Source organism: Cyanistes caeruleus, chromosome 5 (genome assembly GCF_971803275.1).
Source record: "Cyanistes caeruleus chromosome 5, bCyaCae1.hap1.1, whole genome shotgun sequence".
NCBI classification, from domain to species: Eukaryota; Metazoa; Chordata; class Aves; order Passeriformes; family Paridae; genus Cyanistes; species Cyanistes caeruleus.
The window spans coordinates 10,668,305-10,740,393 of record NC_141705.1 but is presented as its reverse complement, the minus strand read 5'-3'; the positions used below and the strand labels follow the sequence as shown (position 1 = coordinate 10,740,393).

General features: G+C 40.4%; 2 long non-coding RNA genes across 2 annotated transcripts; both read left to right on the top strand.

Annotated features, from left to right (window-relative positions):
• The first annotated feature begins 22,439 nt into the window (after positions 1 to 22,439).
• Positions 22,440 to 25,531, top strand: LOC147652926 (uncharacterized). Its single transcript, XR_015287034.1, has 3 exons — positions 22,440 to 22,937; positions 24,264 to 24,963; positions 25,004 to 25,531. It is a non-coding gene; the product is annotated as an uncharacterized LOC147652926 (long non-coding RNA).
• Positions 25,532 to 39,483: 13,952 nt separating this feature from the next.
• Positions 39,484 to 59,606, top strand: LOC147652925 (uncharacterized). Its single transcript, XR_015287035.1, has 4 exons — positions 39,484 to 39,675; positions 56,205 to 56,370; positions 56,515 to 56,626; positions 58,272 to 59,606. It is a non-coding gene; the product is annotated as an uncharacterized LOC147652925 (long non-coding RNA).
• Positions 59,607 to 72,089: the final 12,483 nt, after the last annotated feature.

Genomic DNA, 72,089 nt, shown 5'->3' with positions numbered 1-72,089 from the left:
TGGGGTGAGAAGAGTGGAAGGGGTTGGGGCTGACAACTCCCTGCCTGGTGCTTTTGAATTTGGTGTAACTGATGGGTTTGACTGAATCAGGTTAGGGAGCCGTCCAGCAGCTTGCAGTGAGTGATTTGAAAGTGTGCCAGTGTTTCCCAGGGAGCTGCTGCTGAGAAGCTGCTGCTGAGCTGGGCCATGTAACCTCTTCCCCCAGCTGAGCTCCAGCCAGGGCAGGGGGTAACCAGATCTTCCAGCAGAAATAAAACTTCACAGATATCTGTCATAGATAGCTGGGAAGAAGAGAGGGTGAGAAAACACTGATTTAGTATGAAATGCTAAAATTTCAGCATAGAGAAATTTGAAAAGGAGTGGGAATTTAATAGCACAAGGATTTTTTTTTTTTTGTACCAATATGTCTCTGGGAATGATTGAAAAAAAAATATTGGGTTTTTTTTTTCAGCCTCTCTAAAGAAGCCCTGGGCAGGTTTCCAGCCAGAATCCTCTTCTCTCTGCATTTTACTTCAATAAAACAGTTCCTGGGTGCTCCTGCCTCACTCAGAGCTGCTTGTCAGCCACCAGCACTGGAGCCTCCTCGGCAAGACATCATTTCCCTTTGTCAGAAGGTGGTTTGCTCCTTCCTCGGGAAGAGAACTTAGCACAGCAAGGGTTAAATTGCATTCTCTGCCATCTACTCAGGTGGGCTGAGAGCAATGCTCCACATCAAAATTTAAATCAGAAAGGGATCTGAAGGGCAAGGAATGTGTCCATATAGTTTCTTCATTTAAGATATTCACCCATTTTTCTAGGGCTGATTGATTGCTTTTCAACCCATTGAACAGTGCTAAAACCTAAATTCAGCATGAATTTGTGAGGATGTGAACATAATTACCTCAGTTTTCAAGTTTTTAAACATCAGTACCTCAGTATTTTGTAATATAAATTCACTATATAATATTATTATATCTATGTATAATGTAACTATATAACATAAATGTAATTTACTTTTTAATTTAATGCTTTAAAATTACTTTTTAATTTTATGTAAGAAAATGCATTCCATAAATATGTGAACTAAGATAATTGCTTCAAATTATTCAATTAGCTTTCAAGAGGTGTGCTTTTATTTATGCTTTCATCATAATTACATTAAAGTGTCAGCATGAGGTACTATGAATTAAAAATTTTAGATCATTGTTTAAGTAATTTTTAACTCATTTTTTAGAGAAAGCTATGAGAGGCGATACATGTTACCTCAACATGCAACAAGAGATGAGAAGTAAATTTAAGATGTATTTATTAGATTAAAAAAAAAACAACAACAACAAAAAGTTGATTTCCTATTTTGATTGCAAACATTCTTCATATTACCTGGAAAAGCCACATGATAAAATTGTACTAAAAGGAAGATGCTATCCCATTAATGTTTGCAAAATATTTCATGGTACTCTTGAACAACTCTGACACTTATATTGACAATGTAAACCACACATTTAAAATGCATTTCCATTATATACAGGTAGAGTCGTAGTTTGAGTCATCTGTATTTACCACTTCTACTTTATAAAGCTGGGAAACTTTCTCTGCTTCTTGACCAGCCTTTGCAGTCGTGGGGGTCTCGTGTTTCTTTATGACAGAGGTAAGAGGTTGTGACTGCTGGGATACAGCTGAGCCTTATTTTGCAGCTCCTGACAGAGGGCAGGTTTGATGGCTCTGAGAGGAGCCAGGGGAAGCTGCTCTGGCCCTGCAAGCGGAGCGTGTTGGCTTCAGCAGCCTGGCCAGTCATCCCCACCTGGGACACCCCTGGGGTGTCACCAGCAGCAAATCTGGGCATCCCAGGCAGCCCCAGTGTTTGCACTGAATGTGTCAGCAGAGCTGAGCCAGGGATAAATGAGTGCTTCTGCTCTGTTCAAAGCATTTCCCTCGCACACATACAGTCACACCATTGCTTTAGAGGACTGTTCTGACAGTTTGGGGTTTAGCAGCTGATTAATTAAGGGACAAGAAATAAAAAGAGTCTCTATTCACAGCCCCTGGGATTCACTGCTAGCATGGTATTTTTTCCAATATTGCAGTCTGGTGTAATGACTACTCTTGTGGTAGTTATTTTTAATTGTAAGGTATCTAAAGCGTGAGGTATTTTAGGACCACAAAATAATATTATCTAAATCTTAGCAAGCTGAGCTTCTGACACATTATCTTGATTTTATTTTCCCCTGAACCCAATTCTGCAGTGTTATCTCAGCAGTCCAATACCTGAGTCAGGCTCCTCTTTTTTTCTTTTTTTTTATTTTAAGTGGTGCCTTTCTGATATTTTGACAAGCAATCTGTGGAAAATGTGGAACTGATAAAAGAAAAAGAAATTGTTTACAGGTAAGCCTGCTTCATCCTTGCTCTTTTACCAGAACAAACAAAATTGCTTTGTGAGCTTGAGCAAGAAAATATGTTTTTCAGTTCCTGAAAAGTAGATGTAAAACAAAGTAGGACTCACTGAAATAAGCTCACATTGCTGCAAGAGAAATGGGATATGTACTATATTATCATGCAGCTCTTTGTTAGCAGCAACTGTTAATTAATCCCTCAGAGCCAAGGAGTCTGATGAAGACCTTTGGATTTAGCATGTTGCTAATAAGAAAGGCACAACACATGTCTGTATTCCATGGTTTGGTTCCAAATTTCCTGTCCTAGTCTGTTTCCTGGATAACTTCCCAAATCTTCCTTTTCCAGCCAAATTTAGGAAAGAATAATTAACAAGCAACATTTCACATAATCTAAATTTTGAAATGTTCAGATGTTTCCAATCCATCTGCTAGTCCAGGTCCTTTTACAGAAGTACTGTGAAGTTTAAGGAAAATTGTCCTTAGCTTGGACCTTCTGGAGCTATCTGTCTCAAGGATGAGCCACACAGATAGGTCACATATTTTTTCCTCATCTACTTCTGTTCAAAGACAGGGCAGCTAAAAAAGCCCTGAAATGGTTTGGGCCAGCTCAGCTCCCTGTGCACAGGAGATGAATAGCAATTAAACAACCCCCAACAGATTTAGATTGCAATTAAAACCACACTTGACTATGACAATGTGACAGTTTTAAAAACTAACTAGCAAAGCTTAGCTTAAGTAGCTGAGCTCTAGGATGCTTTGGTGGTGCTGTGGTTTTCTGGATCTGGTAGATATTAGTGCTGCTTCTAGGCATTGGAAAAGCCAATTGGTTATTGCTTGTCAAGTGGTGTCCAGTCCACGTTCATCCACCGCTGCCTGCTGGCTCCTCGCCTTTCTAAGCACATCTTGGACAAAAATTCTAATTTACTGTCTTCTAGGGGCAGTGGAAGTTCAAATCTGTTGCTTAGGACGTGTATCTTTAGAACATGACAGGCTTGTACAGAGCTGAAAGAAGCTCTGCCCCTAATGACACGTGAATGCTTGCCTGTCGTTGGTGTTTTTTCCAGCCCCATACCTTCCCCCATGGCTTCCCACCACAAACATCCTTGGTTTACTGGGCAAACAGTTCCTAGGGCTCCAAAGCCTGTTGACTTCTTTTCATTTTACCTGCTGCTTTGTACTCCTGCAGCTCTCTGGGGACTGATGTGAGTTGTCACAGCAAAGGCTGCCTTATTTTTGGTTTTCTGTTGCATAAATGCCAGTGAGGAGAACCCTTACTGGAAATCCCTGTGCTTGCTGGGGAATTCAGCAGGGATCTGCATCAGGAGCCTGCTGCAAGCTGGAGTGGTTGGCCCAGGGCAGGACCTGGCAAAGGAACACTGCCAGCCTACTTTTAGGCTGACACATATTGTTTTACCCAAGACACCACAGGGCAATCATTTCTATGGCTTTATTTTTTTGTTTATTTGTTTCTGTTAGCTGATTTATTCTATAAATTTGATCCATTCAAAAGAAAAAAAAAAAAATTAGACAAAAAGAATTCCTTTGAAGCTAACCAATGGTATTCTAGTTCTAAAAAATGACTGCTTGGAGGACTGTAGGCAGCAAATAATTTATTCATTGAATTTAGTGCTTTCATGTTTCCTAGTTGCCAGTAAACAGATGATGACAATAAAATCCAGAAATGTGTATGTCACTCATATGCAAATCAGTGGAAGAGTATTTTGTGTGAATAAACAACAACTCAGAGATTAATCTGGCCATGAACTTGATGGTGCAGGTCTGTATGTATGTTTTATAGCCTCAGTTATTTTGATTTGTACTACACAGATAGGTACCTCACATTATTTTCATGAAGGGATAAGTGTTAGTTTTAGGAGCAGGACCAATCAAACTTAGCTGCTAGAACAATATCCTGAGAAACCAGCAATTGCTAAAAAGCATTCATGTGCCAAGATTGCTTTTTGAACTATGCCTAAAATAATGTGCCTCATTTAAGTGATTTGGAGTATTAAATTCATAACTTCTATCAAAATTACTTAAGCACCTGGCATAAATGCAGTGCTTAGCAATCTGTTAACAATCAGAGAAGTGTGTTAGTGGTGGCATGATAGATGGGGCTTCTATTACTGTGACTTTTTAAAGAACTGCTGGGATAAAAGCTGTGGGGAATGATTTAAATATAGATGATCTTGCCTTAGCACAGAGGGATGGACTTGGGAGGTCTCTGTTTTCCAGGAGTCCATCTGCAGACAGTAGATTTGTATACAGTGGGTCAAGTGATAGACAAGTGATGGTTTGAGCAAACCATGTTGAAATTATTAGTAGCAAAATCAGCCTGCAGGGTCCAGTTTGGCACAGTCTCTGCAGGATGACTGCAGATTACACAGCCAGAACAAAAGCTGGGCCCCACTCCAGGGAACTCAGCCTTATTCTCCTGTCCTTTGCAAAGCTCTTGATGAACAATTCAACCCTTAAAAATAAAAATAATGTGATCTTGTCCAATAAAATAGGAATAGAATGAGTTTTTCACATAAGGTAATAACTGATTGTACATTACTCTTCGAAGGCAAATTGCTATCAAATAAATAACTACTGCTCTTTTAAAACTATTTTTCTTATGCTGCTGTTATGTACATTTAATACCAATCTATTATGCTATGAAATATGCATATGGAACTAAATACATTGACCAGGATTTCTCAAAAGAGCAATTTTCTACAGAGTACTTCAAAAATCCATCCTGAAATCATTTTACTGCTCCTGGCTTGGAAGAAGGGACAGACATTTTATTTTATAGAAGATTAATGTGTAGTCGGAAGAGAGTGCTTATATTTGGATCATTCTTCACAAGCAAAAGGCTGAGTTTGTTTCACAGTGATTGCTTTTGTTTGATAAATAGTTTGTGGTTGAAATGGAATATGTAAACATTTAGGGACATAAATAACTCAGTCATGGTAATGACTTGTAGACAGTGATATATCAATGCCATTATGGAAATTTGTGTTCAGCATCTTAAACAAAAGCTAAACCATATAAAATGGGAGGATGTTTCTATATAAGGGTTCCAGGAATCAAAAGTTTTTTCTGTGAGTGTTGTGGATTAGCCCAGATTTTCTGAAGTGAGGTATAATGAACAAAACTGGTTCTGCAAATATGTGTAGTCAGTCTGTGCAGAACTGACCTAAGGCTGCTCTGAGTATTGCTGCAGGAGTACAGAATAGGCACGAGTTTTTAATATATGAATAATATCAGACTGGCAAAGAACTGCCCCTGGTAAAGATGGCAATAGATGGTATCAGCTTAGTGGAAAGAGGCCCCTTGAGCATCTTGTGTTTTGAGCTGACCTGGGCTGGCTTTGTTCAGGTGGAGCAAAACCATGGGCAAAACTATCACAGAGGTGGGCTTGGGTATCTGCCAAAGAATGGTGCTGCTCTCAGGCTGGGCAGCTGGAACTCCTTTGTGAAGAATGTGCTGCCAGCCAGAGATGACACTGTTTGGTGACCCTGCCTTTTCACATTTGTTTACTTCTGGTCCTTGATTTTGTTAGAAATTTTAGCATGAGTTGTGTTTATTTATTTATGTTGTGGGTGGAAATGTATAGAATGTCTTTAAACATGTGTTACCATCTGGGAGCAGGGATGAGAGCCAAAAAACACAGCCAGCTCTCTTAAAAACTCCACCCAGGGCTTTTCAAATCCCATCAAGACTTACTGCTCTATAGGATATGCAATTGCTGAATATTGTGAAGCCCATGGAGCCTGAGGAATGATGAACTTTAGAGGAGATTTTAAAGCTTCTCCAGAGACTCTGAAAATAAAATGGCTCCTCTACCCTGTTCAGCTATGGCATGCACTGGGTTCAGACAAGTATTGGAGTGTGACTTCCAAAGATTATTGTTATGCTTGGGATGTACTTTCACATTTCCAAGAGCCCCTCAGGGCTCTTTTTCTTGTCAGCAAAACTTCTCCACTTCTCAATCAAAAATTAACAGGGAACCTTACTGACATAAATGTCCTCCTGAAGAAAGAATTTCCCCCTTTCTGTCTGGGAATGCTCTTGTCAGAGTATATAAAGCACCTCAAGAAAAAAAATCACAACTGTCTTATTAAAAAGAAAAGCTAAAAGATAGTAGGAAGAAGGAAACATTTATTTCAGCTTCTCTTAAAATGAAGTCTGCATTGTTTGCCAGATAGTGTATACATTGTTTGGAGCATCCAAAATCCAAAGAAGTGATAAAGAATATATTTTAGAATAGTACATTGCTAGAATAACACTGCCTGAAATGAGTCACTTTGGTGGCTTTTGACATACCAGAGCTCAAGCTGTTTAAATAGAAGACTAGATCTCTTCAGGTTCATAGGTCTATTTTTGTGTGAAGCAAAGGAAAATTCCTTTTCTGTTAAAGTAATTTTTAACTTCAGGTGATTGCTAATTTATTAATTTGTCATCTTACCTTTTCTCTCCAGTGAAAGCAATGTGTGTTCACCTTCCAAATATAACCAGGGGCTGGAGGAGGCTCTGGAGGATGTATGTATACAACATTCTTCAGGAACTTCTGGTCTTTTTCCTCATCTGCCTTTTATTTTGCTCTCCTCTGAAGTAATGAGCAGCTTAGAGTTCAAGCAGCCAATTTCATTTGCTCTCCCTGCCTACACTGTTTGCACAAAACTTCTTTTCTTTTTTTCCCACACTTGTAATAACCTGTGTGAGCATCGGGAACTGTGAAAAAACTGTTTCAAAGAAAAAAATAATTAAAACTGTAGCTAAAAAATTCTGACTAATGTTTATTTATTGCACATTTCCTCCCTGCAAGGGAGCAGAATGATGGTGTCAGCCAGAGAAAGCACATCATGGGGATGGGGACTGGGATGTGACATGTCTTGGTGGGAATATATGTCACACAAAAACATTCTTCTCTTCCCTGACAAATGGCAGCCTCTATTTTCCTCTAGGATTCCTGCCAAAGCCTGGGCAGCAGCACAGCCTGAGTTTTGGGAACATGAATGTGGGCAGTCATGATAGAGATGGAGGGCGAAGTCACAGCACTCCTACCATGGCTGGGGTTCCACACCACAGGGTTCAGAGACAACTGATTCTCAGCCAGCTGAAAAACCAAATATTAACCCCTAAATGGCCCTGAGGTGATCTCAGTTGGTTTGAGCATGAAGGTCATGGGTCATGAAGTGTGAAGGTCCTGATGCCAAGGTCATGGATTTAATCCCTGTACAAGCCAATTATTTAAGAGTTGGACTTGATGATCCTTGTGGGTCCCATCCAACCCAGAATATTCTATGATTCTGTGAATTTTCAATGTATGCACTGGAATCAAGCTTGACAGCATTTAAATGCAATTTTACTTATATTAATAAATATGATTTTTTCATCAACCATATTTATATCTCCATATTAATTGAGTATATAAATATTTTCCATGAGGTAATCCTTACAAGATCTCATAGAAAATTTTTTCTTTTACAGATGGACAGTCAAAGCCAAGAGGCTGCTTATGCCAGGTGACAGAGGATACCTGTGTGGTCTTTCACGTCCATCAAGGAGTAAGCTTGTTGAACAATCTGAATGCAAGGCAGCTCAGATTAGAAATGCTGAATTATCCAGGAGGATTTAGCCTTTTCAGCAAGGAGGAGCCTTTTCAGCACAACACCAGGCTGGTATTTTCAGCTGAGTTCATGCATGAGCTGTGTTTGTGTGCAGGACTCCTCTGTTATCACAGAACTTTAAATTCTGTTAAACTTTTCTGTGCCCAAACAGAAAATCTGTGTAATCTCAGGCTCCTACAGAACCCAGCTATGGAATTAATCACCTAGGGAAGCTGTGCCTGCATTGTCATTACCCACTATGTGTGTCTCCTGTGGTCTAAAATGTAGGTAGTGCAGAGCTGGGACAGGCTTGCACTGCAGGCACAGGGAAACCCAGCCTCACCAGGGGACTCCCAGAGCTGCTGAGCTGGATGGGCAAGGCAGAGATGCTGGACCTCTTGGCACAGCACACAGCTCAGAGACGAAGACAAAAATCTACATTTTTCAGATTATTTTTCAGGAGTGAGAGGTGACCCATTCTGAGCAAGGAAAGCCACCATTTTCTAAACTGAAACCCTTTCAGTTTATTTATTTCAGTTCCATTTCAGTTTGATTTCAGTTTATTTCAGTTTATTTATTTATTTATTTCAGTTTCAAAGGAGAGTGAGGTTTAGCACTCAGTGATGGGAAGGCCATAGGAATGAAAGGAGGAGCTACAGCAGACGAAAAGTAGTGAGAAGAAAACAAAGTGAAGCCTACCAGACCTCAGCTAAAATATTTATGTATAAGCTCCAACACGCTACCAAAGAGATGAAATGCAACAGATCACTGCACAGAAGAACTCTACTAAATGAAATTATACAGTGCAGAAGTCAAAAACAGGTGAGGTGAGAGCTGAGCAAAAGTGAAAGTAATTTTCCCCTGTGCTTGCTGCCCATGATGGAGATTATTGCTGCTTGTAACCACACATGGGCCACAGAGCAGCAGGGGCCACATCTCCTGTGTGAGTAACTGCAGAGTGCAAGGGACACAGAGCAAGTTTGAAAACTTTCTTGTTCAGTAGCAGTCTCTGCCAAAGGGACATTATCCTCCAGGATGAAGAACAGACCTTCACTCGTTGTCCAGGGAAGTGGCAAAGAGCCCAGCAGGGAGTTAACATAACCGTGCCTGCTTTTGGAGCAGTCCCATCAGCTCCAAGCTTGTTAGTCAAAAACCTCCATGTCCATTCCCAGGAAGGTCCAGTACAAATGTTCTACATGGCTGTTCCCCTGCTTTTACTCTTTGTCCTCTTGAGTACAGGGGTTTATTCCTGAGATTAATGACAACTGATGGTGAGATTTCAACACATGCAAAGGCAGCTGGTGCTGGTTTAGGTGGTTTAGGTGGTGAGGGTACTGACAGCTGTGGGCAGCCACAGCACCATGGCTGTCAGGATGGGCTCATCTAAACCCAAGGAGAAGGTGATTTTGAAGAAACCTAATGTATTCAATTTGCCTTTTAGCTGGCATTTATCTACCTTTAGTAAATCTAGAAATGCTATGTCGGTGCACAGCCTTTCTGTGTTTCCCTTTTCTGCTTTGCATTTTTCAGACCTAAAAGGAGCAGCCATTTTCTAAAAGTGATCTGAGCACCAGAAGCAGAGGCATGAGTTATGCAGGGAAGGGAGGATGAAGAACAGTACTGAAAAGTGTCTGAAATTTTTCTCTATAGGATAATCACAGGTTTTAGAGATTCTCTGTTCCCAAAAAATGACAAGCTCTGTACAAAAATGTATTTTCATTCATACTCTTCTTTTTCTAAAATTGTCATGAAATTTAATTACATCCCATTTGCTCTAATCATTTTTATGCTGAAAACAACCATTGTGTGTCATTTATCAAGACAAGGTGCTTGATATTGCTTTCTTTAGCCAACAGGGAGTTTGGCTTTTTTCCCCCATTGCTCTTGCTGCAGAGATCTGATCATATTCCTGATGGATTTAAACCAGCAGGTGTGTGGTTTGGTTCACACTCTGGTATTTATAGTTTCTGTTAGATTAATAATGAATCTTTGAAGAAGCCCATCTGTTAAGCAGCACAGCCACAACTTTGAAGACTTTAATTTCTCTTGAATTGCAGTATTCTCAGCTGCACAATGAAAGTCATCTTTTGATCAGTCCACATCATTATAATTTCTCTGCCAAGCTTATTGATTGTACTTACAAATGTTCTAATTTGTATGCCTGTGGTGCTTAGGACCTGCACTACAGAGTAGCCAGTGTGGGAGCATCACAGATTCACAACCAAGTTACAAGGAGGTGAAAGAGAATGGGTGAAAGTCCCCTCTTGTTCTTAGCCCCTTGCCTCACCCAGCTGGCAGGAAGGCACCTGAAAGATTTTTGCTAAGTCTGAGGAAAATGTGACATGAAATATTTCATGAGGATGTGAAAACATATCAACATAAAAAATTACAGAATGGCTGAGGCTGGAAGGGTGAGGATGCATTGCTGGCTCATGGTCAACTTGGTGCCCACCAACCTCTGCTCAGACCCTTTTCTGCAGGGCTTTTCTACCTGGCTGGTCTCCAGCCTGCTTTGGTACATGGGGCTACTTCTCCCCAGGTAGAATATTTTTTATTTCTCTTTATTAAATGTTATTAGATTTCTTTTAGCACATTTCTTCAGCCCCTTGAGCTCCCTTTGAATGGCAACACAAATCAAATTACTGGGACCCAGCTCCTCTCCAGGCCTGTACCCCACAGGACTCTGGCAAACAGGTCCCTGAATGGGTCAAAATGAGAGCCTGCTACTAGTCTTCCTTCCAGATATACAAAGTCTTTGTTGCATGAGAAGTTTAGATTCTGCACTAGTTAGAAGTTCCCCAAATGCAACACAGCAGCTCCAGGCAATATCAATCACAACAGAGATCTCAAGAAAGGAATTTTGTTACTGCTGTCATTGGATCTTCTTCTGTACTCCTGACTGGTCTGTGCTGTCTCTTTTCAAGCAAATGCCAAACAATTCAATGTGTGAAGAACTTCTGACTCATGAGGTGAAGTCTGACTTGGGGCCAGGAGAAGAAACTGGGGAAAGTCTTATGTGGGAGTCTGTGCTTCCTTTCCTGGAGGAAAATTGGGTTATTTGCACTGTGCTGTAAAAGTGGAATCATAAAATAGGAAAATGGGCTTAGTTAGCATTCACATTGCTTTGACTATCCAGAGGTAATGAGCAGGAAAACATTTACTTGAGCACTTAGAGTAAGTCCATATATTTCCATATGACATTTATTTTTATATTTTCCTTAAGAAATTAAAAGAAAAATAAGCCCCAAGTGAAATAAATGGGAACATTTTGGTGTAGTCTCCATTAGTTGATGAGCCAGGTATTTATAGTTGTTTTGCTAAAAAAAACCCTCAAAACCCACTTATTTTAACATTTTTGTTTTGTTTGTTTTTATTTACATAAAAATCCCAGAAATCAATTATTTCTTAGCTTCTCATTTTTCCTCAAAAGCTGGGGATGGCTGAAAAAGACATCTAGATATTTATGAAAATATCACAGTGATTTATTTTGTTTCACTTGGAAATATTAAAAAGCTCATGTGATATAGATCTAACTCACTTTAGCAGGGCATAAATTTTACTGTGATGAGCACTATGAAAATACAGGACTTGGAAGGACAAAAGAAAACATGGATTTTCACAGATAAAAATTGTCATGTTTCTAGTAGAACTGAAGAGGACATGCAAGATGTGTGTTAGCTGCTGGGTGTGATGGGTTTGCTGAAGAAAACTGGCAAGAGAAGCACAGGAACAACATCTCCAGAGCTGGAATAGAGATTGCTTCTCTGCTGTGCTCCTTGCCAATGCACAAGTGCTGGATTTCACTTCCAGACCATTTATTGTATTTTACAGTCTAATTTTTACTGAATACTTTTATGCTTCTATTGAGAGACTGACAGACTGACTAATGCCCATGTCGACATGACTTTTTTTTCTGAAAAGTAATCTCTGTGTTTCTTTTCTTCTGTTACTTATGGTTTTATCATCGATGATTCATCTCCTTTGTTTAAACAGTTTAAGTCAACCCAGCTTTGCAAAGCCATTTATTTAAGGAGTTCTGCTTTATCAAATGAGTTAAGCATGGGTCAGCAGGTGATCCTTTTCACTGGTGTGAATTAGGGAAATCCCTCAAATCCCTGAGATTTCATCTCTGCTGGGTTAAATGCTAGCATTTTTCTTTCTTATTATTTCAAAATTCCTTTTCAAACAGCTCATTTGAAAAAGAATTTGAAATGTAGGATTTCTCTATGTGCACATGAAAGATGTAATCTGTCCTGACAATACCCACATAAAGAGTTACACAAGGTTACACAAATTTCTGTAATTGTATATTTTATAAAAGTTTTTCCAAGACACTCCAGAAACAAAGTACCTTCACATACTTTTTGTTGTATTTTTTGTTCCTTATAAACCCTTTCCAAATGATACTTCTGCAAATCTTTTCCCAATATGTATCATGTACATTGATACATATATTTTTATCTTTCTAACCCTTTCAAATACTATATTTTGTCTCCCTTATGTTCTCATTCACCTTTTTATAAAAGACTTCCACAGACATTTGGATGCACATACACTGCTGACAAACTACCAGCTCAGAACTTTTTCTTCTTGTGACACTAGAAATCTTATTGTTATGTTGTGATATTCTCTTTTCCTTATTTTCTATCCTATCTGTTGCAGTCATTTTCCCTTATCTACCAAGTATGAGATATTTCAATTTGCCTTATCTTTTATTAACTTGAATTACCTGTTGTACTCGATATCCGGGTGGGAGGGCAGGGATTGGATATTTGATCACTGTGATTCTGTGACTTTTGCTCTAAGAGAAAAGAAACAGAGACACCAATACAGAACCCAGTAACCAGAGCCTTCAACCAACTCTTTGGACAGATGGGTTAAATTCTTATTAAAGAATATCTGCCCAGGAACTCATCCTGCTGGGGACTTGGTTACCTCACAGGCTGAGGAGTGAAGGTTTTGGGAGTCTCTGTGCCTGACATTGCAGAGCACTTGGCCCAGGGGTAGTGGGTGGCTGTGAGGAGTGCTTGAAAGCCTGGTGCTCTCAGAACACTGCCCACTGCACTTGTGGGGTGTAGGAACTCTGGGGCTCAAGGGCCAGATGCTGCAGGAAGCAGAGACCAGCAGGGGCTGAGACACCCTCCAGTCTCTGGTCTGGACAAGTCCTGCAAGGTAAACAAAGAGTCTTTGTCCTGCTATTTATTGCCCTCAGAGATGAAATTGTTCTTCTAGAAGTATTTTAAATATCTTCATGGCATAATTTGTGTGGTTCCATTGATCAGACAACAAAAAAAGAAATCTGTGAAATCTTCCTTAAGAACAAGCTGTCTCTAAGTGTCACAACAGAAACCAAACAATGTGCTTTAGCAGAACCTGTACTACAATCTCACCTCAAAGAGAGACTTGAGGGCCAACCTTACAGCTTTCTCAAGATTGTGGGAAATACAAGTTAAAAAGAGGTGGGGTCATTTTCAGAGAGGATCTTTTTCTCTGGGCTATTTTAGTCATAGTTCTCATTTCCAGGGAACTGTGTTCTTTAAGGGATGGGCTGCCCTCAGCAGTATGTGGTGTATATGTGTTGAGGCTGGTGTTCTGATCTCACAGCCACTGAGAAGTGTCCTGGCTCTTTGGTCTGGGTTATCAGCTGGTGAGAAACCAGTTTGGATCTCTGCTCTGAATTTCCACAGGTGTTTAAGAGAACAGGGACATCAATGCTCAAAACCGACATAAAGTTCTCATAAAACAAAAAACTAAATGTCAAATACAAAAATTGTGCATTTTTCCATCCCTTCTTTTCTACCATAATTTAAGGGTTTCTTTTGGAGTGCAATTCTTCTATGGCTATTGAATACCTCTATGTATAGTGTTGCTGTACATAGAAGCCATTCAGCCATTTTTTTTCCCAAAAATATCATCTCAGGTCTGAGGGCTGAATGGATGGATAGGCTTAAACAATTTAATTAAACCTCTTTGGTGTTTGAAACTCTGCAGCATTCTTCAGCTAAACCATTAATACTGTATTGTTTATAATTGACTGAGCATCAAAAGTGTCTTTGGGAACATAAAAGGAACAAGAGCCATGTGGTTTACATGCCTGAAAGTTTGTAATTGGATCCAGACAGCCCCAGATTTCATTTGTGACTACCTAAAAAACAAAACAAAGATCAACAGCCAGGTCTTAGGATGGCAGAAGCCAATGCAATTTCATAAAACCATCAATTACATTCTTTCCCTGAGAGCCTAACTCATTTTTACCTTCGGTCAATGTAAAGGGACAAGGCTGAGAGCAAAGCAAAGGAACTTTCTGCCTTGACAGCTTTTCTTTCCAATTGACTGATGTTATCATATTGTCAGGCAATTATTCTTGGTAAAATAGTCCAAAGTTCAGCAAATGTAAAACTCATTTAAGCTCCACCATCTTCATTAGGAAAAGGCAAAGATCAAATTGATAGTGATGAAGAATTGAATCTAGGCAACCAGTATGAAATTGTAATTTGGAAAGTGGGCAATCTTGGGCAATGCATTGTGCTTTATTTCTCTTGTGTACACTTAATCAATAAGATGAAATCGATGTATAGTTTTTGCCAGCTTCCTTTAATTCCCTTTTAGTAGCATTTAAGGAACTACACTTTCAGGAACAGTTTTCCTCCAACTTTATAAAATTTGTTTAAAACCTCAGTTTGTGCTGGGACATACTTTTTTTGCAGTGGAACTCAAAGGCACCAGCCTGTGAAAAGGGCTGTACCCACTGAATCCCTGTGCTCAGGAGGGTTGGCTGAAAACCTTCAATTAACATAACGACATACAGATGGCCTTCAATAAAGAGCAATGAAAGGGTTTGCGGTTCAAAAGTAATTTATGTCTGAAACTGTTGTCCTTGGCAACACACCTACACACTTTGTATGAGGAATGTGCTACTGTTTTGTCTGCTGGAAGGAAAAAAAGAATATTTAATGAAAACAGGAGGAAAAATATACTATTATAAAGGGGAAGGGGAAGACTCTAGATTAACACAGCGTTTCACTATTTTTATTAATCCTGACCAGGAGTTATTACAGAGGGATCTGCTATGTTTTAAATCTGCATAGATGCTCTATCTTGAGGATAGAGAATTAAAAAAATGTGTCTTTAAACAACATCCCCACAGGAACATGCCTTGAGGTGTTTCTAGATATCCTTTACCTCTTTTAAGATGTAAATTTAGAGCCAATTTCCTCAGTTAATAATTGTATAGCTGTCAATTTTCCTTTATAAAGCAGAGGACAAAACACTGAAAGTCATATAAAAATTCATGAAAGAAAAAAAAAAAAAGTGAGCACAATAGTGGCTAGGAAAGGTTATTACTGGAGCTGTTTGATAAGGATATGCTCATTGCATTTTTTTACCTGGAAATGCCACTGCTTCTAGACTGGCACGTCCATAAATATTTACCATGTGCTCCAGGCAGCCGTGCAGTGCTTCTGTCTTGAAGCCTGACTCCATTACCCACACTCAGCACATAAACTACAGCTGCTTCTAGGATTTTAAAATGCTTCAAAAACTTTCCAGCAGACCCAAAACAGAAAGATAAATAGAAGCTGTTTTTGTATTCTGTTTTTTTCCCTATCCTTTCCTCACCACTTGTTCTCTCTGCTTTCACCTCAGCAATTTCAGAGGTTTCAGGCTCACATTTCTGACTGGCTTTGTACAAGCATTTCTTTCTGGGCATGTAAAATGCAGTGAACACAGGAATTCCATGACCTAGGCCATTCCATGGAGGATCTCCAGCATGCACTATCCTGCAGCAGCTGATTTCTCTCACTGGACCTCCAGGTGCTTGGCAGGAGATTTTTCCCTTTCTGACCAGACAAAGCTTGGGAGCAGAGAGGAGGACATACATGGGAAACCCATGGATTCATTGCTTTGTAGAGAGCACTTCTGAAAATAAAGTTCAGCACCTAGGGGAGTACCCTAGGAGAAATACTTGTTTGTGATGTGGGAGGCATCATAGAGTCCCAGCGTTTTTTAAAGAAAGATTCTTCTTCTGGTCCTGGACAATACTTCTAAGCAGACCCTAAGTAAGATACATGGTTTAAGGTGCTTCTGAAATTACCTTTTTTTTTTTTTTTTTGGGACTGAAATTGCAACAGAACCAGGAAAAGGAAATCACATCACCAACTCCATTTCCACAGTCATGCCATATGGTTTCTGTTAGGCATTTGTGTGTTTATGTTTATTGTGTTACAAGTACAAATGTCTAATATACCAGAGATTATTCTGAACCTTTTCTATCCTCAGATTCATTCAGCTCTTGTTCCTTTTGACTGATCAGACCAGACTGTCCATGCTCTAGCACTCAGGAAATTTCATCTTATTTCCAGCATAAATGTGTTCACAATCTATTTATAGTATCTTTTTATCTGCTTATTCCTCTGTCAGTGTTATCCTTTAATAGAAACAGTTTTTCTCCTCCTATATTTTTGGAGGATGATCACATCCAGTTTTCACCTTTAATGTTTTGAGAGTGAACAAATGCATCTGTGTGGTCTCCTTTCATGACTCTCTTTATTCCTGAACTTTTTAGTAGCTTGTTTTCACACTAGTCCAGGTTGACAGAGAAACAACAATCCCACTTGTAAATACTGTGTGATTGAAGGGTAGCCTTGAACATTTGACCACTTAAATTCTGCTACAAAAAATAACACGAAAAAGTACCTGAAAAATGCTTAATTACCCAAGAAATTGAACACAGAGGGACCAGAAGGACCCCCTTTAATTTCTACTGGGAAATATAGAGGTACAGCAGATCAGAAAGTTTGGAAACCTTGCTAATAAAGACAGGTTTTGGGAAATGCATGCCTTGATTATGGTCTGAGCAATTTTACAGTCTAGTTGAAGAATTTTTAAAGGAAATATTGTAGAATTCACTTTTAATCAACCAATCATTCAGAAAGTAATCAACATTCTGAAGTCTTAGGAAACTGTCATCATCAAGTAAGTGTTGAAAATTTAGAAAGGGACAAATAGCAGCTAAAGACTGAGGAAATATCAAATCCAAACTACAGTATTAATCAGAGGAAAATGGAATAAATTTTTACTCAAAACTTCTAAAATGCTTTGGAAATGATGCAACTCTTTTCACTTAAAGTGAATTTGCACTAAAATTAAAATTAAGACCAAACTACAGAAGAATTAAGTTTGCAGATTTCATTTTAGATTTTGGTATTCCCTCTCCCCTGTCTCAATTTCCTTATTACAATGAAGACAATTAAAAGATAAACTGAAGATTGGAAGTAAAAATCTTTCATCCCTTCAACCTTCAGATTTGGGACTGAAAGGCTGTTGATCAGAAATTATGAAAAATCTGGTGCTCATTTTATTAATTCATTAACTTCATTTGAACTTGTGAATTATCTACATTTATTATTGTAAGGACTTGTAGCAAGAAGGGATAAACAACTCCTTTTTTTTTTCCCAGCATACTGGAGAAAAACAGTCATGCATATAATAGGTCAGCTTCACAAGTCACACATTAATGACCATCCCTAATTTAATTTTATTTTCTTTTTACTTTTTATTAGTTTTCATTGAATCTTCCAGAAGTTCAGTCTTTCATTTTTTCATGAAAGCCAAGGCAGTATGAATTTTGTCTGTCTTCTGGGTGCTCCAGGAAAATAATTTTTATCATTATGAAATTTTAACCAAATCTAGCAGCGAAAGATTAATCTTGAAGATTAATCTTAAAGATTAATCTTTCTCATTTTCCTAAACAGCATTCCTATAGGATAATAGACTCTAGGAAAAGGTTGCCTCCTAGGAAAAGATGCTCCATCATATTTCTTCCAGATGCGGAATGAAATACAAATGCAGGGGGGGCAGTCTGGCCTGGGTGCCTCACTCTGAGTGCGGGGTGCAAGGCAAAGGGGTGGCCACAGGAACAGAGGAGGACTCGATGTGTTTGGACAGCAGTGGGTGTCTCTGTGGTCCTGGGAGGAGAAAACCATTCCCTGGGCACTGGGAGCCATTTGGAGAACTTTCAGTCAGATCCTTGGGAAAAGAAACTCAGGCTCTTCAGCATCTGCCTCAGGAGCCTGAACAGCCTTTCCTGGCAAAGCTGAGCTTTTGAGAGTGTCTTCAGAGACTCAGATCCATCCTCTGGAGACAAGGTCACTCTAAATCTGAGGCTGGGCAGGACATCTGCCAGAGACCTGGGGATGATGAATGCAGGTGGGGTCTCCTGGAGCATCCCTAAACCAGCCTTGATCACAACAGCATCTTCCCCTCTCCTTGAGGAAAGGCTGCAGCTGTCTGTGCTTTTAGCCTGGGATGGCTAAAACACGAATGTTCATTGAAATCTTTCTTCTGCTGACTTTTTGTTGCCACAGCTGCTTTGTTGCCCACCTAGCACCTACTTGTTATTCAGGAGAGAAGAGAGACTATTTTTGATCTCAGTCTCTCCCAGTGCACCTGCCCCTGAGGCTGACAACGCTGCAATAATGTCGGAACTATCTTCCATGCTTTTGTTTCAAAAACACTTACATTTTTCACTTGCTCTGTGTCATTCTGCATCTCCTTCCTTTCCTCTTGAACATTTCCTCTGATAATTCCTGCTTACAGCTGTAGGTATAGCCTTTATCATTCATTATAGCAGAAATCACAGGATCTCAGAATAAATACTCATTGCTGTATGATTTGGCATTGGTAGCAGCACAGTAACATTTCCAGAGCATTTTTTGGTGGTCAAATATTTTAGAGATTCAGCTCTGGATAAAAACCCAGCTGTCTGAAGACTCATGTGTTCCTGAATATTAGCTGTAATCTTTCTAATCCTTTATCCCTCAAAACCTTCTGGGTCTGTGAGCTCCTTCAAGAAAAGTGGAAGTAGCCTTGATTATTTTGTACTGAGGAAATAAACTATTTTGTAGGAGGACTATTTTAATTCAGGTGGTAGTAAGGTCTTGTGCAGATTCCCTTTTTCCCTGCTTTGCTAGCATTTTTTGACACTATAAAATGATCTTCAGCATGGCTTTCTTTCAGGAATGTGCTTGTTATCTCCTCTATTTTATTGTTTAGAGATTTAAAAATCATTTTAACTCTCATTTTTTTTTTCCTTCCATGTTAGAATAAGTCACCTGTTCTTCTAACAAGCAGTGAGACAAATGATCTAAGTACCATGCCCACATCTATCAGTGGGAGGTGCAAAATGTCAAAAGCTTTCAAAAGCTTTTGAAACTTATAATTCAAAGACTACACTCTACCTATGTACCAAGAGCCTGCAACATCTAGAAGCTCACCCTCATTGCCACCACCCTCAGTCAGTGACACAGTGGTACAAACTGACCTAATCCCCATTTGCATCCAGAGTCAAGTCAGACTTCTTGGAGGTGAGTTATTTTCATGTAATTCTACTCTGCTGGACAAAGGGAAAGCTGCCTGCTTCAGAAGCACTGAAATCCACATAAGAAGAAAGTTTTAGTGTGAGAACATTCCTTTGGGGCTTTTGAAACGTTTAAAGTTTTCCTCTATTGGAGTGAGTAGTCTCCTGAAAATCTACCTTTATAAAAGCAAGCAAATGTCAGTTTGGAGCTGTAAAGTATCATCTACTGATAGGTAATGAAAAACAAATCAGTATAGCAAATGAAAATCTGTTTTTTACCTGAAGTGACTTGATATAAGGTATTGTTTATGATTTTTACGTCCAAGTCTCAAGGCACTTTCAGAATGTTTTAAATTCTCTTATTTTTCCTGGGTAGTAGTTTCTGATCATGCTTTCCAAATGCAAAGGAAAGCATGAGCTGTATCAGTTTCAGTTTAAGTAACATGCTTATCAAATGCCACTCATATCTTTGTATTAATTTTAGCTATTATGCTGCATCTGATATTAGAAATGCACTGATGTAAAATCTCCCCCTCCTATTTCCTGCAAGTCATAGGATTTTTTTAAATTATCTGCATAAATGCATTCATTATCACTCTTAACCTTTAAATAGAACTCACATTACTGCCATCAGTCATCTGTTGGGCTTTCCTATCCTACTTAAGCTTGTTACCTGTTCCTCCATCTTTCACATCCTCCTCCTTCCATGCGGGGAACTGAAAACCCAGCACTGCACCCAGAGCTCAGCCAGCAGAGGTTGCCTGGGCAACCAAGATAGGACATGTGCATAGTGAGAGGAGGAAAAGAAAACCTCTAAAAGGAAGAAAAAAAAAAATATTCCAGAATACTCTTTATGAATATTTTTTCATTTGTAAAAATGTTGTAAATATTCCAGGGCAGCTTTGTAGCAGTGCTTGAGGAGTAAGTCTCATCTCTCTTCAGTGAGAGTTTACAACAGCTCAGGCAGCAGTTTAGCAAAGGGGAGGTTAGTATGATCAAAGCCTAGAATTATCCAGAGAGAAAGAAATATTCCTGATACAATAAGTCTTTCTATTTTAGAAGAAAAGTTATAACAGTATCTGACAGCCAGATCTAGCTGAAGTTAAACACATTCAGACAAGAAATAATGTATGCGTCTTTAATCAGGATAACAGTTAAACTTAGAAGAAACTCACCTCAGGATTTGTCTCTTTCTCTAACTTAATAATTGTCTCTCTCTGAAAGATATCCTCCAGCTTCTAGATAAGCTTTAGTTTTCACAAATATATCCTTCAGTATAAGTCATCAGACTGCTCTTTTCTCCAGCTCATTTTTTTTGTAATGGATTAAAGTCTATAGGAAGGAAACAGAGAAAAATAAAGAATAATTTAAAAAGGTACAACTTATTTATTATGAGGAATAAATATTAATGTGTTGGATCAGACCAGTACTCAAGCCAGTCTCATGGTTTTTATTTTCTACATCCTGAAGGAAATTTTTGAGAGTGATATTTCAGCTTTTTCTGGAGACAGCCCAAGCTGCAGTGGGGCTGGTGACATGGTTAGCATGGGGTGGGTGTCTCCTGCGATCATGGACAGCCTTAGGGTGAGCCTGGGCACTCACTTCCCATGCAGGGAGGCATGAAGATCATAGGGAAAGCCACTCTTTGTTAATTCTGTTATGTGACAGAGATGTTGCCAAACCATGGCACACACCTGTCCCCTCCCTCCTTGGCCACTCAAATGGACAACTGCCAGTGCACTATCAGGCAGATGAGACAAATCCAGCCTGTACTGTCTCGGTCTGACTGGGAGATGGATGCTCCCCTGAGCACACTGGAGCTCCACACCCACTTTCCCTGGGTGCCACACAAGCTCCTGGCAACAACCCTGGCGATGAAGAAGCCACATCACAGCAGGCAGAGCTGTGGTGGTGTCCCCAACCACCGTGGGGCTGGTGACATGGCTGACCCAGGCTGGCTGTCAGGAAGATTATGGATGGACATTCTTAGTGTGATTCTGGGGGAGCCCAGGGAGGCAGAGGCTTCATGGGGTTCGTTCCATTTATTTTCACCTCAGCTCTTGACCAGAATAAAAAGAGTTCCCAGTACAGACTGCACAAGGCTGGGCAGTGTCAGGACTCCCTCCATGGACGTTTCCCTGAGGGCTACAGAAAGGCACAGCCTTGGCTGAAGGGAGCTCTGCAGCACCCACCTTCTCTGTTCTTTGTTCTCTTCATGATCTCTGTCATGATCCAACAGGCAGCAGGGCTGTCCCTGCAGCCTCATCCAAAGTTCACTTCACACAGCTCCCCTTCTCTGGAAAGTTTATCTCAAAATAAGTATTCTGATTTGTGATCCCACCGGCTGTTTTGTGCTTTTTTGGAAAATCTTTTGGGACTTGTACATCAGGATTGCATAAGCCTCGATTTCTTAGAAATTCATGAAAAAAAATTCACTGCATCATATCTAAGATTAAAGACTGCAGGCATGCATATGTAAACAACTCTCTCCTTTATTTGTGCAATGTAACAAATTTACATGATAAAGGAAAGAGCAAGTATTTCATCTGAACCCAAATGGCTTGTGCAAGCTTACGAGAATCCTTTTCTTATATAAACTCCAAAAGTTTGATGATGGGCTGTGGAGAATTCAGGAATGAACAAATCTTAGGTTTAGCATCTGAAGACAGTCTATGAGCACAGTAGAAAAGCTGGAGGACTTGCTTTGATTTATGGACATGAAATGTCAGACTTGATAATGAATTTCACTGATAGGGCTGAGATCGGTGTCTCCTTAACAACAGTGTCAGGAAAACCCTCGGGTGAGGCAGCTGAAAACGCCCTCATTATGAGTGTGCAATATTTAGACTGGAGAATTTTTTGTTGCTCTTCTGGGGGGATTGCTAATGCCACAAGAAGCTGAACCACTTGCTACTTAGCAAAATAAGCTTTTTTTAAAGGATGGGCAAATGCGATGCGCAGTGAACTTGTGTGTGAGGAGCCATGCTCTAAAGGATAACAAGCACACTGCAATGGCAGCCAGCTGAGCTGCATTTACAGCTGAAGATGTAAAGCTGGCCCAGGTGGAGTGCTAGTCAAACACACCATGCATTTAAGATTATAAATGATTGCAGCAGCACAGGGATTGGTTTCTTGCTGCCCTGTGTAAGAACCAAACCAGGTCAATAGAGCATGATGAGCCTCTGCTGGTGGGGAAACATGACTCAGAGTGACTCCTGTCTCCCCAGGACACTGCTGCAGGGAGGGGAAGCAGCCTCTGGGTGTGCAGAGACAAATCCAGCCTGGATGCCAGCAGTACCTGGGGTGGCAGTGTGGGCTGAGCTGGACAGGCCAGGGGAGCTCAGGGGCTCTGGTGCAAGCAGCAAGGCTGGAGCAGTGCCAGTGCCAGAGTGCACTTGCTGCCACCAAGGCTGCGGCATCACAGCTCCCACAGTGAGTGACACCCAGCCATAAACACAGCTCGTCCCCAGCACAGACAGCCTTCCACAAGAGCAGAGGCACTGCATTGTGGGGTCACTGGGCTGGAAAGAGAGGAGAGGAGGAGACAAAGACAACCTTTCTCAGGCACAGTGGTGATAATTGCATCAGCACCAGGAGAGAATCACACATGCACAGGTCTGGATTTTCAGCCCCCACCAAACCATTTATCTGTGTTGAGATCAGCACACTGCTGCTCCACACTGTAGGAGGATCTGCCTGTTGGCATCAATCAGCCTTAAAAAATCAGGCTTCTGGGTATTTTGCTGGGTCTCCCAAATACATTGTCTGTTTCTGAGCCTTCCCCATCCCTCTGTGAAGCTGTGTGTTTGTATGACAGGTAGTAAGCATATGAGCAATTACTGCTACAGCAGCAAGGAAAAAGGAAAATTGAAGGTTGCTACAAAAAAAAAGTGTTTATCCTAAACCCACCCTATCTTTATTAAAGATAAAACATAAACATAATTAAGCCACCTTGCTTTTAGATAAATTGTTTCACACCAGTGTTTTCTGGTTTTCTAGGACAAAACCAGAGCAAGGGAAATAGCTCTGCTGTGCTCAGTAAATGTATGCAAACAATAACAGCATGAAAGTATTATTAATAAAGACAAGTTAGAGATGTATCTCTCTTTTTTCCCCTTTTAGAGTACAGAAATCTTTTTTCAAAACTTCACACATACAAGACTTTTCCTGGGATCAGCTGATGTGTTTCCACAGGTTCAGGGAAAGCCTGAAACATTTCTGTATACATGCAGGGTCTTAATGGAATTTCTGTGACCCTGATAATAAGTGTGATACCTCTATGTTCAAGCTGACATACAACAGAAACTTGGAAACAAAAGTTATGCTTTCATGTATGGTATTGTTGTCCTTCCACCCACATACAGCCTTGTATCACAAAAGGACTATAAGAATCTGACTAAATACTTAATTCCTTAAATTAATCTTTGATGGCCAACATATTAAATAATGGCAAGAAGGACGAGGTTTGGTTTGCAGCCCAGGCAAGAACATTTAATATAAACTCCTAATCTGATGTGATGGAACTGCTTGAGGAAATTCCTGTTACTGGCACAGATTCTGGAAGAATGAAAATAATTCGTGTGTTCACTACTTCTTTCCTGAGACCAGAGCATTTTCCTTCCATGCTTAGTTTAAAACTTAATCACTAATAAAGGTCACAGTGTTTACCCTTTACCATCCCTTCTCAGTCCAGCAAGCCACTTCCAAGCCTTACCCCTCATAGGCAACATTTCAGCAAAGCTTAGTGGCCAATAGTATATGCTTTTTTACTTCTGACAAATAAATAAATACTTTTCTATTAATTCAAGGAAATTAGACTAGAGAAACTTTTGACTGGTGATTACCAAACTTAAAATCTTAAACTTCTAAACCACTTCTTAAAAGTGACTTGTAAGATGTTCTGGACAAATTTTAATATTTTACCCTGATTTTTACCTGCAGCGATTTATAAGAATCTGAGAAGATGACAGTTCAACTCCCACAGACCTAAACAGCCTGTCAGACATCGTTTTTCTTAGCAGCATCTTGGAAGTCTACCATCTCTTCTAAGAATATATTCCTCGTGCCAAATTACATCTTCCCTAGGACCTGTACTGATCATCTGGATTTATGAAACATTGCAGAAGCCTCTGAGGGGAAACTAAAGAAACAAGTGGATAATCCCTCTGTAGCCTAGCCTGAAAATGTGACATCAGATAGAATATTTGTTAAAAAATATTTCCTAGAAAGTCAGGAGATTTGGGTGTGTTGGAAGTATTTTACATATTAGCAGTAGATTGTTAGCTGCAATTTCACAAAATTTTTTTACACAGAGTTTTAAGTGCCTTGTATTAAAGATCCACGAAGTAGCAACTTAAGTGATTACATGATCTTTCCAAGGTATTTTCTGCTTTAGTTGCAGGCGTGGAGGACAATTTCTTTAAATTTGTGCCTTGCCCTAATGTTCCATGAGAGCTTATTCTAGCCTAGAGTGTCATTAATTGCTACATTTAAATGGTGCCTTTATCAAAGAGCAATGTCCAGCTGAACACTCTGAGATGATGATGCTTGGCAGAGGCACCACTCACCTTTTTACATGAGCCTGCTGTTCCTGCTATTTGCTAGAGGTGAAGGGGGCACAAATCAGAGCTTATGTGTAGCTGTGAGTTATTCATTTGTAGCAGTGAGTTATTTATGTGTAGCTGTGAGTTATTCTGTGCACTCTGGCCATTTGCTGCTGTCAGAGCAGGAGTCCAAACTGCCCTGGGGTCTGTTAAATTTGCAGTTATGATGAGCCGTAGGTTGCTGCTCTTACTGAAGATTCTTGCCCACAGAATAACCAAAAGACTTTCTCTCCTCTCCCTCTCCTCTTCTCCTTTCCTGTATGTCCTTATCTCATAATAATCAGAAAAAAAAAAACCTGTGTGGGAGGCAAAGTTGGGTTCTTCTCTTGTATGAAGGGAACCAGAAGTATACACACAAGCATGCTGTGTCACCTAAGATTATATCAGAGATATGAGCCATGTGCTGTCAGTATCATTTTATGACAGGAACACCTTCAGAAGGTCCCAAACACTGGCTGCCCCCTCAGATCAGGGTGGCTACAACAGCTATGATGAAAGGGAGGACATGATCTGCCCTGGGAAGATCCTGTCACCCATCCATCTGTTGTGATAGTGGCTGTGGAAACCAGGGAGACCAAGCGCAGTGCAACTCATTTTGTGTAGAAATGGGATATACAAAAGGTTTTTATAAAAATGGGTCTCATGAAGTAGCATTAGTAGAGCCTAAATTTGTTAGCATCAAAAAAAAAAAAAAAAATATTAAAAATTTCTGGGTTTATTTAAGTAATGAAATATAGCTTGGAAAGATTTTGGGATTGTTTGGTTTGAAGAGCATATCCCATATCTTCTAATAACCAGCGCCATGAGAAGCTGTTCTCCACACACACACACACACAGTGGTACCATTGTTTACTGCTGTAGTGAGCTTAGAGCTGAAGCTCTTTGGAGTGTATATTTCAACTTCAGATACACAGAAAATACTGTGTACACTCTGTAAACTCAGCCTCCCCCTGAAATGGATTCTCCTTTATTCCAGAAATTAAGTGAAAAAACACAGTGAAAAATGCATCTTTTCAGAAGTATCACTTGGACAGCTTGGTTGCTGTTCTGCTAGGAGAGATAGCCCTTACTTTCCCAGTTTGGACAGGAGGAACAATCTTATTATGAAAATAATAAAAATCTTGAATTTTTAAGAGCAGCCTGTCCTTAGAAACTGCACTTTCCTTCCCACCTCCCGTCCTCTTTTGTTATCTCAGGCATTTTTAATCCAGCAAGGCAGGAGTCGTGCTCCTCCCCTTCCACATACACTAACTGTGGAGATGCCTTTATTATTTGGTTTCATCAAGCTCAGTTTTGCCCTGTGAAAGTTTTGGGGGAATTACTGAAAAGAAGAAGTGAGAATACCCATGGGGTTTCTTTTTTCTTTCCCTTCTGATGACAGCTCTCAGTATTAAAGAATTCACTTTTAATTAAGCCGAATGAATCAGCATTCAGGTGGTTGTAAAATGCTGCCACTTTCTTCTCCCCTTTCTAAGTCTTTGGGAATTCACAACAACTCTTTCTACAGACAAACTGCTTTTGATGCAAGGTTTATCATGTTCCCTTTCCATTCCAGCGTACCCTGGGCTGTGACAATGTCATCTCCACAGTTATTGCTCAATGAGAAATATCTTTTCCTCTTCAGAAAATGTTCAGCCAAGAGGGATGTTGGCCAAAGAATGGGAAATTTGTACTAAAATTGAGTTATTCTTTTTTTATGGACAGATCTAGATAGACACAGGAAAAAGGAAAAGAAAAAGAAAAAAAAAAGTAAATGTAGAGAATTCAAACATGATGAAAAAATTTTGCAGCTTTACTACGACTTAAAAACCAGACCAAAATTATACATCGGTCAGATCTTTCAAAAAATAGGTAAACCACCAGTATTTTATAAAAGTAAAGTGGTTATTTAATCAGAAGCTAAATCTGAAGAAAATACATAAGGGAGGAGGAAACTGCAAAAGAGGGAGGAAAAAACTGAAAGGAGGGAGGGAAAAAGCTGCAAAGGAGGGGGTAAAAAAACAAAGTAAAGGTGAAGCTGAAATGTATAACAAAGAAAAGATAAAAAAGTATTGTGAAGGAAAAGGAAAAGGGGGGAAAGAGAAAAGAGAATGACAAAAGCTGAATCTCCAGCACATATATTTTCCAGACAGAAATGGCAACTGCTGAGGAGAGCAGAGGAAAATAGATGAAGAGAGGAAAGTAAAATTAAACCAAGTAGAGATAAGGCTAAGTAATATAAAAATTGCATTTCATTCTTACTCCCTAAATTAATGGCTTTAGAAACAGCCTTGCTGTACAAATGGTCTGTTCCTTGCCATAATCAGTTATTGATGTTGACCTACTGCACGGCAATTGGTGAGACACAGCCCTGCTCCCTGTCCACCCCCTCTCCTTGTTAAGGTACTTTTAATATTGATGGACTATGTAGTCTGTGTAGATTAATGAAGTCCACGTAGGAAGTGTATATTAATTTGACAGGCTACTCAAACCCATCACAAGTCAATGGGAAGGTAGTCTTTGCAAGACAAAAATGTAGTCCTCAATCCTGCAGCCTTCTATTTTTTACTGAACCTTTCAAAATGAGAAGGCTTGTTGAATTCAAATTCCATTTACAAACTTTAAAAACTTCTTAATGTTCTTAGAAGCAGCAAGATACTCTGAAAATGTTCCACAGTTAGATACATTTCTAAAAGTATTTTGAAGAAGATAACTGTTTTATAATGTGAGGTCTGAATAGCATTCCTGTGTTCATGAATGTTTTATTCAAATAAGCCATCTTGTTAACCTTTATAAGTATATTTGAAGGGCTCACCAGCTTCAGTTGGAGGTACATTAATCCTGTTATAAGTGTCTAGAAGAGTACATCACGTACATCATATACTCAAAGAAATGGTCAGAGTAACATTATGTAGATAGCAGAGTCAAACACTCAGCAGAACAAAATTGCCTGTGCATTCTCAGTTCACTTCTTGGTGAATAGCTTTTCTGTAATGGGTGTTAGTCAGATAAAACACATAAAGATGCTTTTCCCCCAGATTCCTTCTTGAATTTGGACAGAAGACAGTTAGTACTCATCATCAAGCTTCAGTTAAGCTTCAGTTCTTCTAGTGGGTCCCTTCCAACTCAGCATCATCTGTGATTCTCTGACTGAATCTGCATGGAGAAGTAAAAGAATTTTGGAAAAAAACACCAAACCCCAGCAAAAACCCCAAACCATATTTACCTATACATCTCCTGAAGTAACACCATCCTTATTTCCCAGTTTACTGATAGAGACCATAGGCCCCAAATGTAAAGGCAAGCTTGATGCTAAAGACAGGACTGACTTGCTCAGCACACCTAAGAGCAACTGCAGTGGGCAAGTTTACTTTCCTGGCTTCTCCTTAGCTGCATTTTGGTCAAAAGAATAAAATTCCTCTCATGCCTTTTGCCATCTAAGAAACGTGCAGAGCAGTAGAGTCAGCAGAAATGACCCAGGTATGTGCTTGATGGAGCATGATGTGGGTAAAAGGATGATTTCTTTCATCATGTAATTATCCATGTATCATAAACCATGGACTCATGGAATGAAGAAAACCAGAATAAGTGCCACAGCAAATTCAGTGTTGGATTTTCATAACCATTGAATACTTTGCATCATTCTGTTTTAATAGAGGCTGATTTCCATTCTTAAAAAAGAAAAAAAATTTAAAAAAATTGAAAATTTAAAAAATATGAAATTGACCTCATCAGTCATCACAAATTGCAGTCTATACAATTACTGCACTGCTCTTTGGCACATGAAAGTGGTGATTTGGTAGCTTATCTGGGGACCATCTCTGGAGAGACAATATGACACACAACTAGACTCCTGTCAACAAAGGGAGAAGAGACAGGAAGCCTGCAGACTTTGAGAGAGGGAGAGAGCATGGTTTCACAGCCCAATTTTACTCATGTCTGAGCTTCTCTTGTGTGTTTCAGCCTTACCTCTGCATTGCACCATTAGTCTTACTCCCCTCCCTGAGAGCAGTTTGCATATCAAACTCCATTTTTTAGTCTTTAGTTGTAGTGTTGGGGGTTTTAAACCTTTTTTTTTTTTTTTTTTTTTAACTTGATGACATTACATGTCACCTTTCCTTTGTGGATTTTGACATCCCCTCTGAGTTCAAGTCCTATTTACTCATTGGGATTTCCACAGGGTATGACTTACCTTTTTGCCTAGGTTTACTATCCAGACACAAAGTTCTTCAAAAACCCCTGAGCTCCACAGTCACTCTGCAACCTCATCCTTTGGTTTCTTGCTGCTAAAGCCCCAAGAATACAAATGGCCCTTAATGGCCCTGACCAGCCTCACCTAGAACCTCTCCCCAGCCCCTGACCAGGAATCTCATTTAGGCTTAGACCTGGTCCTGACCTGAGTGGTGCTGTAGGTGTATCTGTCTTTAGTGCTAGGTTTGGCCCTGTCTCCAGGATGGCACATCAATCTGTGCTGAAGATTTGGGTCCAGTTCCAACCCTGCTGCTCCCAATATCCCACAAAAGCTCTAATACTCTGGACAAATTCTTGTCCTTGTTGCATTTATGCCTCAGCAGTGATGACTTAGAAACTGTGGGAAGTCAAATAAATGAGGGAGTATAGTGAATGTGTTACAACCAAATGGCAGAAATGAGCTTTTGCAGCTGCTAAAAGCTGAATCCACACACAAGTCAAGTATTAAATCACATTTCAGTTCCTTATAGTGAAATCCATTATAAAATTCCATGACTTTTTCATATTGTTAGAACAAAATATTTTTTTTAATGTATTGAGCTCAGACTAACAGGGATTTATTTGATATTAATCTAGCAGTATCAAAGTGCTTAGACTTACAAGAGTTGTAGTGTTTCATTATAAGATAGGCCTGAAAGAATAGTTTAAAAACCCCAGATTTAATGGGTTGATGAATGGGTGATTGACTTCTTAACCACTTTACAATCAATTAATATTTAGCCCTAGAGAAAATTCATTTCTATAATTGCCACAAAACTACCTGGGCTGGTCTGCATGGTTGTCAGTTTTCAGATCAGGTTGGCTTGTCAGCTTCAAGATTTTTCTGCTTTGGGTCAGTAATTGGGTCATGTGAGTTTTTAGGTTGTATTTCTTGGTTTTAACTAGCCTGTGTCGAAATAATGCCAACTTTGTGAAAAATTAGAAGCATATGTAGCCATTTTTAGGGACCTGTTGTTATGAGTGAGCAGACAGGAATTAAAATATAATCTGGCACAATAAACTGTGCAGCTCTGGAATGTGAACAGGTTATAATGACTGTCAGATTAACAGGAATGTTCCTCAAGTGATGATGTCCTGACAGCTACCATTTTAGAAGAAAGTCAAGGAGTCAGGAAAGAGGCTTAAAGCAGAAGGGTGATGTGACACATAATTTTTTTCTTAGATATAGGATTCAATTCTTTCTTTCAATTTAAACTACACAATTGCTACACTTTTGTTCCTTAATCGATTTTGCTGAAAAATACTGAACATAAATTTTATTACTTCATTAAATCAGTATTTCTTGTATGCTCAGTTCCATTAATAGGAACTTTAACAGCTTCAGCTAATTTCCAAAAGCACTGCATATAGACAGAGAAGCAAACAAACCGTGCAAAATTCACTCCTGAAATCAATGATAAAGCCAGAGAAAGACATGTATGTGTTTTGTTGCTATGACTTCCATCTGAATAATAACTTCCATCTCTAATTCAGCAACACTTTTAATGACATGATATTGGCTTTTGTTGACAAAGGCTTTAATCCCTAAGTCCCTATTTAGAGTATGACTGTTTTTTGCTCTTGGCTGGCAGGTTTTGGCAGTTATGCTCTTCAAGTCATAATTAAGGAGCTTAAGATGATCATTGTGAATCTAATGTAGCAGACTTTTTAATAGCTACAAAAATTTGAATTGTGAACCATATCTTTATATAATTTTGAACAATAAATAGTATAACATGGTTCTTCAATTTGACTATAGGCGCAGCTAATGTTCCATCTCTACTTGGAGCTAATGCTGAATGCACAGCATCTGCACAGATCCTGGTGTAATGAGTGAAGAAAAAATACTGACACTATTCATCTAAACAATTTACAAAGCTGCTCTATTTCTGAGTAGAGAAAGTAAAATCAAGGAGTGAAAGCTCTAAGTCATCTGGGGAAACAAACTCTGAGTCCTACAGTCAAGTTCAAACAGTGCTTTGGGAAGTGATTGATGTTCTCTATTGTTTGGAAAAATAATTATTTGCACTTTAACTCTTACATGTCTATAAAGCACTATTCTTTCAGGCTACTATGAGTAACAACACAAAAGAAAAATTGTCTTCTAATTAGCTGTTCTTGTTGTCTCTTTAGGGAATACTTTATTTTAAAACATTTTGGGTTACTCATAAGGTGTGGAATAATATTTTGTACACACTGGTACATGTACTAGTATTCAGAAGGCACCAAAAATATATGTTTATGTGACTGCCTTCTGAAGGCAGTTGGAGTGGTGGACTTGGCATCTGGAATACTACTTTGGTTTCTCTGGTGATAAATTCACTACACCCCCAAACACACATCAGGGTTTTCTGGAGGCTAGAATTACTCCATTAGGCTGTGAGTCACGCTTGAGCCCCATTTGCCTTGCCAGACAACATAGTGTGAGTGGTGGTTGAGGGATGCGTGGGAACAGGCAAGGGCCTGGATGTGCCTGGAGTGGGCATGAGAGCAGCTGGAGGCAATTGAAATCACCTCTTACAAAGACCATAATTTCCACCTGAAGAGGGACAGGTCATTAAAGCACAGGACTGGTGAGCACAACATGCTCCTCAAATTCTCTGTGTGGAGATCAAGCAGCCACAGTGCGAATTCAAGAGCAAAAGAACAAAAGCCCAACCATTTGTTGTTTTTCTGCACATCTACTGACACAGAGAGGTGTGAAACAGAAAACTGCAAAGCTCTTTGGCAAAAAGGCCACAATGATGAGTGGGTGTCCCTAGCTTTGTCTAAGCTCAGCTGCTTGGGTGTCTCTCTTTTCTAAACTAGTGGTTAAGGTTTATCTGTGAGTGTACTGTAAATCTGCCTTTTGACCGGTTAGTGAAGTGTTTAGACTGCATGAAGTGATTAGCTAGATAAGGGGAAATGAGATTTTTTTAATATAAACTGGATGCAAAGTGGATAAATTAACTAAGCAGGGTCAAGAATGCCTTGTTCTGGGAAAGATTCAGGGATGTTCATCAGGATGAGAGAGCACAGAAAAGCACAGAAAAAGATCTCCCTGACGCATTCTGAAACCCAGCTGTGCTAGCGTGAGACCAGCCTCTCTGCAAAGAGGTGGCGTGGTTTCTGTGCTTGTGACTGTGTCCTTTTGAAATGCTTCCCCCTGCAAACACCCTGTAGACTTTTCCCACAGGGTAAAAGATAGAGATGAAATTTAAGTGGCCTGGTGATGGATTATTTGTCTCGCCTGAGCGCCTGGCTGTGCCAGTGAGTTCAGTGTTTCTGCCACTTGCCATGGGAACAGCACGAAACATAAGGATCAGCATGGGATGTTTCATATAGATACACTGGAATGATTATTTTAATCACTGCACACCTTGTTGAAGTGCATTCTCTCGTGGTGGCTAATAAATACTTCCTGCAGCACTATTTTGGGGGAGAAATTTGCTTCTGCTTTGCTGGACTTGTGTTATGTTGGGCACTCGTCTCTGCACTGGAGCAGCTTCCACTGTTGAGTCCTACCACCCTCAGCTTTTTTGTGACTTTTTTGGGACATAGAGGTCTTGAATACAGTGCCCTGCAGGAACTGCACTCTCTCCCATTAGGAAGGTGCCGTTATTAATTCATGATTTGAGAGGAAAAGAAATTAGGAGGTTGAAGTCTACCAGTTGGCAAGAGGTTTGCATATAAATCTTCTTCTTCCCTCAGGAACAATTAAATTAAATCAGTTATATTTGCATATAAAATAGCTTATTTTTTCCCTCATCTGAAAATAAGTATTAAGAGACTCTCTTTCCTCACAAGAATTCACATGAGAATTATTTAATTGGAAATATTAAATCTATTTTTTTCTAAAACCAAATAGAAAATGAGATTTTTAAATAATATTCATAAATGGGAACTTGAATAGCTTGGTAATCTGTAAAGAAGTTGTGTTTAATACTTTAGTGAATTTATAATGTTTTGGGAAGTATGTGCTCATTAATTTAAAAATGAGTTTCAGTATTTTAGAGGAATTTTTTAAGCTAGTCTAGAGAAATGATAAAGAAATCCTACTGCAGAAACATGGCCAGTTTTCCAGACTCTTATGTTCCTGAGCATTTGTCATGACTTCAATATACTTTTTGTTGAATGTGTATTTCCAGACTACTATTATAAGTTAAGATTCTTTGTTGACATGATGCATAAAATAACAATAAATAAATCTCCTTAATTTATTTGTTAGTTATATGCAAGTAATTTCATACCTGTTTCTCTATACTCTGGTAATGCTTAGCAGCAGCTCTGCTTCACCTCACCTGCACTGCACTTCTACCTGGAGCAGGATTTGAAACCTCTTTTTCGTGGTGAAACACAGGACTGACTCCAGAGCTCCTGAGATTAACGTGCAATGTAGTTAATTCACACTTTGATTAGTGGATCTGTGACTGATGACCCATCGACCAAAGGAATACTTACTAGATCAAGAATTTTCAGGACCAAAAATATGACCTGCTACTGGGAGTTGAACTCCACAGCAGGAAATCCATGTGATTTTTATCCATGTGGCATGAGGCTGCTTTAAAGCATGTTCATTACAACATGGGGTTTGCCCATGGCTAGGAGGAGTGCTGGGTAACTTGGCAGGAAAGCCTTGATACCCAGTTTTATCAGCCAGATACTGTCTCTGGCCTCAGGGTCCTGTTGGCCTCATCCCTATTTCCCTGCAGGATCCTCTCCTGGCACTATGAACTGCACGGGAAATTTTGGCAGCTCCCCACTTACAAACGAAGGTCCTGGAATTCTCAAAGCTCCCCTCTTACACTGCATCTCCAGTGTACCAAAACTGGAACAAAATAGATGCCCTAAGCTGTCATTTCTCACAGTGCTGCTCTGGAACAGTTCTTTTATACCTTTACTAATGGTAGTTGCTCTGCCTAAAGTACAGTTTTTATCATCACTATTTGAATTTTAAAGTTAGAGACCATATGTCAGAATTTTTGAATGCTGCCAACTGCTTTTCTTTCCACATGTGAAGTTATGGTGCTGCTCTGCTTTCAGGCTTGCTAGGGTTTGCTTTTTTCTTATGTTATTTTCTTTTATTTCCTTGTAAAAACAGAGGAGAACTTGGAATTAAAAGAGCAGCTGGAGATATATTTGGTCCATGCATTTTCTTGCATCAAACCTGACTTGTCATGAAATAAAGCAGTGGCTGCCTCTGCTCAAGAATACTTCAGTACATGATTAATTCACTGCCAGCATAGATTTTTGATGTGTCTTTGCCATATGTGAATGACCAGTTGAAATACATGTTCTTCAAATCTAAGCAGGAGTCCACCATTTGAAGTTCAAAACTCTGCAGCATTAAGATCTGTAAGCCCTTTACTTGAAATGACTATTGCAGAGGGAGAATAAGGTTGACGAACAGAGCAGCAGCACTAGCAGGTTGATGCCTAAACTCCTGCTCAGAAATGTTATACAGACAGACATCCCACCTCTAGCTTCCAAAAGCCTGGCATTTATTAAGATTGTGCATAATGTGCCAGTTTCTCCCCCCACTTCTCTTGATTTTTATAAAGAGAAGATACCCACATACTATCTCAGAAAATTCTCTCTCTTTTAGCAATAACACTCCCAGCTCATTGATTAGCTCCACTCAAATCTGATAGGAGGGCAGGATAGTCAAATATTTCTTTTCAGGTCTGCCTGATGTCCCCTGCCTGTGCAGACCTGAGGCTGTTGGCTCCATGCTCGCCAGGGATGCCGGCAGCAGCCAGCTGGCCCAGAGCACACCTCTGGCTCCAGTGGCACAAGCGTGTGCCCGAGCCTTCCTGCAGAGGCAGCTGAGGACATGGAGGGGAGCTGAGGTTACTGCAGGGGAGGAGGGAGGGGTGGGTATGGAGCTGGGGAATTGTGCTGCAGCTTCAAGAAATCAGTCTTCATTAGTCCTGCTGCAAAGACTTGGAGTGATTCTTCTCTATCTCGCAGGAGACAATCTTAATCATCTGGGACAGAGGTGCTTGGTGTCTTTCTCCTGATTGCCCCTCCAGAGGCTCTTCCTTTTCACTGGGTTATCCACTAATCAGTACAGAAACACCAGGGACTTGCTGGAGAATATTAGGAGGATGCACCATCCATAGCTGCCGTGATCTTTGACCCACTGAATACTGAGTTATTTTATATCTACTTTCAAAAAGAATGAGGCACTTCTTAAAGGATAACAGCTCAGCACTGGTGGTGAACAACTCATAATAGAATCACTGAAGGGTTTGGGTTTAAATGGACCTTAATGATCATCTTGTTCCAACCCCTCTGCCATGGACAGGGGCACCTTCCACTAGAACAGGTTGCTCCAGACACATCCAGCCTGGCTTTGAACACTTCCAGGGATGGAGCATCCACATCAACTTCTCCAGCGCCTCATCAGCCTCACAGTAAAGAATATCTTCCTACTATCTAATCTCAATCTACCTCCTTTCAGGGTATTACTCCTTGTCCTATCACTACATGCCCTTGTAAAAAGTCCTTCTTGAAAAATCGCTCTCCATGAAGACGTTGCTGTCTCTGCTTTTATGTTACAAGTTGCACACTTTTAAAATAAAGTTGGCAGGAAGGTAAGTGAATTCAGGAAAGAAAAAAAGTTAGAAAAATAATCTTTTTTCTCTTCCACCCAGGGAAAAAGTCATACCCAGGGGATATTTTGGATCAGTGTTGAAGGACAGCTGAACTAGGCCCATTGCTTGGGCAAACATTTGGGTATTCTGAGAAACACCCCAGGCATTGCTTATTTCTCTAGCACTGCAAATCTTGGAAGAATGGCTCAGCAAGGCATTCCTGATAAAAACTGCTCAAATTTCTGTTCATTTTTCTTTTTTAGTTTTGTCAAAACCAGGCTTTCTTGCAGGGATAATTTGATCCTTCAAAAATCAAGGGATCTCACTGAAACAGTATGTTGTTAACATATTATCGATCAAATCCAGATTTCATCAGATTTCTGCAAAATGCTGTTGTCAGGCCCAACAGACTTTTCATTCTTACTTGAAATTAATTAGATCCTCTGCCTTACTTTGATTTTCTAAAAGGCTGCAGCGGGGAATTCAGTCACTCTCACAGCTCTTGCCCTATGAAAACATCTCTGTTATGATAGTAGGCATCTTGATATAAAATATGTATTTTGTGTAATGTTTACATACAGTATAGTGAGACATTTTTCTAGTTTAAGATACAGCCAAATAAACATTTGCAGTATTTCTTTGTGTGTAGATAAATTCATATTAATTCCAAGACAGTAAAACAGAATTAATATTCTGGTAATTATCTATTTCCAATTAAAAAATCATTGTGCAATGAATAATAATAGAAAAGAGCCAAGGCTTTCAAATGTTTGAGGTTGAGTGCCCTGAATTAATATTTATGAACAAAAAAAACGTTCTGACTTTGTAAGAGTGCTGCGCACTCAGCAGCATCTTCTACAATTGACAAAAAACATGGATGCAGCACAGAGTAAATTGTCTCTTCTGCATTTTGATTACGGACAGATCTTGCTGTCTTGTTAAGTGCAGAAAGTTGCAGCTTTTGGGTCAGCTGTGAGTCAAAATTTCCTTGGTAAATGATGACAGTTTACAGTAATAAACAGTTTTAAGAAGCACAAGTACTTAGCACTTTGAAAAGCACTCAACAGCTTCTCCTGAAATCCTGGTGTCTGAAATATAGAACACTTATTTAGTTTAGGTATGGTGTTTTTATTGTTGGTGGTGTTGGTATTTGTCTTCCCTTCCCTTCCCTTCCCTTCCCTTCCCTTCCCTTCCCTTCCCTTCCCTTCCCTTCCCTTCCCTTCCCTTCCCTTCCCTTCCCTTCCCTTCCCTTCCCTTCCCTTCCCTTCCCTTCCCTTCCCTTCCCTTCCCTTCCCTTCCCTTCCCTTCCCTTCCCTTCCCTTCCCTTCCCTTCCCTTCCCTTCCCTTCCCTTCCCTTCCCTTCCCTTCCCTTCCCTTCCCTTCCCTTCTTGTCTGGGTGTTGAGGCTTTGTTTTGAGCTCTGTGTCTGAAGATTGTAGGAGTACAAAAAAAAAGGTTTTTAAATTGCTGTCATCCCTTTCCCTTAAAAGGATCTTACTTTATCTTTCCCAAGGTCTATGAACTACCTTTTAGCACTTAAAAGCAGTTGTTCTTTAACGAGATACAAGATCTTCCATCTGCATTTGCTGTCCAAACACCTTCCTGGGAACTTGATTAACCACTACATCTTTGGGAGTACAAGAGAAGACAGTGGTGCTGTTGGTGCTGCATCCAGATTTGTAGCACTGCCCTCACAAATGCTATCTAGGTGGTGTGGGATGCAGCAGAGAAAACGGTGAGGAGCTTGACTCTGCTCACTGAGGTTCCTGACTGTCTTCAGAACAGTGCTGTGATGCCTGAGAAGATGCAGGCACCACCTGGTATTGAGGGCTGGCACATCAGTTTGTCTGTTTGGAGCTGTTATCTGTAGCCCTTTTCTGCTTGCAGATGTGCTCCTCAATGACATTCTCAGCTTTGAAAAACTGCCCCCTTTTGGCCATTTTCCTGTTCAGCTGTAATTGCTCCTCTTATAAACAATGTGGTAAAAAAGAAATTCTGTATCTTGTCTATTAATGACTAAGAAAAGTTTATTTCAACAGTGGCTAATGAAACCCTCTACTTTCCATCCTTCAGAGCAGGCAGTTAGAGAAAGTGCCAGACCAGAATCAGGGCCCTGCCCTCCCCCTGTACTGCCTATCTCCTCCCTGGGACTCTGGACCTCAGCCCACAGTAATCCCATAGTGGTGAGATAAAGATATTTTATAGTATTCAGAAAGGTGGGGTTTGCATTTTTTTATCCACTCTTAACTGTGAATGTCAACCAAGTAATAGACAATAAAATAAAATCTTTATATGGAAAGATGAGTCATGGTATCAGCTGGAACTAAATTTGGAGGGAAGATTTACTAGTACAGGTGGTCAATACATATCAGCATTTTCTGACTTTTAATCATTATTCCCTGACTAATTCTAGCTTGGATTTTTTAACTAACATTCATTGCACAGGAATTGCAGAACTGATTGTACCCAAGGGACTGGTAATCTAGCAGTCAGATGGAGGCAGTATCAGCTATTTCAGCAGAAGGTGCAATACTCAGCCATTTGTAGACAACAGGTAAAAATATGTCATTTTAGATCCTTGTATCTAACAGAGATTGGTCTACAGGTTTACATATGACATTTGAGTTACTCAATTCACTTGGGATAATTCTGAGAAGTGTTATTATAAATACACACATCCAGTTCTTTCCCGTAAAAATAAATTTTTGCCTGCTTATGGTTTGGCTCTCCCCTGCAAGGACTGTTTTGTCCCAGATGAGTGGTTATGTTTCCTTAAAGGAAATTATCTGTTTTCTCTTGGATCAAAATTTTACTTCCTCCCTCTTTACATTAATTTCTCAGATATATCTGAAATAGTAATTTGAAAAAAATGGGAGCAACCTCTTCCACCTACCCAGTTGTCAGGAGTCAGCAAAAATCAGCCCCTGGCATCCATGGTGGGCCAGGGAGAGTTTTGGGAAACCTGGAAAAGTTCAGCAATCCACACTGGTGAAAATTACTCTGTATTTCAACATCTCTGTTCTTCTCAGTTTGTGCCAATTTGCAGGAATATAGATTTCTCTGCAGATTGCAAGAACAGGTTTTTGTTTGACCAGAGGGGAAAATTCTTTAAAAGTCTCTCAAAATATTGCCAGGTTGAAAGTCTGATGAAAAACTTGATCTGCTCCATTAATTGATTTCCAGAAGTCCATTTTCTCTCAGAAATGCTCTCCCTCCTCAGCTCTCTGTGCTACCCTTGCCGAGCCCATCGTGTGTGCCGATGACACCGAGCTGGGTGGTGCAGGAGGGAAGGGATGCTGCCCTGGGCACCTGGGCAGGCTGGGAGGTGGGACTAGAACCTCGTGGAGTTCAACAAGGCCCAGGGCAAGGCTCTGCATTGGGGTCAGGACAACCCCAAGCACAAACACGGGCTGGGCAGAGAAAGTAGAAGCCCTGAGGAGAAGGACCTGGGGGTGCTGGTGGACAAGAAGTTCCGCATGAGCTGACAATGTGTGCTTGCAGCCCAAAAAAGCAAACGTCTCCTGGGCTGTATCCAATGTGGCCAGCAGGACAAGGGTATTTCTGACCCTCCACTCCACTGTTGTGGCACCCCACCCAGCTGTGGGGCACAGGAAGGACATGGGCCTGCTGGAGAGAGTCCAGAGGGGGGCTGCAGAGATGCTCCAAGTGCATTGAAATTGGACAATGACAATCTTTAACTCACACCTAATACAAAGTAATTGCCTTACCCCTGACGAGGACTGCAAATTGGTCACAGGTTTCCTGTATCATACTTAGTGCCACCTCAGCATTTGATCAGAGGAGTGAATTTCCTGGTCTTCTGAACTGCATAGTCTGTTGGGATGTGAATCTCTGGATGGACAAACCATGTGCATATTTCTCATTGTTTTGAAATGTCATGTGTGTGGAAAGTATTTGATTACTGATGGGTTTTAAAACTTTGATGGCTTCTGCTCCATGATCTAAGGTATGCTTTTTTCTCTTTCCAAATTGTCATATTGAGATAATCCTAAAAAGATCAAAGGCAAACCTTAAGTTTATACCCTTATTTCCTATTCCATTTTGAATATAAAGCTTTCATGATTGTCTTCATTTAACAGTCCCCTGTTCCAGGTAGAGTTTAGAATCAGAACTATTTAGGTTAGAAAGGATCTTTAAGGTCATTGAGCCCAGTCATTAACCCAGCACTGCCAAATCCAAGACTAAACCTTGAACACAGGTGCCACATCTACATATGTAAATCCCTCCAGGAATGGTGACTCAACCACTTTCCTGGGCAGCTTTTTCCAATTCTTGGCAACCCTTTTCATGAAGAAATTTTTCCTAATATACAACCTAAACCTCTCCTGGCACAGCTTGGGGCCATTTCCTTTTATCCTATTGCTAGTTACCTGGGAGAAGGGCCCAAAGCTGAACACAGTATTTGAGGTGTGGACTCAGCAGTGCCTGGGCATCACTGCCCTGCTCCTGCTGGCCACACTGCTTCTTCACACATGCCAGGATTCCATTGGCCTTCCTGACACACCTGGCTCATGTTCAGCCACTCTCAACCAGCACCCCCCGGTCCTTTCTGCTGGGCAGCTTTCAGCCACTCTGCCCCAGCCTGCAGCAGTGCCTGGGCTTGTTGTGACCCAAGGGTAGGACCCAGTACTTCACATTGTTGATGTTATACCTCATAACCTTATGGCATCTTTGCTGTCCTCCTAGGTTTCCCCTACTTTCAAAAGTGGTAAAACTTTTTCCCTGAGTTCCAGCCAGAAACTCCTGGAGTTTCCAGAGCAGGGGAAGCTCTCTGTTCAGCCAGGCTGGTCATCCTCTCTGCTGGTTCATTGTTTAGGACATGGGAACAGCCTGTTCCTGCACCTTTAGGATCTCCTTCTCACAGAATGTTCAGCCTTCCCACTAGCCTGCTCATCTCAGCCACAGTGTGCCTTCTACAGGCATTGATTTGATGGGAAAACCTTGCCTCAAGAACTGCAGTTTAGCAGCTCGATTTTGATGCCATGTGATTTCCATTCATGTCTGTCTTAAACAGCTCCAAGTCCTGCTCTCCTGTTTCTGTGACATCAGCTTTTACAGCACTTCACAGTGAAACACAGGGGTAGAGGGACCTGCAGCCTGAGTCAGATGAGTGCTGTGACCTGCAGAATGAGCAGTGTTACCTGAAAGTCTGCAGTTTAACATTTAGTGCTACACTTGAATTTGGGGGCATGAAACAAAAACATGGAGGAAAGTGCTAAAGTGATAAGAACAATCTGCAAATTTCACTTCTCAGGCCTCACAGCCTGCTAGCTTGTGCCACACATAAATGTAACAACATTTACAAATGTACAACAAATAATTATATTGTAGTCTATTAGTGTGTTCACCTGTTTCAGCTCCATGAAATGATTTGGCTTTTTTTCTATGCCTGCACATTATTATTCAAATGAGCAGCTTGGCTGGATTTCATCCCCAGCATCCTGGTGGAAGTACTATAATTGAATCTCCACTTATAGCTTAGTTATACAGTGAACCAAATTTTGATACAGAGCTAAAAGGTGTCACTTGTGTCGAGCTAGTACTGATTAATTTATTGATCTGTTTCTCTTCAGATCTTTTTAAGTAAATATATGATTGTCTGAGTAGCTGAGACTTTACCCTGGGACCCCACTGAGCAGCTGATATTCCTGGGGAGGTGCATCACTATAGCTGGCTTGTTGGTGTTCTGCAAGGTTTCCCTGTTCACTAAATTGTGACAGAACAAGACCTGGTGTTTCTATAACTGGTGGGCTTTATGCTGCCTGTATACCTAGGACAAACATAGGTCAGGAGCTAGAGACTGCTTAAAATTGTCCAACTTTCTTGTCAGTGAAGAAGTTTATTTTTAAAAAATACCCCAAACGTGTTAATAATGAGGAAGAAATTGAAGAAATCTTGTATTCATTGCATAAAAGCTTAATGGGAACACCTAGGCATTGATAGGAAAGTTCATGTTTATATTCACAGAGAGCTGTGATGACCTGGGGCCCTTTTAAGCACTGGAAATGCTGCTTTGGTACTGAGTACTTAAACTATCTGAAAACATAGTTTTGCTTGGGGTATTTCCTTATATTAAAAATCTTCACAAAACAAATCTCTGTCTCTTAAAAAAAAGCCTAAAGCCATAAGCCCTGTTTTCTCTTATATAAATGAAATGAAAGATTAGGGAAGACTGAATATTTTCTATTGAAACTAGTTTATCTATCTTAGATTTGCTCCAGGATATAAAAACAGCATTTTGCTCTGCATGGTCTCTCCTTTCACCACATCACTAGGCTTCAGTCTTTCTTAGAGAAATAGCATCCTGCCCATGCAATAATTTCTAGGCTACTACACTGGTTAGTGCAAATCATATCTGAAGGCTAAGGTCACTTCCAGATTGGGCATTTCCTGCTAAAACACATTATTCTATTTAATGTGTTTGGGTGCATGTCAGTATATTTTCAAGTACTGGCTATTGTGAATCATCTGGTTGAAGTTATATGGAGAAACTGTTGGATTTCCAGTGTTGGCTCGGTCAGGATAAGTGGTTAAAATGGTCTGGCTTATGGTGCAAATTTTCTGTGTGTCAATCCCAAATGAGATACTGCAGTTTGAAGGTAGAGTCCTGAGGGAAAACCCCAGTGGGAGCTATTCACATCAACTTTGTGTCTGAAACCAATGTCCTGTGAAGCTGCCTTTGGATAGACACAACACATTGTCACTGGCAAGACAACAACACATCTTCAGGTGTAGATTGCAGCACACGTAGGATGGAAGTACAAAATCCTGCTGAATCTGAAGGATGGTGGTTTATGCCTGTGTTCTCTGTGGATGTTGGTGACCAAAAGCAGTGGTAGAGGACCGTGCTGGGGCTGTATCCCACACTGACTGAAACTTCTTAGTGTTATCCTATTTCCAGCAGTTCATCTGGGATCTGCTGTCATTAGGCACTTATGGCAAAATCTGTCTTGTCCTTAGAATCATTAGGGTTGCAAAACGACCTCCAAGACCATTGAGACCATAAAAAGACAGGAAAGAAGCCATGCCAAGACTGCAGCATATTCACTGCTTGTCTCACTCCTCCTACATGCAGCTGTTCAAGTGAAAAAGTCCCACTGCTTTTTGTAGCTGAAGTTTTCAACTTTCAACTCTTGCCATGCAGGGCTGGATGTCGCACTTGCCTCAGGTTAGACAGGAGGGTGCTCAGACTGTTGGTAGTAAGGGCTTCAGGCAGCTTAAGGCTCATGCTTTGTGAGTCACTACTAAAGGTTATAAATAGGAAATAATATAAAGTATATGTATGACTCTTACAAACCACAAAGTGTGGGAATGGTATGACTCAGTCCAGTCTCCCCTTCCCCAGTTTTATAATTTCTTTTATCACTGTATTATGTTTGATCTCTGAAACACTGGGGACAAGGCAGGGTTTGATGCTTTGTTGAGGTGTTCCTGTTTCTCAAGACATATTATTTATAACACAAAGTGGGAAAAGATCTGACTGAACTGGCTGGTAGAAAAACATGATAAACACATGTAAAAGTAAGATGGCAAGAGAGAACAAGGGGTGAGGGGAGGACTGGGGAATGTTTGTATTACAAATACCTCAAGATTTTAAGTGAAACCAGAATTCTCGAGTAGGGAAGAAAAGGAGAGTGAAATGCATCTCATTCTCATGTTTGCAGCTGTGGATCTTTAATCAGTGATATCTAGAAGGAAGAGACAAAGGAACAGCAGAATTCAGGATGTTTGCTTCTCGAGCAAGCTGGGATACAGCCAGTGAGTGGTGATGGATATGAAGAGAGAGTCTTGTACAGGAAAGCCCAGGGAGTGCAGAGTGTGCTGGGACTCGTCCTGCAGCAGAGCTGCATGGTGTCAGTCATTGAGCAGGACTAAGCTGGAGATGAACATTCAGTACTTTGATCTTGTGGGTTGTTTTTTTTTGTGGTTTGTTTGTTTTTCTTGGTTTGTTTGGGGTTTTTTGATGGTTGTTGTTTTGTTTGGATACTTTGTTTTGGGGCAGGAGTCGGTCTCTGTAGTTCTTTGCTGTATTCCAATGCCTAGCTTTGAATTTTGCTAGATATCTGACAGGAAACCTTAGCTCAAATGTCCAATTCCTCTGAAAACTGAGATGATATTTGTAAAGATTCAAGAATCTTTTGAAGATTCTTGCATCTGATGTGTTGTGCTGGAAACCCTTAATGCCACTCTAAATGTGACAGTGCCTGGTTAGATGGAAGTGTTGATGGAGAAGCTGAGTAGACTCAGAATTCAGTGAAACTTCAGTATTTTGAAGTGACTTCTTACAAAAAGCCACAAACACTGAGCTGTTTTTAATTATGTTGTTTCCCAAATCAAGCAGTCTTGCATGTTGCCTTCCACATGGACTGCAAATCAAAGAAACTTTGGGTATTGAACAAAAGATATTCCCCCCAAAAAATACTTTCCACTTCTATAGGGTGTCCTCAGCTGGATGAAAAAGTGAAAGGTGTGAAGGAGGGCATGATATGACCTCTGCCACAGAAGAAAGTCAGGGTTTGGGAGGGGAGGACTCTAAATCTGAATTCATGCAGAAATCAGTGGTGGAATTCTGGCTGAATTTTTGCTAGCTGGAAAATTCTGAACTTTCACAGGAAAGGTCAAGATAATTTAGCAGGAAAAAAAGCTGCTGCAAAATTCTAATGAGTTTCTTATTTTTTCCAATGTGGGAATAACTCTGAACTATCTGGATAAGTTTAAAATGGTGCAATGCCAACAAAATGAGCAGTTACCCTGGGACAAGTTCATCCTTGGCAGGACTGCTCATTGAGCTGCTTTTGCACCAGGGATTGGTTTTAATCAGCTTTCCTTTAAGTTACTTTTCTGAACTCTAACAATCTGAGACATCTGAATAAAATAATAATTTCACATCAAAATATTAATAAAGCAGATATTTCAGATACTTCTCTTGCAAATAATTCATAGCACTAAATTAGTTTTTTCTAATCAATTAGGAGTCTGCCAGGTACCAGAAAATGGTAATTTAACAGCAGGAACAATTTTATGTATTTTTAGAGAGGATGAGAACCAATTCATTTAAAATTGCTCCTGCAACCCACAGGTCCCAGGCTGAACACTTCCCTTCAATGACACAAATGCTTTTTTTTCTACAAGTTTTCCTATTTGGAACAGGGATGTATTGCCTTAGTGTTACTCTGAGCCTTGTTATTTTGTTTGCTATTGGAGCAGTAAACAAAATATACCATGATATGATTTATGTATCTCAAGGACAAACTGAAGATCTGCAGAGACATATGAGTACATCTATTGCTGGCACGTGGTTTAACAGGGTGGTACAGACCTCTTTGACAATCAGTACAGAGACACAGGGGACCAGAGTGACCCAGAATGTCCCCATGGTGATTTGAGCCCTTCTACAGGCACATGCAGTCCTTGATAAATGCTGCTTGTTACTCTCCAATGGATGATTCTTTGGTCTAACCCAATTTGTTTGTTCTCATAGGTTCTTACCTGCCTACAGCTAGCTAACAGAAAGCACTAGCTACAAATTATACTTAACCATCACTATTCTCTGGTATTTGAATACTTAATGTTGTATTTTTTCACCAGAATATAATAATACAAAAATATGAGATGCCTCCTTAGTCTGTGTCATTTCTGGTGGTGGAGTTAGGGCTGGTCACTTTTTGCTTGATAAATCTGGAGCTCAAAATCCATTCCATGAGGGGTAGGATTACATCTGTGCCTGACCACCAGGCTGTAGGCTGGATTTGTGCACTGACAACATTCCCCTTCAGCCTCTGATACCAGACCTGGTACCTGCCCTTGGGAATGCAGCAGGGAGCAGCAGGGGAAGCCTAGCTGCAATGCTGGGTAGCAGGACAGTCACTTCTGACTTAACAGAAGCATTTGAAGGGTTATTCAGACAAATCTGTAATTACCATGTCACATCTTGGTGTGGTGTGTGTTGCCATGATCCTATCTGAATAACATTAAGAATCAATCACCTTTTAGTGTCTAAATCCTGAAACCTAAAACCTGTTGTGACTTCATGACAAACGTAAGAGTCCTCTCCCCATCCTCTACACATTTTTGGTTGCATGTTGGAGACAAGAAGATTGGATGGGAAACCATGAAATGCACCCCTGACTCTTGTAGCTGCACTTCTAAGGGCTTTGGTCTTCTTTAGCAGGGTGCTCTGTTCCAGCTGTGTGTTGGTTCAGTGTGTCAGTCCAAGTACATGCTTAGACAGTGCAGTAGGGAAACCAAAAGGCAAATTCTTCTGCTTTGGCACCCCCAGCACAGAATGCAAAGCGCCACAGAGGCTGGCAAAGCCCATGCAGCCCTCAGTAGATTAAAGGAACATATCTCAAAAGAAAAAGGCATTTAACCTCAGGCAAAGGCAAATACTTGCCATGTAATTGTTATTACTGCTTTTCAGTATGATTTCAAAAAGTTGAACAGCTTGAGGTTGTCACATTTAGTGCCCTAATTGGTTCCATATTTCACTGCGTAAAATCTGAAATACTCCTGTTTCATGGAGTTCAAGATTTCTCAGCGTGTGCTTCCACAAACTCTGCACTGGTTTTACTCTCCAGTTGCAGTCTGGTGTGCACAGCTGGCTGTCTCAAGTCAGCATTAAGGGGAATAACTGAGGTACAGCCTCTGAAAAGAGACAGGCCATGCCTGAGGCAAGTCTGTTTCCTTCCATGGGAAACTTCATCCAAGTCTCTCAAGGAAAGGGAAGACTGCCTTTGTCTTTTGTTTTCAGTTAAACCAACAAAGTGATTTCTGAAAATAGTTCCTCTTATGCTTAAGAAATAGATATACAGGCTAATATTAGTATTTTGGTATTTTATATTAGTACTATATAGTCAGTACTATTTATTTGCTGCCGAATACACACTAAGCACTATACAAAGCTTTAGAACAAACCCTCTAGTATAATTCAAAGGCCTTGTACAGCAAATTTCCTGTTAACTAAACACACATTTTCTCACTAATTTAACTGAAACAACTGACAGACAAGTAGTTGAAGCATAAGCAAGAGTGTTTTTCAGATCAAAGATCTGAGGATTTTTAAGCATGAATCAAGGCCCAGGGAAATCAGTGGGAGGCTCCAACAAACCAATATTTTTGAAGTCAGGTTGTAAAGACAGTAAATTAGCAAAAACATCCTTGAAATTGTGGCTGAGAACTGAAATTTTTAAGATATGCCATTACCTGAACACCTGGAAAAATAAGGTGTTTTCTTGGAATGACATAAAGTGCTCTGCAAGGTGCTGAAGAAGAAGCTGCTCCCAGAGCGCTGCTCGAGGATGCTCTCTCCAGTGTTGCACTTCCTTTAATGCCGATTTCGTTCGCTTCTTTGATGTGCTGCAAAGAACTGAAACCCGGGGGTTTTGTTGTGGGTTCTTTGTTTGTTTTAAACCCCTAGAAAAAGGAGTGCAGGTGATTGTGTGGTGGGTTCCCGGCCAGCCCTTCTCTCCCCCCGGGCTGGGAAGAACCTGCCGGGCAGATCCTCACCCACCGACCGAGTCCCCATAGTGGTGCCATTCCGCCAGATTCCCCTCCTACATCCCCAAACTAATGAAGAGCAAAAGCAAATCTAACCCAACAAATATTTTAATGCAGCCTTCCTTTAGTGAAAAAAAAAAAACCCCAAAACCTAGAAGGTTGAAAAATGCACATTTGTTTGGTCTAAGCAGCATCACGCTGCTGGAAAATCGTGTACCACACTAAAAGCTGTGCCTTCAGTTTAACAGGAGCTGAAACTCAGTGACAGCTGAGAGAGGCCCTCAATTTTCAAGCAAATGTGAAACGAGACAAAAATATGCTTTTCAGCATGTAAAATTTTATCCTTGGCTTTTCTCATAGAGACAATTTAGGAAGATTTCTTTGGGAAAACTAAATATATTTCTATGGTGACCTTGTGCGGGACAAGCTCAGTTTTATCAGTGGGCAGATTGCAAATAGGGAGTTAGAGTTGGGGCCACTCTGTTCACAAATAGGGAATGATATTTCTGATTTTTTGAGACAATAAAATTTCGGGAAGAAAATAACAGAGAAAGGTTGGAAACGAAGGCTGCTGAGAGTGAAATTAAATAATTGAGAAATGCAGGATGGTCCTTGAAACAAGCTCACCTACATGTGAAATGCTCAGTACAGCATTGTCTTCATTTAAATTCTTTGTGGGTTTGAGGTGAGGTTTTTTTGTTGTTGTTTTGTTGGATAATTTTTTTAAGCCACGTATTTAGGTAAATAGGAGAAACCACATTTGTTTGTAGAGGCTTTTTAAGCTTTCAGGGTTGAGAGCAATCAGAGTAGATCTGAAGAATGCTTTGGCTGGCTCCAAAGCCTGGAGTGGTGAGCCACGGTGGGGAGGTGGCAGCAAGCTGGCAGTGCCCTGGGCAGCAGGGACAGTCAGGGCTGTCCTGACAGGAGCCCCCCAGCACTGCAAATGTGCAGATGGAATATTGCTTACAGCCAGGAAAATCCAAGACTGGCTGCAAAGGGTGTAGCAGGAGCACAGCAGTGCTGCAGCAGCCAGGGCTGTGCTGGAAAGGCAGTGGGCAGGAGAGGGGCAGCTGCAGGTAAATGTGGGTGATCCCACTTTGTTCACTTCCCATTTGAGCCAAGTAGGGATTATCAATCCTGAACTTCTCTGTCTGCATCCTCAGGATCCTGCACTGATGGTCTTTGTTCCCCAATCCACACATTGCCTAGGAGCCACTGGGTAAAAGCACCTGATATTTTTCTTGGCACTTATTTGATCAAAATTCAGCTTTATCTGGGAATTCATTACCTCAGTTAGTCTTAGGAATTGAGAGATTCATGTGGAGAAATCAAATTAATTTCCTTTCTTCCACCAGATTGTCAATCAAGGTATGAGAAGGAAAATGGTATAATTTTTCACTTTTTTTCCTAATACCCTGAGGTTGGATGAGATTAAATATAATGTAATACTGCACCCCCCGTGCAATGCTCTGCAGAGATACCTGGCCAAACTCTAATGAATGACAAATAAGTGAGTCTGCAGGGAAGTTTGACTTTTAATAGATTTTTCCCTAATCATATCTTGCTTTCAAGAGAAAGAATCTATTTGGGAAGCCTAGAAATGCAGTGGCCTAGAATAATAGCCAAAAAAAAAAAAAACCCGGATTCACAAATAATTCTTTTAAATTCAAAACATAAAGTGGAAAGCCATGATTGCCTGATGTTTGTGTTTATGCCTCTCCATGCAGAAGCGTGCAGACCAGGGATGGAAGGTTAGGGAATCAATAAGGACAACTGAAGTAGCTTTTAGATGCTCAGCTCCTGCTGTGCTTGGTCTAATTTGCAGTTTGTTTTAATCCCATTTTAAATGGTGCTGGAGGAGTCTGCTTTATCTCAGTGAGAAATCCAGGGAAGCTGGTAGTTGAAAATAATGGATCATCAGGAAATAAATGCGGGGATAATGTGTGCAGGGAAAACTTCAGCCATGAAACTTGTTTTGGAGGAGTGCAAGCCCACATTTCTGCTCATTTTTGCAGTTAGAAATGAAACCCAGAACTATTATAGGAAATCATTCATGACAGTGTAGTGGTTACATTTCTTTTTAGGCTGAAATCCCCAAAAGAACTAGTATTTTCTTTAGCTGGCAGATAAACATTCATGCCCAAACTTCCAGAAGTGGTCATTTGGGGAGAGTCATGCTTCTCCCTGACCTGATGGATCTCACCTTTCACAGCACTTTGAGAAATCAGCCCAGCTGAGTTGTCTAACTATAAAACATTCCTGGTCCCTGCCAAAAACCCACGGCAGTTACTGTGTGTTCCTTTGGCAAACTGATGCTTGCAGCAAAATGCAGCAAAAGAAGTGTGAATGTTGAGCAGGAATCCCAGAGGGTCAGGAATGGCCCTTGCCCTTCGCAGAGGAGAAGGTTTTGGTCAGTGAAATGTCTTCTCACTCTGCTCCTTGGCAGCCCATGAGGATCCAGCAAAGACTGGGAAACTTGTCAGCCAGTGAAATGGAAAGTGAGCTGAGAAGGCTCGTGCAGCCTGACTCCATTCATTGCTATAGCAATAATTGCCCATGAAAGTGGAGCAAAGAAATGTTTTAGATGATAATGCACTTTTAAAATGCAATACTCCTAGCAAAAAAACCCTCTCACTTTAACCCACGGATCTGTGAAATCCTTTAATGACACTGATAAGCTGCTTTGGCTTCCTGAAGGATTTCTCAAGTGGGAATGAATTTAGCAACTCCTACCTTGCAGTTACTGGTAAGAATCTAGAAGTATGAGTTCTTAAACAATATAAGTTTTAAGAACATACTTTGATATGAGTGAGTCCTCTCTCTTATTTCTTCAGATTTCCAATCCTCCCTCAAAAAGGTTAAGATGAAAATGCAACTAAAAGTTGCTGGCTGTCTTTTGGATGCTAATTTCCTTTTGCACTTTTCAAAGTCCACTCCGAAGTGTTAAGGCAGGAGAAACATTCCCACAGGACTTACCCCAGCCAGAGTTACCCCATGTAAGGGCAGGGTAAAAAAAATTTCCTGAAATACATTTTTTTTGCCATTGGTGGAGTCCAGCTTCCTTTTTACAATAGCTGATGCCTTATCTCCATATATCCATCTCCAGCCAATTCTCTGTTTCTCCACAAAGAGGACACAAGAGCTTTTTCCTACCTGGTGGAGGCACTGGGGGGGGTTCCATGCTGTGAGGTCCTTGCAAGTGGCACAGGCTGAGGATGGACAGCAGAGGTTTTGTTGGATTATGTCCCTCTGACCCATCCAGAAAGAGTCCTTGGAGGCACAGCAAGGGCTGCTTGCCTCTCCTCTGCATCTGTAAGGCTGTAGTACTTCTATGAATTTTCTTCCACACGTTTGAAAAACACAGTCTGAGGAACCAGTGGGTAATTTGGCTTGTGAGTACGTTTTTTGTGTGATTCACTGAGGTGTTAACATACCTTCTGTGTTTACAAACCTGCCATCTAACAGTGTACTTTTATTTCAATTACCTTTGATAGGAGAATTCAGGTACTTTGCAAAAGGAAAAACATGAAACAGCTCTGTTATAGGCTGGTATTTTTGTTTTAGCCTGCTTTCTTTTAAGTAATTAAACAAAATCTTAGAAAATATTTAATTTTAAAGAACATTAATTTTCTCTAAGGTTTTAGAGTAGCCTTATTTCTGCACCTACTTCCTCTAAAAAAATCCAGAAAATTCTGTTCTACTTGACCCAGATTAGCTAGTTTTAGATTTAGATAAGTTTTGCCTATCAATATGTGAATGTTGTGTAAATTTTGTTGGAAGGGAGAAAATCTAGGTCTTTTAGGTCATTCATAGAACACAATGGGAAAGAAATTGTTTTAATTTCTCTGGCCAATTAAAAGAGAATTGGGAGAATAATTCCCTTCAGTTTAAAATTGAAAATTGGAGGCTTTTTTTTTTCTTCTATTCAAAATGGGGAAAAGTGTCAAGTGAAGAGACCAAGTAAATGCTTAATTCAACTGAAAAAGAGTTTTGATTTATTTTGGGGAAATTCTTGTTATTATTTCTTAATATGATAGAATTGATAGAATAATGATAGAATAATTTCAAAAGTAAATGTTGAAAATATATTTGGGGTTTCTCCTGGGTTTCCCTTTGAACTTAATTAATTAATCAAATCCAAATGCCCAAACTGCTTCATTCCTCTTGAGTCAGGATTTCTAACAGAAGGAGCTGATTGGGAAAAGCCTTCCTGAATCCCAAGAAAATGGGAATTTTCAGGGGCAATGCCCACCTGGAGGCTGCCAGGGAGGACCCTGTATATCCCCTGGATATGGCAAAGTATGAAGGTCCTATGGCACAGGGAGTCCGGGAGAAGAGATCAGAAGGGAGGTATTTTCTTGAAGTCAAAAGATCCAACATTATAAGATATCCATATAATGTGGTTCTTATAACACTATATTATAGGATAGGATATATAATAAAAAAATCCAATAATAACAAGTTTATTCCTATAATATAGGCTATCTGATATCAGGATACTTCCAGCCTGGGGAATATGAGGCTATGGATTGCAGGATAATGAAATAATTATTTCCACACCTCTGGTCGCTTGTCATCATCTCTTTTTCTTCCCTGTCAGTACTGTGATTTGCAAGGAGTATAAAGAGAGTGTGAGAGATTGCAACATCTGAGTCAGCTCAGCTCAGGCACAGCAACGTGATCCAGCCAGAAAGAGCAAAGCTAAAGGTCACCTGTACCCTTCTGCATGTTCAGCTCTTTGGGTTTTTGCCTATGTGAGTCACTGTCTTTTCCAAACCTCAGACTGAATAAAGCAAAACCATTACGTCAGTTACCAGTTTGATCAGAAGTTTCTTGAATAATATTCTTCCTAAATGGACAAAACAAGTGTCTTGGCATGGGCAGGGATAGGTTTTCATGAAGTGAAAGGTGGGAAGAGAGGAGAGAAAAGCAAAAAATATGGTCAGCTTAGCAGACAGAAGTTTGGGCTGTATTTTGTCCAAATAGCCAGCATCCTGCAGGAGCCCCTTCTTTTCACTGATCGTGGTCCTCGGGGTGAAAGCCCAACAGGGGCTTGGAGAAGTGGAGGAGGTTATCACTCTCAGTCATGAGATCATTGTCCAGTGCAGCCTCAGAAAAACCTTTTTCCTCACTGCAGAAATGCTTAAAGAAGAGAAAGCGCAAACATGAAAACCCATTCTAACATCTAGCAGCACTAAGCCTTTCAGTAGTGGAATGTCCTGCACTGCGGTCTTTGGCAGCTTCTAGAAACTGCTGCCACACCAGAATCTCTCAGAAACAGACAATTCACTGTAGCAATGTCAAATGACACCCACCTTCCCATGGCTGAGGGCTGCAGAGAAAACAGAGGGACTTGGGATCAGCAGATGACCAGAAGAGCTCTGTTGCTGTGGCTTCTAGAGCATCTCCTTGAACTCCCTGAGTAATTCAGGTGTTGAGTGGGATAAGCTCGTCCCCTTCATTGCAGGGCTTTCACCCTAAGGTGTAACTTACACCTGTAAGCCAAGGGAATGGAATCACAAGCAGCCAAAGCCACAAGAGTTCCACAGCCTGCCTCCCAGATTTCTCTCACATGAAGAGAGAAATCATCCTCCACTAGGATACCCCAGCCACCACTTGTGTGCATGAGCAGTCTTGACAGCTCTTTCTTTTTGGTGGTTTGGTACCACAGCAGGAGAGGCCAGGTGAGCAGTTTGAGGGCTCTTTATAATGCTCTTAATCTGGGCTGGTAGTGGGAATATTGGATGAGCTGCTTTAGAGTGCTTTCTATTAAGTATGCAGCCAGCCTTTACAAGTAGGGTACACACTGCTCATGCTTCCAGCCATTTAATTGATCCCTGCAATGAATGCAATTGAGACAGGTAATAAAAAGTCCTCTAGTCAACCTCAAACTGGCACACAATTTTACCTGTCAACAATCTGCAGTACAGAAGGTTGTTTCTGAAAATCCTGGCTCTAAAAGTTACTGATTACTTATGAAAACACACTTAAATGCCAGTGAGTCAGCATTCAGAGGTCTGAAACTCATTTCCAGGAATTGTGTGATTTACAAGGCTTGACTTTCAAAGTTGGCCACTGACATAGCAAGAGAAGAAATAAAACCATTCTGAAATAAAACCCCTTTTTGCTTTCAAATGCAAAGCACAATACAAAAACTGTCAGTCTCTTGAGACATATACCTGTCATTTAAAATTAGAGAGTAGTGGAGAAATACTCCATCTCAGTCATTTTCTCTTTGGAGTCAGTTTCTTGACTGACGTTAAGTCCAAAATACCACTGAAACAGAAAAAGGAAGCATTCTTTAAATTTCAGAGTACAAACGAGGGCAATTCCTGTTCTTTTGCATCCCTTAAATGTGGAATGACAGTGTTTGGTATATTACCAGCATCATAACAGCTGATGGTATCTGCTTCAGGCAGCAGTGTTTGAGCAGAGCAGAGATAACAGACTCCTGGCAGCAAGAGTTTCACTATTATTATTTAATGTTGTTATTCCAGTGAAGCTCAGGAAAACTTTGGCCAGACTCATTTCCAAAGATGATTTCCAAATATTACCAATGTTATTCATGTGGAAGTAAGAAAATTTGCAGGTCCTGTTTAGGGAATGAGATGAAGAATTCATTTAGAGGGTTAAAACCCTCTTAGGTTTTAACCCTCTAGGAAGCGACCATTCCTAGGTGATCATCAACCACTAATCAGGGTGGGTAGCAATCTCTTAGGGAGAGTAACTTTTGCTCCTGGGAGAGTCTCCAGCAGCTCTTGGAAATAAGTTGCTATCTCATTCTCTTAATTTCCTGGCTCTGTGTCCTACTTTTCAGACAGATAATTTTCCGTTTCATTAGGGACATTATGGTAAAGGTGTAATTCGTACTTCTAGGAGCTAAAGCAGTCACAGGGTTATTAATTATGGAGGCAATGTAACCTTATAAGACCCCATGGCTGGAAGGGGAGCCCATTCTCCTGAGTGAAAGACAAGACAAGGCAGAGGCTGGTGGCTGCAGTTTGCTGGGAGGCAGAACATTCACTCCTTGCACCAGAGGCTTGGCTAACCAAATGATATTGTTCCCCTAAGTGTGGCATGTTTCTAATTGGAGTGAGGTACATGCCAGAAAAGAATTAAACAAATCTGTGGCAAGGCTTGTATTGTTTCTTTTGGGTTTTTTTTTTAGGAGTGGCATTTAGTGTTCCTTTTGCTGTCTAACTCCTCTTTTGCTGCAGAAGTTACTGTGCCTTTAACTAACTGGTAAATGCTACTGGAGAATACGCAGATACTTAGACATTACTAATAGCTCTCATATGTGCTTTTTCCCTTCCTTATGGAAAAATCCACTTTGAAAATTCCCAGTGCCATAGTATGCAGTCTCCTGTATTGCTATCAGTCCATTTTCAGACCTGGTTATGCCATGGGGACAACCTGGTTTTATCTTGTTCAAGCATCCATGTTTGTGGATCCAGGTAAAGGCCCCATAATGACTGTCTGAAATGTTTAGCAGATTTTATTTGCTTAAGAAGTTGTTTAGGCTGGTATATGTGATTAGCGTAGACTTGAAAATTTGCCTGAAAACAGATTTTTTTTTTATGCCTTTGAAAGAAATCTAAGGCTTGAAGTCAGAAAGTGGTCATTAAGGACTACCTATTCTTTGTTTCCTTCTTGTTCATAAATTCCTCACATACTCCTTTTGTTTATTCAATACAAACTCAATTAAATTTGGACAAATGAAAAGCCCTAGCTGTGCAAGGTACGAGAACATATGAAACAATTTGTAACTTGCTTGGGTTTTATCAGAACAGGAGAGGATTTGTTTTCCAAGGTTGATGCCAGGCCAGTAAATAAAGAGGAAAAGTTCAGTGCTCTTGTGGTAGTATGCCACTGGAGGTTTTATTTTAAACTGCAATATCCCAAGCCAAATATTTATGTTCCATCTGGAAGCCAACAGGTGACCTGCCTAGGTTTTTCTGCACAGATGGTATGAGACTATCTAAGTATTTTATGGGTGGGGAAAAAAGAGAACCTTGCCATGTAGAAATTAGGCAGTTCTCAAAGCAGTAAAATTGTATATTGTGGTAGCAACATCCTAACTAAGGTAAAAAGAGATTAGAAATGTTCATGGGCACTGCTCTGTGGGAATAGTGTGGCACCAGCCACAAGTCTGACAGCGCTCTATGTTTGCTCATTTTCCAAAGAAAACTGCTTTTCATCATCATCATTTTGAATTGCATGACATCTAGGGCTTTTCCTGGGCTGAGGTAAGAGGAGAAGGAAAATGCATTTGAAATGAACACATATAAAAAGTTACTTACTCTGAACTCAATGCACAGATGGGTGTTGGGTAGGAAGGATCCCTACTTTTTCCAAACTGGTTTTCTGGTTCTCTGCTTAGATCTCAACAATATGGTGGAGAGTGGCTACTTATATGTAGCAGAATGAAATACCACATATAAAAAAGTGGTGAAAAATATTATCTCACTGAAGAATATTGTATTGGAAATACACCAAAATAGGCAAAGAAAATACTCTTATGTGTAAGAAGACAAATGTATACACATAAGTAACATGACCTTTATCACATATTTTCTTAAAATCCCAAATAATCAAACAATAATAGTCCAAAATCCCCAGTGTGTTGTATCAGGCCTCGGTGTCTTTACACATTTGGAGACAAGCAATTTATTTCAATAGACATTGCATACAGCTAATAAAGCATTTAAAAAAGGCCGCTGTAAATTATTTCTTCTCATGGCCTCAATAGACAATTTATGTTTTATCAGGAGATGAGAATTTGAGTAGATGTGATTACCTGAGTTCAAAGAAGAAAACATTTTAACCAGGACATCCTTCCATCTACTTTTGATTGGTGAGGGTTATTTGTGTTCTTATTAAATCATCTAATAGCAATCAAGTGAGGAAAGACAGGAGGGTAAACAAGCTGAAAATTAAACCAGAAAGCATTAAGAAAGATGCTCTTATTGTGTTTTGCAGGCTGCAGATTTGCTTTAGCATTGCAGCAGGTTGGGAGATAGTTGCCTATACAAAATCAGAGTCCAGCTGACTTCACTGAAGTCTGTGTGTGGAGCCACTGAGACACACTCCTTCAATCCTGTAAGGATTCACTCCCAGACAAGAAGAAAAAAGGTGAAAATCCAAGGTGAGAACTGCTTCACCAGGGATTCTAGGAGCTCTGGGTTGAAGGATTGTCACTACATGGAGATATTGCCATATTTTTCTCCCGGGCTGGGGGTAGAGAGGTGCTGTTGCAGTGCTTGATCCTTGTTTTTCTTTTTTGTTTCAGAATTTTTCCAGTGAGAGATTGTCCCATCTTCTCACCTATAAAAGGGCCTAAGTAAATGAACAATATTTTTAAATAATGCTTTTGGAAGATACATGGCACCCTTTTGTTTTATGTAAGCCTAGTTTTAAAATTGGATATTTTGGTGTTGGCCTGTTTTTTCCCAGCATGTCTAGCCAATGCATAAATAACTTCCCATGGTGAAGCAGCAGTCTTGCAAACAATGGATCATATGGAATATGAGTTAAACACCAGTACAAATGATTATGTATTTTAGCAGTTCCGCAGGGCTGCTGGTTTCTAATCTTTCCCCATTACATAATGGGACTTTCTGTTACTACAAATCATCTGAATTGATCTTGCAATGGGAATGGTAGCCATCAACCAGATGCTCAATTGCACACCAGAGAGTTACTGAGGAACAGCACAAAAGGCACAACAGCTCGAAGAGGTGACTCTACTCTCAGAGCTAAGGCAAACCACTATGGTTGCAAACCACTGAAATACTAAAAACAAGCACACAAACAATTAAAATCTTTTGTATAAAAAAGATTTTAAAAAACATTAAATAATTGTGTGGAGTTCTTGATATAAAAAGGAAAAATTAAAAAACCTCCCTGAAATACAGTGAAAGATTGCGACTGTCCTCGTTGTCTCTCATAAATGTTATGATCCCATTTCTCATTTTTTGTGCTTGCTGGGGTTCTCAAGAGACCAGTGAGGAGCAGGCCATTTTGGAGCTGCTATCATCGAGGGCATCCATTGCTTAATTCCTAAAACAAAGGTGTTGCGTAGCGTGCACTAAATGTCATTGTTGCCACTTAGAAACTGAGGTGATTTGCATTCCTTTCATAAATTAGGTATTTAATTACATTATAAATGTAACCTCTAATTGAAGCACCTGCTCCCAGTGGGCATAACTCTATGATGATTTTGCACGAGCTACCTAGAAGTAGATGCATGCTGCTGCAGGAGTGGGTACCTCTAATTGGCACTTAAATATTATTCGTGAGTATTTTTGCATCTTAATGGATCTTCCCCCAGGATATCTCTCAGGACGATATTTGTTTTGCTGGAGTGTGTTGCCTTTTGTTCTTCTCCTCCACTTGTGGACATTTGTGTGTCTGCACTTTTATCTTTGAGAGCTTTTATTTTGCATGCCCTGATACCCACTGGTATCTCACTGTGCATAAAGGAGGATGGAAGTCTCTGTCCATAAGTATTTCATGCCAGTGGTGGTACTGTCTGGTTCTAAATGCATTTAACTGTCTGAATACAGATTTTTTTTAATATATATAGTGTTACTGAAGCTACCACATGAGCTCTGATACCTCAGTTTGCTCTGTGTGCTAACTCAGGAACCAAATGTAGAAGAGTAGTTCTCTTCTGAGGATGCCACATAAAAATATGTTGAAATCCCATATCAGTCTGATTGTTAAAGCTTTAACAGCTTTAAATATATTTATTTAGCGTAGCCTTTTGGGTAAGGTCTAGTCTAAGCAGTTACTTTCTTCTTATCTATGATTTGTTTTCACATCAGTAAGAAATTTCAGGTTTTGTTATTTTCCTTATGTTACTTCATCCTGTTTCTTGTCAATTTAACTCTCAAGGTGGCTGAATCAATGGATTTAAATAACACCTGCCTGTGTTTCATATATCTAGATAATGTTGTGAAATCATTGCATTTAACTGTTACAGTTTGATTGCAGGTCATCAAGATGTTGGGCAGATCAGATACAAATGACAGTAATTTGTCCTAGGTGATTGAAAAGCAGCTTTACAGTTTCCTTTCCTGATTCATGTTTCCAAGACTACCCTGGATGCCCTCTATGTTTCTGGCCAGTTTTCTTGTCAGCTTCCAAGGGAAGATGTGAACCTGGAGCTCAAACCCAAACAAACAAGGTATGCTCACAGCAGTCAGGAATTTCGTGCCAATCCCTGCAACAGCAGAGCAGTTTGGTGCTGAAGAAGTGATGAAAGCTCTGAGGAACAGCAAAAGTTATTAAGAATTTCTCAGATCTTAGGCACTTTTAAAGGGTCACTCTGTTGCTCTCAAATAGCACAAGAATTTCAGCAGCACATTAAATTCTGGAATCTATGGCCTATAGCAACTTATTCCTGTCAGGACACAGTACCAGGCATCACAGAGAGGACTCAGGAAATAAAAGACAAAAAGATTATTTGTGGATTGATTACAGTTTAATTTCTTCCCAACTCCCTTAGGAATTTTTCCTTTTATTATTATTAAGCTCTCACTTCATTACTAATGTAAGTTTTCTGCATGCTTTTGAACTTGGTCTTTGTTCTACCTGACACTGGTTAAGTACACATTATTGGGGATGCATTCCTCTGGGTTGAATTTACTCTCACCATCCTTCTCCAGGTTCTCATGGTAGAAGAAAGACAATCAGGAATTTTCCATCTAAAAAAAGTCTGATATTTAAATTCAAAACCTGCTTGAATTTAATCCTGCAGTTTTCAGGATTAGGAGTGATAATGTAAATTAAACCAGTGTGACCTTAAAAAAGTCTTATCTCTTAGAGAGAACTTGAGCAAGGTCCTGTTAAAGAAGTCAATTTATAACCATTTCTGGTTACTCTCTGTATTCTATAGACAACACAAGAACCTTCTCGTTTTCTCTGGGAGACATCCAAAGATTAATTTACACACTTATACATATATAGCTGATAGAACATATCATAATATGCTTCCTTCCTCAAACCTCTCATTTTGAAAGATGAAGCCTGAATTTTATATCTGAGATAAGCAGCCTATTTAATTAGTTTAGGACTCTACTGTACGTGGGTGGATGAATTCTATTTGTTTTGCTGAAGTACGACAGCTCCTTTTCACATAAGCTGAGAATGCAATGCCATTAATTTTTCTTTCTATAAATTGTGCATCTAAATACCTCGTTAAGTTTGTTAGGATAATAAATGAAGATGTATGGGAATACCCTTTCTGGAGGAGAAACTGCACCAAAATAGTCTGGCTGCAAAATGTATGTTTGTAAACACTGAATCACATTCTCAAATGTGCAGTTTCATTGCCTTTGGTTAATAAAGATCTGCTCCATCAGTTTTCTCTCAGATAAATACAAATGTACTCTTCCTTGTGTCTCAAAATGATACCAAATGCAGAAAGGAAGACAGCTGAACCAAGGCTTCCTGGCTAAGACTTCTAATGGAGGCTGTGGTGCTCTCAAAAATATTAAAGTGTGAATGTGGGGCTGTGAAAGAGTGGCAGCTATCTTCATGTGGGGAATTATCTCCAAACTTTCAGGGTTTGCTAGAGATGTGGGCAGAAGCTGCTGCAGGGCTGTGGAATAGCACACTATTTCTCACTCCTTATCTGCCTCTATTAACTACTTAACCTTGTCTTGATAAAATAACCCCAGCATTGTTGGGTGGAGAAGGGCTTGCTTTTTGTCTGGGCCTGTTGTAGAGTTTGGTAATTCTCAAAAAGTTTGTGGTGGCTTTTGCTTGATGGTCCCTGTGGACACTCCATGGAAAACAAATTTCTTCTGCACCACCAGCCCAATGTGGGTCTTGCAGCACTTGGCACCCTTTTCATCTGTCAGACATTGCATATCTCTGCCTATCCACATTAAATTTTCTGTTAAATCCCTGTGCTGACAGAGAACAGCATTGCAGAATTCAGCACAGCTGTGAGGTCATAGTGTAATGTGCATTTGGAAGACGGACGTGAGCTGCAAGGTAGGAAGCTCCCAATAAATACTGCAGGGATAAATAAGCAATCTGTACATCTGTGGTGGGAAAGGAGAAGCTGTCACCTAATTCTGGCCTTGAGAAGCTCAGTGATGGCCATGATACTTCAGGCTGCTGGCAGGATGCCTCTTCTCAGCTGATTTCCCCTTAAGGCATCTGGCAGGGGTGCCTTGTGCCTTTTGTGGGATAAAAAAAAGAAAAGATTAAATCTTCGTGCTCTACTTGATTCCCTTTGGGTGTGCTCCATGTGTTTCTGCTGCATGACATACGGCTTTATTACGAGACTCACCTTCAGTTTGGGAAGTGTCTTTTTGCTGCCTGGGACTTGTTTCATGCCCCTCTGCCATCTGGATCTGCGACAGATAAAATCAGGGTGGCCTGGACTATGTCCAATGTTTGTTGGTGAAAAACCTCAGAGATGAAGTGGGACATCATTTAATCAGTAAAAACCAAAATGAATGTTTGCATGGGAGAGGTGAGTTACTGCTTTGCTGAGCAGTCACGGTGGTTTCCTCGTGATAATTTTTGTTTCTCACAAAAAAGAAGAATCTTCAAAGCTGTGTGACTTGTGTTACACCCGATTCCTGTAAAGACTAATTGAATGCACTTTGCCTTTCCTAAAGAAGTTTTGATAGACTTCTCTTTGTTCTCCACTTTAATTCAAATAAAAAAAAAGACATTTACTTGGGCTAATTAATTATTTGTGTTAATGAATTTTACTGACTCATCCTTCCATATTGCACTGAAATTTGAGGTGTGCTGCAAATCAGGTATGGTTTAGCATACCAACAAGGCAAAAGTATCTGGGGGCAGTGGGTTTGTTATATGTCTACTATAAATAAAGGCACTTAGAAAACTGAAAGCATTGCCTGGTTAGAGAAAAGCCCTTGTTTTCAGCCTGAGATGTGGCTCAGCTGTGTTTGTGGCACTGGCTATTTGCAGCCACTTAAACTCAAAGACAGATTTATAAATAGTTTACAGAAATCTTGCTTCAGTTGAAAAAAGCAATTTTTATTTTTCCAGAAGTGATGTCATAAGCCACTGAATGCTGGGGAAGTTGTTGATAAAATGTCAGAAAGGAGTGGAGGAAAACTGTGTCTGTGTGCAGCAGAAAGTCGGGCAGCCATGAGGAGATGGATGTAAGGTCATGCAGCCAGGATGTGGAATTTGGTTGCCCTTGAGTATCTGTTAGACTAGACCAACAAGAAAGGAACCTCTCCTTGACTCAGGAGGTCAGAAGAAGGACAACAGAGGTATAGTTTGGAAGTCCTGGGGTGAAAACAATTTTGTTGTTTTCCAACAAACAAAACAAACAGCTTTCCCAGGACTCCTACCACTGGTACAAGAGTTCTTGAGCATGGCTGAGGCAGAATGCCCAAGATGGGCATGAAAAGATTGAGCTTGCCAGGAGAATCATCAGCTCCTTCTCTCCTAGAAGTGAGACAGCTCGGAGGGCTGAAAGAGGGTTTGGTGGGCTCTTCATGTCTTTTCTACCTCTCTCAGGTACAAAGCCATAGGTAAATTTTATTTCCCTGAAGATCCAGTCAATGCAGATAAGGCTCTTGTGCAGCTGATAAGAAAAAAAAACCCACAAAACCAGCTACTGCTCTCAGTTAGCATTTGTGTTGGTCACTTTTTACCTTTTTTGCCCACATGTCTTGGTACCAGAGCATGGTAAGTGCTCCTTGCTCGTGGCAGGTGTCTGCAGTGACTGGATGGAGGCTGTAGCTCGGTGCTGGGACCAGCAAGTTGCCAGGATATGGCAAATAAGGGTGGGCAGTTCTCCTGCACCTTTCCTCTGGGTACACTTTATGACTGAACATTGAGAAAGGTTTGGGATATGTGAAAAAGGGAAAAATGTGCACGTGAAGGAAAGGAGGAGCCATGAAAGCGCCAGAGGATGGATCCTGTCTGTGGAGGTTTCTTCTGGTTATTGCCTCTGCTGTTCTGGGAGGGGAAATACCACAGTGAAAAAGACAAACAATGATTTCTGTCAGGATGTCCATCTTGAGAAGAATGAAATATTCTCAAGCGTGGATGGTCTAGGAGAATACTCTCTTTCCCTCCCCACCTTTAACACTCAGGATACTCAGAAAATGTGAGCAGCAGCATAAGCCTGCAAAACCGTGCCAGATGTACGGCAGAGTTTAAACCCAACTGTCGACAACAAAGCCAAACAGTATAAACCAAATGATGCTTGCTAGCATCCTACTCTCTGGGCAGATTTCCAAGCAGGGTGGGAAGTGAGCTGGAAAATTGCCAGGCAAGTAGAAAGTGCAGACGTGGCGACATGAACCTCAGTGCTTTTCCTTGCAAAGAACTTAGCAGGGTCTCAAAGCGGCGCTCAGGAGGTGCTGCATGCACCAGCTGCTACAAAAAGCTTCACTCTGTGCATGCACTCAGGGATGGGCAGCAAACAGTGGTTTTCTTCTGCTCTGGGTGACCAAACCTGAAGGCATTTCAAAGCTCTCCACTTTGTGGAGGGTCCGAAAGTGAATTCCCTCCTCTGGCCCTCCCTCCTGGCTTTCCTTCTCAAAACAGGGGCAGGTTCTTTCTGACAAAAGAAGCCTTGCTTTGTGGTTTTTGCTCTTTTAAAAACGGATTAAAATAGTTTGTGCAGCTGGGTTGTCTCAGGTGGAAAGGGCATCTCTCCCCATCAGGTAGTTTGGTTAAACTGAGCATCATTGTTTGGGTGAGTCTGCCAGAATGTTCACTTGGGGATGTAAAACAGCAGCATTTGTTTCCAAATTGCTTTATATTTTGTGGAATTGCTTCCATCTGCGAGGCTTTCAAATAACATCAAATTTAAATGGTGGCGTTTTGCATTTATTTTGTCCAAATGTAAATGTTTATGGTATTAGGCAGCAAACCCAGGTCCAGAATGAAACTTCTAACACTTATCTCTTATTGAAATAAAATTTGAAAAAAAAATCCCCTGAGGCAATACAGTCATAATTTTATCTGTATCTAAAATTTTCACTTTCTCTTTAATCATATTTCTTGCAAGCTTCCTCTCTTTTCCCCAAAATGAGAATGTTTTTGGCTTTTTATTTTTTCTTGGCCTTTCCATCCTCCCCTCCCCCACCCCCCCCCCCCCAGTTAGTTGAGCATTGGCAAAAAAAATGTGTTTGGATAAATCTGTTGCAGGGAAAGAAATCAGTCTGTTACTACCTCTAGAAATCAAATCATTCTAGGTTATCTTCTGCATACAGCTGGCAGAATTTCAAATTTTTTCTTGCCAGGAGTTACAGTATTTGAACTTGCTCATTTTCTGGGATTGTCGTTTTTACCTTATACTCTGCAAAGCATGTGAATGAGTTCCTATTTATGGAAAAATTAGTAGTTTGCTTGAGTATTGATTAACTTCAGAATTTGCTTTAGGGAAGTAACATGTGCTGTCAGCACTTGAGGTTCAACAGCATAATAATAAATATTTAGGTTTTGTCTGATTTTTGAAATCACCTTGTTTGAATATTTAGTTAATTACTAAGGTTTTGTTTGTGTGAATTCCTCAGAGAAAATGCTCAGAGAAAATGATGTTCAAGTTGTTTAAATAGAGGGTTACTGAATGATTTTCTTTAGAAGCAGCTCAAGGCCTTTGACATATCTGCTTTGTGACTTGCAGGCTCGATTGCCATTTAATTGCCTTTAGTGCCCCATAGCCTTTGGGTTGTCAGCACGGAACTGTTTTCATTTTATTGCAATATTAATGGATATAGAAATGAAGGATGAAACTAGCACTTCATACTTCTGATTTTTTTGAGATTTTTCATATGATGGAGAGAGAGTACATTTCCAGAACATAAACTTTATGAAGCAAAACCAGCAAGGAGACTGCTGTCATAATCCATATTCTGGGTATGTTTGGACCATGCAGGGACTGAATGAGTCAGTTCATGGTCACGGTGGGATTACTTTTTCATGGCTTTTTGCTCAGACAACCATGTAAACTTAAACAGGAATTGTTACTGATGTCTGGAAAGGTGAGAACTCTTGTCCATGTGTTGGTAGCTACTTGCACAGGTGTGAATCCCAACCACTTCTATCATATATGTGATAAATGTAAACATTTATAACAGAACAAACTCAGATTAACCAGAGTTTACATGAACTTAAGATCTATTAGAACTTGTTCTCCAGATGAAGACACAGTTTCTTCCTAATTAAAATATAGATATAAGTTTCATCTGTAGCAATATCAGGGCATGATTTTGTTTATGTGTCATTAGATCTTAGCACTGGAGGAGATGCAGTTGTTCATTGTGGTAGTAAACACAGCCCTGACTTATATGCAATATAAGGTGGGTGGGCTGGTTTGAAAATAAAAAGGATTATGTAAAAATTGCCATTAGTTGAGGTGGCCTGTTTTTTATCAGCCTGAAAATATTAGGAGCTAAATTGCTGCAAGATCAGAGCCTCATTTCACTTTGCACAGGTGGCTGAGGAACAGTTGGATCATGGCCTGATGTGTACAAGTTAATCAGCTAGAATGGGGCTTATCACTCCCTTGCAAAAAGAGGGATCTGTATCATCAGTGGTCTGTTGGAGATTGCTATCAAACATCATGGCTAGCAAAGTCATTAGGCTGTTCAAACTTGATCAGTGTTTGGCTGCTGCAGACTTTCTTTTAATCAGAGAGGCATAATTGTAGCTTCTCCACAGGCAGAAGGAAATCTGGGCTCTGAAGTTGGATTCTGTGTGTTTGCATTTGTCTCATGCTCCTCCAGTTCTTGTTGATGGAAATGTGGGAGTGGAGAACCAGCAGGCTAAAAAGTTCAAAAATATTTCAGCACAGCTTCAGGTATCTCTTCCTAGCTATGCTGAAGATATGGTCCCCTGGACATAAAAGAAAAATACAGCCTAAACCTCTTTCTGTAATCATTAAACAACAGGTACCTTCACCTCTATTGATGTAAATATCTGCTCTGCAAGGCTGTTGGATTAAATACAAGGCACACAAAACCTGGGGTTTTGTAAGGGGTTTTAAGCCCACATGCTAAAGTCTTTGCTAAATCTTCTCTAAATCTTTCCTAAATTGAGGCAAAATGACAGGTGCCCCTAAGTCATGTCTAGGACATTGAACTGAGGGAACAGTGATGTACAAGCAATGAAAGCTCTTTAGCTAACAAAATGTGTTTGCACAACTGTAAAAATTTGGCTAGCAGATAGAAACACATTGAATTTCAGTACAAGTCAGACCCTCAACACCACTGTTTGTTCCCAAGCTGCTCTTGCAGGATGGACTATGATGTCTCTGTGTGGAGCCCCTTGCTCAAGCTGGCAGGCAGCTGCTCACCTGAACAGCTGCAATGATTTCAGTGTACAGGCTTTCTCCCCAGTGCGAGGTAAGTGCATAACCTGGTTCAAATCATTAGTTATAAACCCATGTGCAGGTGAGCAATATTTTCTCTGAGGATGGCAGATGATGAGTTATCAGTAATTGGATGCATCTGCTTAACCCATGATTACAGAAGGGTTATATGAACTGGCAATGAGCTCTGTTGGGATTGTACTCTGTTTAAAACAAGCTAAAAACATGCACATGTAAAGCTACCACAGCCCAGCTGATGCATGGTAAATCTTTAACCTTTTGTTGGCATGAAAGAGTGTTAAATAGGAAAATCTGTTTTCAGAAAGTGAAGGAATTTCAGGCAGAAAAACACAGAGCCTGGTACAATAAATAGCTTCAGAGTGGGAGGATATATAAGAAGTGTGCCTGGGATGCAAAAAGACATCTAGAAACCTGGAGAAATCCTTTCAAGAGCTGTTGGGAAAGAACAGGAGAAAGTCCAAGTGGTTTAGAGTCATCACAAAATGCAGCAGTTTGATTTTCTCAGTACCTGGAACACATGGCATTCTCTGAAAAATCTTATGTGTTGTGTGTTGCTGTTGAATTGCAGAGCAGAGCTGAGTCCATCACTGTGCTCTTCATCAATAGAGGCCATGAAAGAATTGCAGAAGTTGTCTTTGAACGGTCACTTGTTTTTAAAACCCTCATTAGATAAGTTAGGGGGGAAACTGAGAAGTGGTTTCTATTAGTCTAGCTAAAATTTGGTGCTGTCTTTGTTTCAGGCCAAGGTTTTTTGCACATTCAAGCATTTTTTAACTCCTTTCATGGTGACTTATGTGAAAGTTAACAGAGAAAAAAGCCATCCATGTGAAGGGCTTATGCAAGGGTCTCTCAGGTCATTCCATTCTGTGGAGTTTGAGACTCCATTGGACAAAATTTAAAACATAAAGAGAGAGAAACTGCTAACCATTGTGTTATTTTAAAACCTCTGAATGCCATCCAGGCCTTGGAAATAGTTATTATGTAGTGAATGCTCAAAAGTCTCTTGGAGGAATGCCAAAGGAAGCATCTGTAGAAAATAAAAGTATCAGTCTTAGATGCTGTGGAACTTTTCACAACCCTATATTTTGCCTATATTTTTTCTATGCTGTATTTTTCTTTGTCTCTCATTTCTTAGGAAGACCTTGGCTATTTCTGTGACTCCTGAACTCACTGCTATTCCAGTCAAAGCTTACTGCAGGTCATTCATTCCCTGGGGAGCTGTGCATTCACTGGTTTGCAGACACTGACACTGGCACAACTGTGAAACAGCTTCCACAGATAAATGCATAATAAAGGTGGGAGAGGAAGGGAAGAGCAGGTTAAGAAAATCATATGGCCAAAAAGTTTTGAAACACTTAGAAATAACATTTTAGAGAAAATCTCAGCCTTCCAGCAATCCCTTAGACATATTCAGAGTTGATAGCTCTTTGTCTCAACTTTTACTTTTCACACATGACTCCTCCTTAGTCTTAAGACTCATCTGAGGATTTGACAATGAAAAATTATGATACCAAAACTATGATCAAGTTCTTTTTCATTTTTGCTTGGACTTGATGAAATCACAGGACTTTGGGGTTTGTTTTTAAAGATTTTCAGTAAGGTTTGGTGGGTGCATACATATGTATGTAACTTTGGGTTCTCCTTCATGCTCCTTACATCAAGGGTGTTGGCTTCATTAGCAATGATTGCTTTCTACAAGGAAGACTTATGTTTCTCCTTGCTTTTTTTTCCAAAACAGTGATCTCAAAGAGCACTTAAAGCAAAAGGTCAGATACACAGAATTACACAAATCACACAATAATTTAGGTCAGAGGGATCCATGTGGCTGTCTACTCCAACACCCTGCTCAGAGTGGAAGGCTGGCTTCAGAGATCAGTGAGCTAATGTTTTCATACAGCTGAGTTCTGAGTATTTCCAAGGCTGGATATTCCAGTCTCAGGGTTTGTTTTCACACTTTATCTCCTTCCTTGTAAGTTTTCTCTCCGAGGATCTAGCTGGAGTTTCCCATTTTTTTTTTTTTTCTTTTGCACCGTGTCACTGTTGCCTCCTGTCCTGCTGTTTTGCATCTTGGGAAGAGCCTGGCTCTGTCTTCTCCTTACCTCCCTTTCTAGATAGCAGGGCTGCTCCTGTCCATGATGAGGAGAGGGAGCTGTCTCAGCCTTGTGGCACACACTGCACCCCAGCCCCAGGCTGCCTGCAGTAGAGGCTGCTCACATTCCTGGAGCCTCCTCATGTACTGGGAGCCCAGAGTTGGACACAGACTGCCAGATGTGGCCTGATCAATGCTAAAAAGGCAGCAGTAACAAATTGTTTCTATTAAGATTTTTGCGTGATCCAAAACATGATTCCATAAACAAATAAAAAAAAAAAAAATAGAATTTTTTAATTACTTTTTGAACAAAACATACACATGGAAGATTTCTAAGGGAGAAAATTGTGTGGGTTTATTTACTGGCTCCCAAGGTTTGTGCTATAATATCCTTCTTTCATAACAGGAACAAGGTATTCTGTGATTAAAAACTAGTTAGAAGTGGAGATTATGATCAAAATAATTTAGGATTTGTACTTTGCCAACAAAATGCAACAAATTGAACACTGAAGTAGGAAGCATAGCAATGGATGTGGAAGAAAGGTAAGTTTGCATGCTTGGCATTATCACAGATATGACAGCATGGTCTTCCCTAAAGACTTTGCTTCCCTTCTTTATTTATGAAATGGAGATAAAAGCAGTTGTATTTTTAATGACTTAATCATGGGAATATTAAAGTTCACTAGTATTTTTCACCAAGGCCTAATGTAACCGATAACTCTTGAAATTATCAGCTTTTATGAGCAAACTACTCAACAGTGTAAGGATCAGAGCCACTTTTTAAGGGCTGTCAGTTTATTGCCTACCTTCAGTGAGGTAGAAAGGAAGATATTGTCAGAAGATATTGAAGAGTTGCCACCTGTGACTGTTCCTAGATCCTTCTAATGATGGCAAATCTCACCAATCTCCTGCTATCAAACATTTCAAATTTGGAAGCCTAAAACTAAATGTGTAATTCCAAAGGCATGAGGCCTGCAAGCACAGGAAAGAGTCAGCAGAGTAAATATCATAGCCACAGCTGTCAGTGTTGATTGATGGGATTGCCTTGGATCCAGCTGTCCCTATTAAATAAGACATTATTAAAGAATATGGACTGATAAAATGCATACTAATTTCAGCTTCCCAGAGAGTCATCATGTATGCCAGGGGGGAAATTCAGTGCACTGCAATAGTCTGCAAACCTCTACCTACCTTCAGCACTGTTTGCTGGTCTTCTGCATTGTAGCACACACTTATCTTTTTTTGCTGTATGTTTCCCAGTGTTTTTACAGCCACATCAAGCCTTATGCCATTGCACAGGCACACAAAGGCTGAACGCTGCACACCAGGACTCACAGAAAAGGATTTCTGAGAAAATCCTATGGCAGGCAAAAATACATCTCTGCTGCACTTGCTGCTCCTGTGGAGCACACTGCAAAGCCTGTAGGTACAATGCAAAGTTGTGTGAGCTTTTGATCCTCATGCATCAGAAAAAAAAGTTACAAGGGAGAACTTTACTACGATAGAAATGGTTTCAATTTTTGTAGCGAAAGAAGAAAGTTCACAAGGGTACATCCAAATTCAAATTAATTTAAATCTGATCATGAAAGACTCATGGAGAACATCTCATCTCACAGGGGTGGTCCAGGGGAAAGGCATGGCAGAGTCACCATCTTGTTTTCATGTTCGGTTTGAAAGGCATCACTGGAAATTACCCTCGTCAGTCTGATAGGATTCCTGTGGCTAACAAAAAGGGGAACAATTCAATACTATAAAGCATTTATACATCCCCAAGGCACATTTACAGATGTCCTTGGCAACATCAATTTCCAGCCTGTTAATAGCTTTAAAAGCTAAAAGCAAAACTGTAAACCTTTTCTAGGCACTAAAAAGGAGAAAATGCTGACAGACAAGTAGTGAGTAGGCAGATCCCTCTCTGTCCACCTCTGATAACAATCAAGGTGCTGTACTGTGCATTAGCTTCAGGGAATGGATTAGCCCTTTTGGCAGCCCAGTATAAAGCACTTTGCAGTAATCTCATTTTGAGATCTCAAAGGCATGAATCATCCAGGTCAAGTTTAAATAGAGCTTTGAGAGCCAGATTCCTATCTTGCTTATACAGCCGTGAATAGAGAGCTATTGCTGTTAGAGCCAGTGTTGTTACACAAATGTGTATCACCAGTGTGCAGGTAATCAGAACTGGGCCCTAAAGGTGAAAAATTGCTGTGCTAATAAAAATTAGCTGAGGGAGGAAGTATGGCTTGTAAAGAAACAACTACTTCTAACACCAAATGAGAAAATTTGTTACAATAAAGTGAATGGTCCAATTTCAACTATTTATTTAAGGCCTTTATTGGAGAGGTTCCTACTTCTCCACTGAGTTCACTGGGCCTCTTGTCTGACCAAACTGCAAACATTTCACTGGCAGACATGAGCCTGTGCATCTTGCCATCACATAAATCCATGTCCACCTGGCTTGGGATGAGGTCTTTTACTTCTGCTCACTTCTTGTTGGTACGAGGAAGAGGTGGCAGACAGGAAAGGTGGCTAAGTTGTTTTATCCAGCAAATGTCCTACTCTCAACTTGCTTCTGAGGGCCCCCAGAGAGGACTGAAGTGACACTGGGGAGCTGTTCTTGGGGGGCAATATTGGCCTTGTAGGAGCACCTTTGGCATTTTCCCCATTTGTCAGCTCTGTGAGTACACTGCAGGCTGCATCTTCAGGAGGCATTCATTTTTCAGTTTTGCATCATTTAAATGAGATCTGTTGAGCTGTTTCTCAGACACAAATATTTAGGGTGAAAGACCCAAGTACTTCAGCCTCTACAGATCTGCTCTAAGTGGCAGGACACATGTTAATGCATTTTTGGGGAAGCTGACACTGTGGTCTCTCTCCCTTCTCATCTCTACCTTTCTATTTAAATTGTTTTCATTTTTGCCATTTGTCACTACCTGGCAAGTAGAACAGGTTTACTGCACTGCTAATGCAAGGATTTCCTGAGGAATTGGATACAGCTTTTCCTCTGCCAACTGCTTATTTAACCTGTCCACCCTCTTCTGCAAGTTTGCTTTGGAAAGAACGTGCTTAAAGCCTGCCTGGATCTCAAGAGCTTCAGATGCAGAGGATACAACCAGCATCCAGAAGTCTGAAATGGAACTAGACAGTGCTCTGTCCAGTGACCTGGAAAAAAATCAGCATGGCTCAGAGGAGCTTGCAGAGGTCAGGTAATCTCTGCCCTGCCTTGCAGAATGCTCAGCTATTCCAATAACATTTCTGACAAATGTCAGTCTACCCTATTCTTAAAAACATCTCCTGAGGGGGAGATTCTACTAATTCCTGAAGCAAACAGCTCTTGTGTGCACTTGTTGTTCTCAGTTGCCTTCTGATAGGTAACAGCCCTGAGAAATTGGACAGATCTGAACCCATAGGATCCCCAATGTGACTCCTCTTGCCATGAAGACAGTTTTTGTCTGCACTGGAGTATTCTTTTTGGAACATATATGGGTCTGGATTCAAACATCAAGCACAACTCCTGAATTTGACTGCAATATGAAGAGGGTGCCCCAGTGACTCTGAGGCAAAATACTTGCTAGGCAAACTTATGGAAGGTGAATTTCTGTAAATACCACTCAAGACCAGCCTTCCAGGACTGTTAGACATCTGTCTGCATGGTGGGGAGACTGTCAGTCCTGTGAAATACATCATCTAGGCTCTGTCACGAGGGCAGGGGCATTTACCTTGCAAGGCTGAATCAAACCAGTGTATTCCTGCTAAAAATGCAAATTATTGAATGTATATTCATAGAATCATAGAGTCATTAAGGTCAGAAAAGACTTCCAAGATCATCAAGCCCAAGCTTTGTGTAGAGGAGAATAGGCCTATTAAAAATTGCTAACCAGCCTTTGAGGAAACCACCCTCCTACCATGTGTCTATCAGATATGCTAATCCTTTCCCCTCAAACAGTCTGACAGGTGCTTTTGCATGGATTACCTGGGTCACAGCATAGGTGCCAGATTCTTTTAGGTCATTTGTCAAGAGCATTTCTGTTTGTGTTTCCTTGTAGCAGCCTCTGTGTGGACAGACTCCCATCTGAAGGATTGTCACACAAGAGCCTTTCTGCAGGTGGATTTTTTAGGAAGTGATATAAGAAATGGGGTAAAGTACTGATCCTTGTATGTGTGTACAGTTTTGTGATAGTATACCCCTTATTGCCTGCAATATAATCACCTTTCATTATAATTAATACTGTTCTGCCAAGGAAAGAGACTGCCTACACACAGACATTTGGGGGAGCAGCTCATCGAGCGGGTTCACAGCTCTCATGTTCACTCCCCAACAACTTCAGAGAAGTTTTTAGTTTGTCTGTTTTACAGCCACAACACAAATATTTACATTCTACACATTCTCTGATGCTTCTGTTAATGTCTTCACAGTGACTGACAATGTTTT